Source organism: Talpa europaea (assembly GCF_964194135.1).
Source record: "Talpa europaea genome assembly, chromosome: 10".
NCBI lineage: Eukaryota > Metazoa > Chordata > Mammalia > Eulipotyphla > Talpidae > Talpa > Talpa europaea.
The window spans coordinates 117,894,556-117,955,503 of record NC_140077.1 but is presented as its reverse complement, the minus strand read 5'-3'; the positions used below and the strand labels follow the sequence as shown (position 1 = coordinate 117,955,503).

The following is a 60,948-nucleotide window of genomic DNA, read 5'->3' as shown; positions in this document are numbered from 1 at the left end:
CCGGTTCGGCCGCGCGGGCCGGCGCGGGGCGGGGCCTGGGCCGGGGCCGCCCGGAGCCCGGCCCCGGCGCGCGGGGCGCGGGTGGGGAGGCGGCGGGTGCGGAGGCGGCCGCCGGGACGTGACGCGCGCGGCCGGGCCGGGCCGGGCCGGGCCAGACCAGCCGGCACCGCGGCCGCCGCGGCCACCGCTCCGCGAGGCTGGGGGGCCGGGGGCGCGGCCGGGGGCGCGGCCGGGGCCGGGGCCGGGGGGCGGCGCGGGGCGCGCGCGGGGCCATGGCGGCGGGGAGCATCGCCACGCTGCCCGCGCGGCCCGAGGACGGCGGCGCCTTCCCGCCCGGCCACTTCAAGGACCCCAAGCGCCTGTACTGCAAGAACGGGGGCTTCTTCCTGCGCATCCGCCCCGACGGCCGCGTGGACGGCGTCCGCGAGAAGAGCGACCCCCACGGTGCGTGCCCCCCGCGCCCCCCGCGCCCCCCGCGCCCCCCGCGCCCCCCCGCGGCCCCCGCGCCCCCCCGCGACTGCAGGGGCGCTGAGCTGCGGGGTGCCGGCCGCGGGGGCGCCCCGGGGTGTCCAGGCAGAGGTGCGGCCGCCGGGCTCCGCGGGCTCCGGGCTGAGCCAGACCTGCTGGAGGGAAAGTCCTGGCGGCGCCGCCCGCTGTTCCCACTGACCGCGCCGGCGCCCCCTCTCTGGGCGGGCGCCCCCTCTCTGGGCGGGCGCCCCCTCTCTGGGCGGGCGCCCCCTCTGTGGGCGGGCGCCGGGCGCGGCCCTGCAGGCTGGACAGGTAGCCGCTTCCCTTTCCTTCTGGAAAAAGTGTTTGTGGTTGTCGGCACGACCCCGCCTGAGCAGCTGTGCTGGACAGTTGGGGTGCGCCGGGCCGGAGCCCACCCCAGTTTCAGGTCTGACCTGGAGCCACACCTGCGGCCACGGCCCGAGGGGCGGGAGGGCAGGTGATCTGAGTGGCCAGGCGGGGCGCTCCCTCGTGAGCCTGCGGGGTCCCGGCCGGCCGCCTGTCCTGTGACGCAGCTGGGTCCTCGGGCGGGCGGGGCGGGGGCAGGACGGTTGCTCACGTTCTGGGGGGCCGGCGCATTGGGAAGCGCAGCGAGTAGAGCTGCAGGCCCTGCAGCCTCAGGCCGCCAAACCACCTGCGTGCCCCATGGGGCCGGGAGCAGCCAGGGCCCTGCAGGGCCACCCCAGTCCCCGGGGAGGCCACGGGCGCCCTGGTCCCCCAGCCCTGGACAGTGCGGGAGGGTCCCGGGGAGATCATCAGCCCCTGGCCGCAGATGGTCGGGCAGCGGCCCCCGGCCCCCCGGCAGCTTCTGTGCCCCACCGGACACTTTATTTGCCGAGTCGGTCATTTTCTTTGAGCCGTTCCGCGTCCTGTTTCCTTTAGCGTAAAGCTGGAGAATTCTGACGTCAGCCGCGCTGGGCAGTGTGACGCCCGCGGCCTGCTCTCCCCGGGCTTGGCTGGGCTCCGCGCTGTGACCGCGCTAACCCAGTGCTTCTCGAATGCGGGGGTCGAGATACCCGGCCCTGCCTGCAGGAGCCCGCCAGAAGGGCAAGCCCTGGTGTCCCTGATGCCCGACAGAAAGTTTCTGACCCCAAAATGCTAACAGAGCCAAGCCGGGAGACCCTGCCGGCGCGATGGGCGGCTGAATACGAGAGGGGAAAGGCCGGGCTGCAGCCCCATGCAAGCTGCTGGGGCTGCCGTCCTCCACCGCACCCTCGGCCCAGGGCGGGGGGACGCGGGCCTCGCCGGGCCTTTCTGCCCGCGTCTGTGCCTGGCCTCGGCCATGGCCCGGGCCGGGGAGGCGAGGGCGGCCGAGGGACAGGGTGGACGGGACTCACGGAAGCCGCTCCGCCAGCCCTCCCGGTCCCGGAACAAGCCGCAGTGGACAGACGGAGAAGAGGGCCGAGGTCACCAGCCCCCACCTGCATGTCCCGGGCGGCTCTCGCTGGGAACGGACCGTTTCCTGCCCTTTTCTAAAACCCGGAATAAGGCCCGTTTGACTTGCAGGCCTTGGAGCCGCAGGCGTGGGCCGGAGGCTGCTCCCCGGTGCTGTGCCCTCCGGCCGGCTGGGCCTGCTGAGGCCGCGCTTAGGCCACGTGACCCCAGCGGGGCTGGAGGCCCGACCTGTTCTGGGGAGGGCGCGTTCCCCAGCGAGGACACAGGCCCGCGGGAGAGAGGCCGCGCTGGGCTTGTGTCTGCTCTCAATCTGTTCCAGATGCTCTTGCTTACGAGAGCGGGTGGCTGGCTGTGCCGGCCCTGCCTGGGGCCGCTCCAGGAGGCGACGGCCCGCCTGCCCCCCGCCTGCGTCCAGGCTCCGGAAGCCCCAGCCTCGGGGCCTGTCCAGTCCGCGGGTACAGGGTGGCCAGGCCTGCAGCCTGCCCTTCCCGCTGCTGGTCCTATGCACCCAGGCACAGCCCCCAGCCTTTACGGGGCGCGGACCTGCTGTCCAGGCCTTCCGAGGGGACCTGGCGTCAGGCAGCAGCTGGCCCTCCGCGTGGTTCAGAAGCAGCCCGTGCTGGGCCTGTGAGCAGGCGACCACCCCTCCAGGCACCGGCGTGTCCGGGGCGCCACCAGGGCCTCAGCCGACCCTACCCCCAAGTACAGCCCCTGCAGGGTCATGCAGGCCCAGTGCCCTCTGCAACCCAAGGTCGGGCCTGGCCCCGGCTAAGCAGGGCTGCTGGTGCTCAGGAGTCCTGGAGTGTGGCGTGTGCAGTGGCTGGGGTGAGGCTGTGGTGGCCTGGCGCCTGGGGAGCCGTGGCTTGCTGCGGTGTGGACGCTGCCTCTTCTCTGCTGCTGAGGCCCCTGGCTGGGCTGTGCCGCCTGCAGAGACCAGCGCCCACCGGGGCCTGCACAGCCCTGTCCAGTGGTTGGCAGAGGCCAGGCGTTGGCGGGGCCCAGGTGGCCGGGAGCATGTCCTCCCCCGGCAAGGCGCTGGGGCTGGGTACGGCCGAGCCGTGCGGGTTGTGCTGGCACTCGGTGCCCCCCACCCCCACCCAAGCCACGCAGAGATCTGGCTTGGAGGGTTGGCGGATTTTCGGGCTGTCTGGAGATGAGAGGAAAGTTGAAGAGCAGGCGTGTGGACTGGGGTCCTGCCAGGGGGCTACAGCTGTGGCCGTCGGGAGGAAGGGCTCTGGTTGTGCTGCAGTTGTGGCTCACTTAGGACTGAGACTTGCAACTGCAGGTTAACGCAGATTATCCCAGAAAGAAGTGGCTGTTTCTGCTCCACACTGGCCAGCCTGAGGGCTCAGTGCCTTCTGCTCTGGGAGCAGCCGCCATCCCCCAGGGAGAGGCCCCTCCTGTCCCTTGGGCCTGCCCTGGAGCCTGCGGGGTGGGGGGGGCGGGGGGGCATGGAGGGGGGCTCGACTTTGCCTGTGCCTGGCGCCATCAGGGACTGTGTGGGACATGGGACAGCTGGAGAGGCCTGGGCCTCTCCGGGACGGCCCTCGCAGCAGAAGGCAGAGCGTGAGCCTGTTCTGGGATGGACGGTCTGCGGCCTCAGCGGGACTATTTTCTCTAGAAGCTCAGTGGGCACACGCTCGCCCCCAACCCCGCCGTCACCCACGCGGGCCCTGCCCGGGGCCTCGGCTGCCGCCCCGCGCCCCCACCGGGTCCTCCTCTCCAGCGTGCAGCGGCCCCTGCCCTTCCAGACGGCCCCGCCCCGGCCCCGAGGTGCACACCGGGAGCCGCCGTCTCGGCTCCGGCGAGTCTTCCTGGGCACAAGCACGCGTCCCCGCCCACAGACATGCGTGCAAGCGACAGGGACTCACACCAGCACACGCGCCTCCAGGCATGTGGGCACACACAGCACACGTGCCACACGCTCAGCACACGTGTGCACACGTGCATTCGGGGCTGGGAACCCGCCTTCTCGTCAGCCTCCCCACCCGCCCTCCGGGACAGCCCTCCCCGCTGTCTCCTGCGCGCTGTGTCCTCCCAGGGCAGGGCCGTCCCGCCCGCCTCTGCCAGCATCGAGGGGTTGCTTCCTGGCGTGGCTCCCGCGACGCCCCCCCCTCGGCAGAGGTGTGCCTGTCTCCGGGCGCCCCTGGCTGGGGAGGGCCTCCCCCAGGTCCCGGCAGCGTGGCGCCTCCCTTCCTCCGGCGGGCCTGGCCCCCTCGCCCGGGCCTCCCTCCATCCTCGTGGTGGGCCAGGCGCCCTGGGCTGGGCCGCGCGAGGGTGGCGGAGGGGCCTGGCCAGGGCTCCCTCTCACAGCCGCGCCTCTTCGGAGGAGGCAGGGGGGGCGCGGGCGGTGCCGGGGTCACCTTTTGCAGTGGAAAGTTTCCTTTATTGCTGCTGAAGAACCTGCCGCTTTTCCGGCCAAGCTGCCCTGGACGGCCAGACGCCCGGCCCCAGGCTCTCCCGAGGCGGCCGGTGAGTCACTCCTCAGTTGGGGTCAGGGCTGCCTCGCGCCACGGGCGCATCCTCCGGCCGGGCCGCAGCCCACGGCTCTCGGGGGGACAGCGGCGCACACTGAGTCACGCCTTTGTGAGGTGATGTCTGCCTGGGCGGGCGGGGAGCGGGCACGGCCGCCTCGGCCCCCCGGCTGAATCACCGCCAGTGGAGGCGCCGTGGGCTTGCGGTGGTCAGCACACAAACAGGAAGTGGACTGAGGGGACGGTCAGCGTCACTGGCCGAGAGTGGCCTCTCCTCCCCCCCGGGTGGGCAGTCTGTCCGGAGCGGCTGGCCCCGCAGGCGCTAGGTTTTGTTCAGAGCCGGCGTGTGGTCCCCCTGCTCCGAGCCAGTCCTGGGCCTGGCCATTGTGTGCACGTCTGTGCACGTGTGTGTGCAAACATGCATGCATGTCTCTGCGTGCCTGCACGTGTGCACCCCCACGCCGTCCCAGTGGACACCCATTGGCCGCAGCCACCAAGCCAGGCTGCGCTGTGGCCGCTTCCGGGCCATGCTCTGGGAACGGGCTCGCCCTCCAGCAGCTCTGGCTAGTTCCCGGGGCCCCTCACCCAGCCCCTTTCTGTCACATTCCCTCCAACGTGTCCGTCCTCTGCGCCGCGCCCTGAGCTCCTGCGAGGGGGACGCAGGGTCTGGGTCCTCCTTAGTGATGCCTGGACTCCTGGCGGGGACACGCAGGGCCCGCGGGACCCCAGGGCGAGGCGTGGGGGCTCTGGCCATGGATGGTGCTGAGATGCAGGGACACAGGCCCTCCTTCTGGGCTCCTGCGCCGTGAGCGGCCGCCCGTGGGGTCCGGGTCATCGGCTGGGTGTGCCCGGGTACCGGGCGAGGGAGAGACCAGAAAATGCCCAAGTCCTGTGTTTTCGTACATAAAAAGGGCAGGTGGACGCAGAGGCCGCCTGTCTTCACCTGGTCAGGGGCCGCACCGCAGAGCCAGGCTCCCTGCGGGGGCTCGAGGCCTGTTGCCTGTCCGGTGTGCCTAACCCTAACCCTCCTGCCGGAGGGACGCCGCTGCCGGGGCCGGGGAGAGCGTGTGCCCTTGTTGAGCGCCGCAAGCCTTTTGGGTCGGATGATGCTTTCAAAACAGGAGGTGGAAGCCCCATGTGAGAGGACGTGCGGGGCCCTGAGGAGCCCCATAGTGTGGCCGGCGGCTGCAGGCTGTCCCCACGGCCACCCCTCTCCAGTCCACGCAGAGCCCCTGGGAGGCCGAGGGTCACCCTCGACGTTGGGTGTCACGGCCGGGAAAGGCGCCCCAGCCCCAAACCCTGCTCACAGCCAGTGTCCTCCGCGCTCTGGGCACTGGCGCGGCGGCACCTCGGCGAGGCCCCTCCTGCAGCCCGAGTCCCCGAGCCCCGGCGGCCGGCTAGGCGGGCCGGGCTCCTGCGGGCGGCTCCCGCTCTTGGCCAGGCCGGCTTTTCCGCAGCGGAGGCGCCGCAGGCTGACGAGGAGCCGAGCGGCTGTTTCCTGAGAGCCTCCGTCTGGGCTGCTTCCAGAGGCGTCTCCAGTTCTGCACAGTCCAGGCGCCCCCCCTCCAGGCCCGCACACTGGGGCTCTGTTCCCGGAGCCTCCCCCAGCGGCAGCGCCAGGAACACAAACAGCCCGGCTGGCGCAGGGCGGAGGCGGGGAGCAGGGGTGGGGGCGTGGGGGGGCTGGCCGCTGGGCCCGGGTCTCCTCCCCTCCCCTCCCCTCCCTTCCTCCCAGCCGCCTGTGCCACACCCCCACCCAGCAGTGCTGCTCTGGCTGCCTCCAGCAGGTGAGGGGTGCATGTCACGTGCTGCCTTGTCCCCCCAGGCATCTGAGGACCCCCCCACCCGCCCTGGGTCTGGGGCTCCACAGACGTTCACGAGGGGCTGTGGCTGCAGATGCGCAGGGAGCCGGGCTGCTGCCTCCCGCCTCCGCTCTGCCCGCTTTCCCGGGGGTCCAGCCCCCAGAGAAGGGGGCGCAGGGTGAGCGCTGGGAGCCGCCCAGGCCACCCCTGAGTGGGAGCACCTGAGCTGCAGCAGACGGGCCAGGAGCCCGGCCAAGGGGCTGCTGCCGTGTCAGGAGCTTCCGCCCAGGGCTGGCCGTGAGCGCCGGCGTGGACCCGGGGCAGGCGGGTGGGGTCTCGCGTGGCTCTGGGTCCTTTCTCTGGACGTGAGTCGCGTGGGAGGCTATGCGCCCATCGGCGCCTCTTCCTCAACGGTGACCGCCCCGGTGCAGGCATCCACGCACCACTGGCCGGCTCGCGTCGCCAGGAGCCGGTTCTGCTTGGGGGACTGTAGAGCCAGCGTGGCCTGAGGACTGTCCAGGTCCGTGGCCCTTCCCCAGGCTTCCCCACAGGCTGCTCTGCCCGCTGCGGCCTGCCTTCCACCACCCCCAACCACAGGCCCCTGCGGCCTTGGCTCCCACGGGACTGGTGCCGGTCAGGGCTGGGCACAGCGGCCAGGCCGGCCCCGCAGGCTTGGGGCCTGCACAGCTCACGCCGTGTCCCTGCAGCCGCCCCCGGGTCCGCCGTGACAGGCCTGGCCGCTGGGGCTCCGGGGCCGGCTTGTGCGTGACCGCACCGTGGCTGCACCGGCCGGGATTCCCGGCGCGCTCCAGTCCCAGCACGAGATGCCGCGGCTCAGGGTGGGTGCGCGTGCGAGGACGTGATGCCGACGGAGCTTGTGGCTCGTGTACGTGCTTTCTCGGCGGCGGCCTCTGGAGTCCCGCCGTCAAAGCAACGTTTGCGGCTCATGGGCTCCAAGCCCAGTCCCGGGGGAGTTGAGGGGACTCGGGTTGCCAGGGGACACTCCCGTCCCCTTCCCCTGGGCCCCTCAGCTCCTCGCCCGCGCCTGGGCCTCCCATCTCACCCGCTCCCCTGCCCGCTGTCTCGAGCTGTGTGGGGCTCCCTGGGCCCGGCAGACCCCTCCTCCCTGGGCGTGTGGGAGCACCTCCCGCTGCCCGGCCCCCCCAGGGCCTGTCCCCAGGACGAGGCTGGCCCTGCCCAGCGCAGTGGTGGTGCCCCCGCTCCTGGCCACGCGGGGTCTGAGCTCTCCAACAGCCACACACTCGCCAAGTGGGGTGAGGGCTGGGGGGTGGGGGGCAGGTGTAATTTGGCTGTGGCCTGTGTTGTTTAGGAATGTGCTGCCACCTCCAGCTGTCTGGGCGGTGTCCTGATGCTGTTCCTGGTTTATAAACTGTGTGACCTCCGCCCTCGCCTGTGGCCGACCTTCTAGTTTCTTCCTGGGGATGCTCCGGGCAGAATGTGTGTCCTGCAATGGTGCCTTGTGGCCTCGGGTATCCAGTCTGATGCCCTCGCATGGCCTGTGGGGCTGACTCGGACCCTAAGTGTGGCTCCTGGAAGCGCCTGGGGCTCTCCTGGGGGCTGGGTGGCTTCCTCCAGCTGCACCCCCCAGCCCAGACCCTCCGCAGTGGACACAGCCGCTGGAGGGGAGTGGCCGGCGGCCGGCGGGTGGGTGACCCTGTCCCCCACGACCGGTCTCTGGAGGACAGGGTGGAAGCATGACGCCACGTGAGGGGCCGTGGGACACAGCCCCCAGGCGCAGCTGTGTCCAGCGTGTCCAGCACAGGCGCGTCTGGGGTGGCGGGGCTGTGGCTGCCAGCTGGGGAGCCCTGACTCTGGGGCCCGGGGTCGGCACGTCTCTGTCCTTGCCGGCCACGCGGGTGCGGCTGCCCCGACTTCTGTGGTGCCACAAAGGTCGTTTTTCCTGTTACAGTCAAGCTGCAGCTTCAAGCGGAGGAGCGCGGGGTCGTGTCCATCAAGGGTGTGTGCGCCGACCGCTACCTGGCCATGAAGGAGGACGGGAGGCTGCAGGCGTCTGTGAGTAGCCGCCGCCGCCCCTCCCTGCCGTGGCCGGCGATGGCCCAGGCTCTGCCCGCCTCTCGGGCTCCACCAGCAAGAGGCCCAGGCGCCCTGAGGCAGCGGGTCTGGCGGAGGGGGCGCGGGTGGGGGAGCCCAGGAAGAGCAGCCCAGAGCTGGGGGATGTCTGATGGGCTCTGCTCTGGCGCCCCTGCTGCCTGTGTCACTGGAGGACAGGGTGCCTGGTGGGGGGGCTGCCTCTGGGGACACCGGGGGGCCGGGTGGGGGGGACGGGGGATGGGGGACGGGATGGATGCCAGAGTTGGGGGGACCGGGGGGATGTGCCGCCGAGCAGCGTGTCCCAGGACAGCGAGTCAAGGGTGACTGGGGAGACCTGGGCCTTGTGGTGAGGAAGGGCTGACCCTCTCTGCACACCCTTTCTGTGAGGGCCTCTGGGCCTGGCCGGCTGGTGGGGGGTGAGGGCCTGTCCTGGCACTGCCCGCCCGCCTGGCTCCAGCGCTGTGGTGCCGCTTCCCGGGAGCAGAGGCCTGGCCAGCGAGGGCCATTCCCCCGAGAGCCGGCATGGAGAGCTGGGCAGCACCCATGGGCTGGGAAGGGCGGCCTCTCCGCGAGGGAGTGCGTCCCCAGACACCAGGGCTCAACGAGGAGGCGCCAGGCTTAAGAGGACAGGCCTGAAGACTGACTGCGCTCCCTCGGGGAGCGGCCCTGGGCCCTGCCCGCTGCTCCGGCCCATCAGGAGCCTGACGCCCCACAAGTGGGCAGCCTGAGCCTGGCTGGACAGGGTGTGGGGCGAGGCCTGGCGCGAGGCGGGCTATGTCCACCTGGAGGACATAGCCTCTCCTGGCGCACTGGGCTCCAGGGCCCTCTCAGCACGTGTGGGTGGGCCGGGCAGTCTCCAGGGGGCAGCAAGTCCCCCAACCACACAGCCCGTGGACTTGGAGGCGGCCTCGGCGCTGTCCTCGTCTGCCCGGGCCCTGGGGCCAGCCGGGCCCTCGGGGCAGGGGCGGCAGGCGGGGTCGCCCACCCTCTGCCCCGGCTCTGGCCGTCTCCCCCTCTGCTCCTGGGTGGGGCCTGCGGCCGTCTGGGGTTGCACTGTGTGCTGTGGAGGCGGAGACCGATTCCCTCCACGGGGTGCGCAGGGGCCCCCTCGGGGGAGGGCTCGCGCGGGGGTCCCTGGACGGTCTCCCTTCGGAAGCCGGGCAGCCTCACAGAGCAGAGGGCCTGCGGCCCCCCCGCGGCCCCTCCGCCCCCCTCTCCCCGCTCCCATCCCTGGCCCGGCAGCTGTGTTGCTGTGGCAACAGAAGCCGAGGACAAATACTAGGACCTATGACGTCCTGCGTTCACAGAGCTTGGCCTTGACAGATTGCACGAAGTGGGGCTAGTCGCAGTTTCAGGTTTCCGTCGCCACGCAGCCCGAGGCCGGCGCTGGCTGAGGCGCTGGCCGGCTCCATCGGCAGGAACGTGCCCGCTGCGTCCCCACGGCCATAGCGGTGCTGGCTGCGCGGCCTCAGCCCGGCCGCGAAACAGCAGCGGTGACCCCTGCCCCGCGGGCCCTGCGTGTGATCCCTGTGACGCGAAACACTGTCCACCCCAGGCAGAGCTGGGCAGCCAGGGGCCGAGACCGCAGGCCGCCCGGCCAAACTCGTGTGGAAACCGCAGGCGAGGGCGTGCGGGAACGGCGGGACAGGGTGGGCTTCGCTCCAAAGAGCGAGCCCTAGACGGAGGCGGAGCCGGCGCCGAGGCCGCAGCCCCGAGGCCCGTGGGGGTCGCCACAGGGGCAGCCTCTGTTCCAGCTCTTCCTCCCGAGACAGGCCACGCTGACCTGCGTCAGCCTGTTTGTAATTCTCGGAAGTGGCGTAAGCAAAAGCATTTCGGGATGGATGTTGTGCAAACCCCTTCATAAGCCAAAACTACAAAATCAAAGTCTGTGAAGGAATAAATAAGCCAAGACCGGAGCTGGGGGCAGCAGGCGCCTCCCACGTGGCAGCAGGCCACCCAGGGCCCTGCCCGGCGGGGGAGGGGCAGGGTGGGGCGGAGCGGGCAGAGCACCGGCTGCTTGGTTCTGTCCCGTCACATCACAGGCTCAGACAGCGCTCAAGGCTCAAAGGCTGTCAAAGCCTGGGGGCCCGAGGTCGGCCCCCTTCTCTGCAGCGGCCGGGGTCTGTGGCCGCCGCTCCGGCTGTTTCCCGAGGCAGGCCGCGCGCTCCGCTCAGTGTGGGCTCTGCTGTCCCCGGGCGCTGCCTCGTCAGCCTCCCCCTCGCAGGGTCTCCCTAGCGTGGCAGCGTCCGCCGTCCTGCTGGGCACGGCCGCTGGGGAGCCCTTCTTGGGCCCGCCACGCCGAGGCGGTCAGGGCATCTCTATGTGGGGCCGCCGCGGGTCATGGGCGCCTGGTGGGGGGAGCCGCTGGTCCTGGCCCCGGCCCTTCGCAGCCTGGACGGTGCCTGCCCCGCGCGCCCCTCCCCACCAGGGGCCCAGGTTCAACATGTGCGGACATCGCGTCGCTTTCCTTCCTTTTCAATTCAAAGTAAATTTAGTATCTCAGCAAAACCAGATCAAGCGCAAGCACTGGTTCTTCCCGATTCAGATACTACCGTGGGGGTCAGCCCGGCACTGATCACCACTGGCCATCCTGACATCCCAGATGCGATGGCCCCGCGGCCTGACCTCGCGGTGTGGGAGTGGTCAGCTTGGGCCAGCGGGCCCACCCCACAGGCTGCGCCTCGCTCCCCACACCCGCGGCCGTTACCCCGCACTTAGACGTGAGCGTGTCGCTCGCTGGGCTGCCGAGGCCGCTCTGGGTGGTTAGCGCTGGAGCAGGTGCCCCCTTGGGCAGGTGGGTGTCGGGGGCGCCTTGGCACCCTGGTCTGTGCCCACCACGCCTGCAGCTCCAACTGGCATGAGGGAGGGGGCCGCCTGGCCCCGCCCTCTGCCCCGGGTGAGCCTTTACCCCGCCAGCGAGGTCTCGGTGCCAGCGTGACGCTGGAGACAGGAAGCCTCTGCCCGCGCCCGTGCATGAGGCCGCTGTGCCCATGCCCTGGACTGAGGCCTGACGACCTGTTCAGAAATGACCCAGCTGTTCCCGGCGGCAGCCCGGCCTGCAGGGGCATCAGCTGGGCCTCCAGCAAGAGCGTCGCCCCCACTGCAACGTCAGAGCCGGGCCGTCCCTGGCCCGAGACAGGAGATGTTGGTGGGGAAGGCAGCGCTGGGGCTGCCTGCCGGGGCTGGGGGCCAGGCCCTGCCGGCCCTGGGGTCACTGTCCCGGCCTCCAGCCTCCCAGGCTGGCCCTCTCGCTTCGTGGGTTGCTCCGCAGCTCTCCGCGTGGCTTTGCTCACTGATGTACATTTGCCTGCTTGTGCCTTTGTCTGGCTTATCTTGGAACCAGAGAATCTGGGAAAAGCCCCGGGTCTGGGTGATGCGGTTTCCCAGCCGAGCCCCTGGGCCCGCGTGGATGGCGCCGCCGCGGCTGGGCTGCCTGTCCATACGATGCGTGCGCTGGGCGGCGGCGCACTGCGTGGAAATGTGCGCGCAGAACACACCCCAGACTTACACCTTGTAACTATCAATTCGTGCAGAATAACTCAGCGTATGCCGTTGCCCAGCTTGTAGCAGATGTCAGCGTAACACAGAAAATGGGGGTTTCCTTTCTTCCCCCAAGGGAAGCTCCCACACGGGGCGGTGACAAGCGGCAGCCGCAGGGGAGAGGCGGGCGAGCGGCCTGGCCTTGCTCGCGGCTGCGTATGATGTCCAGTGGTTTCCTGGGGGGTTTGTGGGCATCTGGCCACTTCCTGTGCAGGAAGCCACGGTGCCTGGTGCCCAGGAGACAACTTTAGCTCCGGGGAGATGTCCTGACTCGAGCAGCTGGTTGTTTCTGTGCCTGACTATGAACCGGGCCCCTCTCCTCCACTGGGGGGTCGCTGGGCCCCCTTCCTGAAGCCACTGGGCCTGACCCAGGACACCTGGCTGGTGGTGGCCCTGGACAGGGAGGACAGGTCGGCTCTGGCTCCCTGTGGGGATGCCAAGGCTGGGCAGCCTGGAGCCCAGCAAGGGGCCCCCAGATGGCTCAGTGTGGCCCCCGGCCGGTGTTTTGGGGCCGTTCCGCCCCTCTTGGGGCTCACCCTGTGGGGCCCTGGTCTGAGACCCGCCGAGTCCCAAGTGTGTCTGGGTCTGTGATCCCAGAGCTGCGGCTGGGGTCAGGGGAGCCCCCAGACCTGCACGCGGGCGATCACAACCACCCGGTTCCTTGTTTTCCAGAAATGCGTCACGGACGAGTGCTTCTTCTTTGAACGGCTGGAATCCAACAACTACAACACCTACCGCTCCAGGAAGTACTCGGGCTGGTACGTGGCCCTCAAGCGGACCGGGCAGTACAAGCTGGGGCCCAGGACTGGGCCTGGCCAGAAGGCCGTCCTCTTCCTCCCCATGTCGGCCCGGGGCGGTTCTTAGCGCGCCTGCCCGCCTCCCCGCGCCCGCCCGCCTCCCCGCCTTCGCGCCCTGCCTGCCCCGCCTTCACGCCCGGGTGGGGCCTCTGCCCTTCGCCGCCCTGGGAAAAAGGCCTGTGAAATCACATGCTTTGCCAACAAGTTGTCTTCATGGAAATCATACATGCTCCAAAGTGAGAGCTGTGCCCCCCGCGTGCCCACCGTCCTGGCGCGCGGCGGGGCCCCCGCGGGCCGCCCTATAGCCCGCGGGCAGCGGCCGGTGGTAGAGCTGGTAGGACAGCCCCGGGTGCACGGCCGGGAGCTGCTCCATGGGCAGGTCCACCTTGTCGAAGCCGGCCTCGTGTCCATACAGCAGCAGCCGCGCCACCCGGCTGGTGAGGGCTGTGGTGTGGGCTGTGCGCGCCAGGCGGCCCAGGTCCATCCAGGCGCCGCGGGCGCACTCGTGCGGGCACAGGCGGAGGGCCAGCGAGCGCGGCTGCAGGCGGCACACCACGAACAGGTCCGACTTCCCGAAGGCGCCGGGGCTGCGGTGCTGCTGGCGGAGGCTCAGCAGCGACCGGAACTCCGCCCGCACCCCGGTCTCCTCGAAGACCTCGCGCACGGCCGTGTCTCCTGTGGGACAGACACGCGGGTCAGGGGCGGGGGCGCGGGAACGCCCCAGCACGGCTGTCAGCTCCAGCACCATGTCAAGGCGCCTGAGGCCCGCGCCGGGGCCCACGCCTTTCCCACCCTTTCCTTGCCTTCCCCAAAGGGTAAAAGCCGGGTCCCAAAGGCTAAGCAGGCTCGTCCTATTCCCGGTCCCCGGTCGTCCGTCTGGGAAGCTGTCTGAACGTGCCCGGTCCCTCCCCCTCGCCCGAGTCGGGGCTGAGCCCACTCAGCGCCACGCGCCTCCAGTCCCGGCCAGAGATCTTCGGCACTTTCTTTGTTTCTTGAGATAAGACGCCAAGTGTGGGGGGCCACTCCTCCTCACCAGGCTGCCTGCGGCCCCAGCAGACCTCCTAGCACTTGTGCCCCAGGGAACCTTCCACACAGCGCGGATTTCCTCCTCCTGTGACTCTCGGGAATGCGCATTCTGGGGCAGGGATTTTGCTGCCCTCTGCACAGTCTCCTGGCGGCTTTCCCGAGACCTCCGGAGCCCCAAGTGCCTCTCTGACCTGGGTTTGGGGGTGCCCCGGCCGGGGGCCCTGCTGTGGCGACGGCACAGGCTCGGGGGAGCCCCGGTCAGTGCCGGCCTCGTCTGTCCTGCAGGGCCTGGCCCCGCCCTTTCTCGTCTGCCACTTTGGAGCTGCGCTGCCTTCCCGCATCGCTGAGGTTTGCCAGAGGTTAGACAGGGTTCAAGATTACATTTGAAGGTAAAAAACATAAAAGAATTTAGAAGGAGAAAAGACTTTGACCCAGCATGCAGCATGCCTTGGTTTTCAAGGTTTTAAAGGCGGGCACTAGTCTAAGCCTTTGTGTCCTCGGCCGATCTCCTTTAACTGTTGTCTGTTTTCAGATTTTAAACACTCTGAAAATGAACCCGGAGGCCTGGTCCGCTCTGGCCCCACTTGCGGGCGCGGGCGGGCGCGTGAGGGGCCCCGGCACGGGTCTCCCCAGCACAGCCGACCTCCTGCACCCGCAGTCTTCCGGGGCTGCCTCGCGAGTCCGCGTTCTTTATCTAGACAGAGTGCTCTTCCCTGTTGTGCCTTTCCTATTTAATGTACTGTAAGCTAAGATGAGGGAACTGTAGCTGTCGGACTGGTGTGTGGACTGCAGGGCAAACCAAGAGGCTTTTGTTTTCATTTTTGATGCTTCCCCGACATCGCGGTGTTTTAGTTGCCGGACAAGAGCGGGCAGCCTTTAGGACTTACTCGTGTTCGCGTTATTTAAGGGCAGGGCTAGGCTGACGTGAGGCAGGAGCACAGACGGGCGGTGAGGAAGGATCTGGCCGCCCGTGGCTCAGGGTCGCGACGCCCCGCAGCGCAGGAGGCTTCTTCAGGACGCCGACTCCTCCCTGTGACCGTGCAGACACCCCTGCGGGCGCCCCCTTGCCGCGAGTCTCGGGCAGGGGTCCCCAGCAAGGCCTCGTCTCTAGCTTGCCGCTGCAGGCCAGCGCCGGCCGCCTTCAGCAGGATCCAGTCCCCGGCGGGCAGCTCTGGGACGCAGGCCGAGCTGCACCCTCCTGGAAGTGCTGCCGGTGCCAGCCCCACCCCTCCCCTCATCCTGACCAGAGCCAAGTGGCTGCAAAAGGGCAGGTGGGGGGCGGGGACACACGCAGCCAGGGCTCTAGAATAGCTGGCCCTGGTCTCAGTGGACCCAGGAGAGCCTGGGCGAGGGCCAGCAGGTGCCAGGCCGGCCAGGCCTGGGGGCAGCACGCCGTCACTGAGGCACACGGGGCCAGGCCTTTCTGTGCAGCACCGCAACAGCGAGTCCCAGGCACCCAGAACATTCTACATAAAACACCAAAGATCACTCAGGAACCCGCCTCCTTCGGATGCTGGCTGAAGAGAACAGGGCTCCTGCATGCGGAGGGCCAGCTGAGGCCGGGCTCCCGCCCGGTGCGGTACAGGAGGGGCAGGCGGATGCCACCGCTGTTCTCCCGCCAGCTTCCTGCAGAGTCAGTGCCACAAGGGACCCCTGGCCGATTTCGTGTTTTCCGGCCCGAGCTGTTGAGCTCAATTATTTCGGGGGTTCTCTCTCCGCTGAGGCTTTCTCTGCGCCGTTTTGCTGTGTCTGCTCCCTGGCCGCGGAGGCCAGCAGCGGGTCGTGCGTCCCTGCGCGGGACAGTTGCGCCCTGGTGCCCCGACCTCTGAGCGGCGCTGACCTCACGGTCGCTAGGGGCTGCTGGCCCTTGGGGGAGGGAAGCACTTGTGTTTCCCGTGGACTAAGTCTAGCGATCTCGGTCACAGCCTGTTCTGTTATCGTGCTGGTCCGCGCGGGGCGGCCTGTTTCCAGACAGTTTAACAGAGGGGCGGGCCGAGCGGGTGGCCTCGCGCATACGCGGAGGGGGTTGTGATGCTCTGAACTATGCTGACCCCACGTCAGCCCTGAAGTCACCTCCTGACACTCCCCACACTGAACCAGTCAGAGAACCAAGGTCTTATTTTCACTGTGGAGCAGGAAACCAGACACACGAGTCTCCTGGACACTGTCACGCGGGGGAAAGCGCCTGTACATACCGATGTTCTCGCCCGGCTCCGACAGGCCTCCAGGAAACTTCCACATGCTCTTCAACTGCACAGAAAGCCAGAAAGCAGCGTTAGCACAGCGTTTGCACACGCATGTGCACACACGCGCGCGCACACACGCACCGCGAATTCCACCCTCGGCTGATCAAGGTGGCTGAGAATCCAGTCTGTGGTGATTGCATGCACGTTTTTCCCCATTTCCTTTCTCCCTTTACTCTTTCTGGGGAAACCGTTCACTTACGAAATCCGTTCCCACCTTTTCCTTCAGAAAACAGAGGTGGTTTTGTTTGGTTAATGTGATAAATTCTGTATGAATGAAACAGTGGAGAGAAACACCTACTGAATTTGTGTTATTTAAACAATTTTGCTGCTAGTTAACTATTAATAGAGGAATTATACAGAAGCTGCTATAAATAAGTAGAAAGTACAGTACAAACGTAATCACTAAAATATGCTATTTTTAATTTTCACAACTATTTTCAGATTGTGTGTCTAATCAAATATATTAATCTTAAGAATTTTCTGGTTCTGTGTTAATGACTTATTGAAAAAGTGTAATTGCTTCTCATGGGCAGTATGAAGACAGTTGATTCGTTCCTGTCTGTCTCTTCCTGGGGAGGGCAGGTGAGCAGAGCTGGCCTTGGGGTCCACGCCCTGGAGACTGACCCTGCTTCGAGGCCGCGGGGGTCCTCAGGGGGCTCCTCCTCCCACGCTGCGCTGTCCCTCGGGGGCAGACTGGCCCCACCAGAGCCCAGAGCTCGCGTTGAGCCCTCCGCGCAGCTCTAGGGCGCGTGCCTGTGGCGGCACATCTCCTGCTGCTGCCTTCTGGGGAGGCCCACAGCTGTGTCTCCATGGGGGCCTATCGGCTGCAGAGAAACCTCCCTTGCCTCGTGGACGTCTGTCCTGTATAGGGGGCGGCGATGCTCCCCAAGCAAGCCCACTTGGGCGTCTCTGCTGGGCGTGGCGCTGGGCAGCTGGAGAAGCAGAGGCAGCCGGGCGTGGGAAGCGGCAGACCGGGCCTGACCTGGAGCAGCTCTCAAACCCCAGGTGTGGGGAGATGGTGTCTACACGGCTGGTGGCCACGGGCACCCACGGCACCACTTAGGACTAAAGAACTCTGCGCAGGGCTCGTCGTCGTCGTCGTCGTCCCCCTTGGGAAACCCGCTGCGGAAACCCCCAGCGTCCAAGCGGCCGCTGTCTCTGTGCCTTTGTCTGTGTTAGAAACAAAACACCGACGGCGCGGCACCCGCTGCCTCGGACTCTGCCCGCTCTGGGCACGGTGGCGCGTGGGACCTGTGTGGCCGGCGGCAGCTCTGTCCCCACTGTGGGCCCCAGGGCAGGGGGCTCCGACGCGGGGCTCTAACCACCTCCTAGGGACTTGAAAGCCGACGTGCTGGCTCCTCATTGCCGGAGTCCCACTTGCTGCTTTTTCTGTGTAAACCTTTGGGTCTCTTCTCGGCCCTCCCGTGGGCCCTCTGCGGGGCGGGACGGAAACCCGCCTTACTCGGGCTGCTCAGGGCTGCTGCGCCCGAGATGAGGTCGTCTGCTGCCCGCGCGGCATCTGCTGGCCTGAGGCCCTGCCAGAATCTCCTGACGGGCACAGGGGCTACCTCCCTGGCAGCAGCTCACGGCCAGCCTGTCCTCCGGCACCTGCTTTCATGAGGAACTCCCTGCGAGGAGCGGGGAGGGGTCGACATCAGGCCTGTGTGAGCGGCTGTTTTCACCTTCCTCTGAAAGACAGAAATCTCTGCTTGCAGGTAAATCCCACGTCCTTCCCCCGTGGAAGGGCCTTCCAGTGCCTTCTGGAAGTGCCCCTCCACCCTGCCTGCCTGTTGGGGCCGTCTCAGCCTTGCCCCTGCGCTGGGGCCGCGGCTGCTGCTGGTTCCGTTCCGCCCGAGAGGCGCTGCAGCCTCCTAGCTTTTGTCTGCGTGTGGTTTTCAGCCATGTTTGCAGCAGCTCCGTAGTTTGGAATGATGACCGCGACGACAGCTTTTTCCTATACATTTGCCAACCTGGCGCTCTTGCGTGGGTGTGCACGTGTGTCCGTGATGAGCGGCTGTGGGAGGCCCTGGGGGTGGCGTGGGATGACCCGCTGCCCCCGCAGCCCCTCTGTTCTGTCAGGAATTGCCGGCCCGCTCTGACACCAGTGAAGGGGTTACCTTCTGGTGCAGTTTTCACAGATAGTAACCGGAGGTGAGATACTTCCCCTGTTGCGGCAGTTTTGAGTTTAAGCAATTTGAAAAAAAAACAAACTTGTTCTGAAGTTAAAGTTACTTTAGCGTTTCTAAAAGAATGAGGGAGCAGGAGTGACTCATTTTCTGATGCTTTCTGTCTCTATTTTTCCAACCCCACGGACAGCTTCTGTTTTCCGAGCAGACGAGGAGCCTCAGACCTGCCCTGGGCGTGGCTCCTGGGCCCTGGGCGAGGGTTTGTATAAACGGAGCCCCCAAACCCCGCTCTGCTGCAGATGGCAAGCGTGGGTCCGGCCTGAGCCCTCCCTCCCAGCCTCCCGGTGCTCGCCTTGTTCGCCCCTCACTGCAGCCTGCCGAGGGGCCAGGCCTGGCCGTCCTCCATGCTCACTCTTCCCCAGGCCAGCGTGCCGCATGGACCACGCCCAGCAGCCGGGCAGAGGCCCTGGTCCTTCGGGGCCGGCCAGGGAAGGGCCTCCTTTCTGCTCCCGCACAGCAGCATTGAGTTGTGTGGGTTTTCTATGAATTTCCACATTTCAGTGAGTGAGTAATTACATAGATTGGTTCCTACTTACAGACCAGCACCCCGAAGGGCGCGGGTGGGTGGCGTCAGCTGGCTGCCTCCCAGCCTCTGCTCAGCCCTGTGACATTTCATTTGACAAAGCATTTCCGAGTCAGTGCGCTATTTAAAGGTCGTAATGGCTCACCCTTTCTTTCCAAAATACTAAAGTGGCCCAAGCAGGCCCCAGGCAGGGATGAGTCTCACAGGTACACGTGTGTGGGCGTGACAGGGGGACGCCAGTGCACCCCGGTGCACCCCTCTGTCACGCCCCCGCGGGTTCATGTGTGGGGAAGCAGGTCTGTAGGGACCCGGGCTCGGCCCAAAGGACGGCAGCCAGCTGCGGGCAGGCCAGACCCCAGGGCTTCGTCCAGGCCCACCTTTTTCTCTACAAGCTCTTACGGCCCTTTGGCACAGAAAACACTCAGTGAACTCTGGTGACACTTTCTCTTTAAATGCAAGGAAAAAGGCAGCTAATGGGATATACTGAGGAGACAGAAAGCCTTTTACGATACATCTCTGGAAGTAACTTGTACATATAGGGGGACAGATCTTTTTTTCCAAGCTTAGTGACAGAAATGCACCGTGGGTGTTGTGCGAATGGTCGACAATGTCCTTTCAGAGCTGTGGTCTCCACTTTGCGTCTAAGCCAATGTAACTGGGGAAAAAAATCCTGGCTAAGTCGTTTCAGGTCCTGGCCCCACTGTCAGCCACAGCGGCAGCTGGTGGCAGGGGAACAAGGGGCGGCAAAGCTTCCCTTCTGCAGGATGGCACAAAGCTGCCGGCCGGTATCGCTCAGTTCCTTATGGGCAGGGTCGGGTCTGTCTTGAAACCTTTACTTAATGTTCGAGTGTGGAGGCACTGGGGCCTGCCGGCCTCCCACAAAATGATTTCTTTGGGGGTTTGGTGAATTATTTTCTTCTGAAGATCAAACTCTGAAACCAGGTAAGCTGCACAAGGTCTTGACTCCACTATGTGGCCTGTGCATTTTGGGTGAATTAATTAGGTCCCCAGGTCTCAGTGTTCTCATCTTCAAAATGGGCATAAAAATGCTCATGGGTGGTTGGTGGAAGCAGTTGCAAACACGCAGAGATGTCCGGAGCACGCGCAGGTGGCTCTGTCCGGGCTGCGGCACGTCACGGCGGTCCACTGCATACAGCATGGCAGACATGAGCACGAATGTATAACGTTTACATGTAGGAGAGCAGAGTTAAGCGGGAAGAAGACATTGAAAGTCACTGGATGATGACTTTCGGGGAGGATGATGTCAGCAGAAACCTCAGCTGGGAAGTGGCCGCTGCAGCTGTGATAATTTGTTTTCCAAGGGCCACAGCCCCAAGGCTGTGAGGAGTCCGAGCTCCGCTCTCCGTGCACAGCCAAGTCCCTGCAGCAGCGCATCTGTGGATGCGCGGGGGCGGCCCCGGCCATCTCCTTCCTTCCAGGAGAAAGCAGGTGCCGGGGAGCCGCCTGCTGGTTTCTGACCCTGGGCCACTGGCCACATGAGCACTGGAGAGTCCACTATGAACAGCTGTCCTGTGGATTAGAAACACCACTTCCCCTTGTCCTGCAGCCGTCACGCTGCGACTAGTGAGCAGCCGAGGCCCCGCGGTCTCCAGGCCATGTCAGTATCTTTGGTTGGAATAAAAACCCCAAAAGCCCCAAAGCTCAGAAACAAGTAGCACCTCCTGCCCGCTGCGGGCACGGCATGACATCAGCACTGTGGTTTTCTCTAGTGAAACTGGGAAAACAATTTATGGGGCAGAAACAACTTACTTTATCTCGATCTTGTACAACCAATACTTTTCTAGTGTTTTCATCAAATACAGCTCCTGTGGGGGGGAAACAGAAAGGTCAGTTGGTGCAGCAATCCCGTTGACCTCAGAGGACTCCACGCTCCCATTGTCCTCAGAACCCTCTGCTCACGGGCCTGGTGCAGAGCTGCCTCCCCCAGGCCCGAGTCCCCCCGGTGGGGGCAGCACTGCGACTCGGGTGACGTGGAGATGAAGCAGGGAGAGGGACACGTGACCCAAGGTATGCTTGGAAACAGAAACGCTCCATTTTAGGGTTCTGAAGCAAGAAGGAAAACCACTGAATGTATAAACAGTGGCTTCTGTAGAAAATGTAAACTAAAACGTAACGGGACTGCACAAAGGGCAGACCCGCAAAGAAGCGCCAAGGAGACTGCTCCGGAATCCTACTGAACTCCCCGCTGTCGTCAGCACTTGCCCTCACTCCAAGGAACTCCTGCTGTGAGTGTTCCCTTCCTGCCTAGGAAGGTGGCCCTGCCTCCAGGGCGAGAGGGGCGGTGCGCTCCCTCCGCTCAGAACAACCACCGTGGTTATGCTCTGCCCGGGGACCCCGGTGGGCTCCGAGATGTGGTCGGGGAAGGCCGGCCGGGCGCTGGCCTGGCGCGGCTGAGACCTCAACAGTGGACGTTGTGCCCGCAGGGCCCTTGACGAGCAAATGGCGAGGCTCAGCCAAGCCCAGGGAAGACGACCGGCCAGTGTGCGGGTGTGGAGAGCTGCAGGGCGAATGCCAGGTGTCAGGGCGAGGACACCAGCAGGGGCAGCTCAGGGCCGCGTGGCCTCGTGGAGTGGCCCACGCAGGACCAGGCCACAGAGGCAAGTCTCGGGGTCACACAAAACTTCTGCTCCTGAAGACAAAAGTCAGCGGCTTTCTCTCCAGCTAAACAGCGGGCGCGTCTGCGGGAGGCAGCGGCCTCGCGCGCCCCCCCGCCCGCCCCCCGGCTGCCCCCCGCCCGCCCCCCCCGCCCCCCGGCTGTCCCCCGGCCGCCCCCCCGGCCGCCCCCCGGCCGCCCCCCCCGCCCCCCGGCCGCACTGACCCGCGACGCCCACTCGGTGCGTGGCGGCCGCGGGCAGCCGGCTGGGCTCGTCGCGCAGCCACAGGCTCAGCAGCGCCGCGGCGGCCTCGGCGTGGTGGAAGCGGAAGCCCAGCGCCGCGGCGGGCGCGATGCAGCGGCTCAGGGCGATCGGCACGCGCAGCCACACCGCCGGCCGGCCCTGCGCGCGCCAGCGCCTCAGCGCGCCTGCGGGCCGGACCCCGGCGGTCAGCGCGGCCCCGGGACAGGCGGCCGGCCCCGCCCCGGCCCCGCCCACCTCACCCAGGCCCCTCCCCTCCCAGGCCCCGCCCCCGCTGGCCGCACTTGCCCCGCCCGCCAGCCCCGCCCCGCCCCGCCCCCGCCGGCCTCAGGCCCCGCCCCCCGCCGGCCCGCCCCCGCCGGCCGCACTTGCCCTGAAGGCCGCGCTGAAAGGCGTCAGCGTCCAGCCCGGCCTCCCCGCCCAGCCGAACCCACACGGCCCCGAAGCGGTCTAGCTCGCCCCGCAGCTCGTCCGGGGGGCTCGGCCCGCAGGCCCCGCCCGCGGCCCCGCGATGCCCCGCCCACGGCCGTGCGGAAAACGCCCGCGCCAACGCAGGCCGCAGGCCGCCCCCGCCGAGCAGCGCCATGGCCCCCAGGTCGACCCAGCCGCTTCCGCTTCCGGGGCGGGGCCGGACGCGCGCGGAAGAGCGGCGCCGTCGGGGGGCGGGGCGCCGTCGGGGGGCGGGGCGCCGTCGGGGGCGGGCGCGCCGTCGGGGGGCGGGGCGCCGTCGGGGGGCGGGGCCCTCCGCGCGTCCTCTCGCCCCTTAAGCGCCTCCACGCGAGGACGGCGTGGGCGGGGCGCCGTGACCTCTGCCCCGGAGGTTTTTCTCCGAGGCGCGCACGTTGAGCCGCGGGTCGCGGGCCGGCGCGCCGGGCCATGTCCTCCAAGAAGAGCCGCAAGCGGGCGGCGCGCGGCGCCGAGAGCCCCTGTCCCTCGGCCGCGCCGTTCGGCGCGGGGCCCGCGGCTCTGGGCGCCGGGCCGGGTGTGGGCACCGCGACGCTGGCGGTGACCGGCTTCCTGGAGAAGGGTGAGTGGGGCGCGGGCCTGAGGCGTGCGGCGGCGCCTGAGGCGGGGGCGCGGGCCTGGGGGCGACGCCGACTGTGGGGCCGGGCCTGAGGAGGGCGAGGGGGGCGACGCCGACTGTGGGGCCGGGCCTGAGGAAGGCGAGGGGGCGACGCCGACTGTGGGGCCGGGTCTGAGGAGGGCGAGGGCGGCGACGCCGACCTGGGGGGCCGGGCCTGAGGCGGGGGCGCGGTCCTGGGGAAGGCGAGGGGGGCGACGCCGACTGTGGAGCTGGAGCCGGGCCTGAGGAAGGCGAGGGGGCGACGCCGACTGTGGGGCCGGGTCTGAGGAGGGCGAGGGCGGCGACGCCGACCTGGGGGGCCGGGCCTGAGGCGGGGGCGCGGGCCTGGGGAAGGCGAGGGGGGCGACGCCGACTGTGGAGCTGGAGCCGGGCCTGAGGAAGGCGAGGGGGGCGACGCCGACCTGGGGGGCCGGACCTGAGGCGGGCGGGCGCGGGCTTGAGGAAGGTGAGGGGGGCGACGCCGACCTGGGGGGCCGGGCCTGAGGTGGGCGGGCGCGGCCGGCCTGTGAGCCCCACAGCCTGAAGCCCCGGGGCCGGGGCGCCGCCGCCCGCGCGGCCTGACCCCCTCCGCTCTCCTTCGGCGCCCCGGGCCGGCTTGGCGCGCGGACCCTTGGTTGGGGCCGCTCTCGCGGGCGCCCGCGCTTCCGTCGGGACGGCGGGGTCAGGTTAAATGTGAGTCTTGGGGGTCGTGGGGTGCAGACCCTGAGGACAGCACCCCGGGCCTAGTACCCCTGGGGGTTGGCGCCCGGCGGGCGAGGTGAGGTGGGTGCTCGCGGGGTCGGCCCCGCAGGGGGCTCTCCCCGGTGACCCGGAGGGGGACGCGTCCTGGAAGCCCTGGACCGGCCGGGGCCGGGGCGGCCGCGGCCGCGCGTGGAGGGGGCAGAGGAAGGCTGGCCGAGCCCGCCGCGCGTCCGGGGAGGCTCGTTGAGGTCCCGGGGCGGGAAGCTTCGCCGGCCTGAGGCTCTCCCGGCCCCTGCTGTTGCCAGCTTAGCTCCCTTCGAGAGACCCCGGCGGGGATGGTGCTGGGAAGCGCCCTTTGCGGTGGCGGAGAATAATGTAAGTCAGGCCAACCCTGGGTTTTGCTTTCATTGACTTGATTCCTTTTTAGGGACAAAGATGGGGTATTTGATTCCCCAGGAGCCCTGCTGTTAGTTAAGCCGATCAGGGCATAGATGCCATAGTAAGTCCTGTAACAAAGCTTGGGGCTTTTTCATGAATTTTGAGCTGAAGGGAAATACGGTGTCCGCGTCCCGGTGTTCACGCCTCTCTTGGGCGCTTCCCGTTCAGCTGCCCTGTTCGCAGCTGACACTGTCTCCCCCGGTCTGTTTCTTAAAGTTCTCTACAGGAAGGGGGTGGGGGCTCTGAAGGTCATTTGTTTTTGTGCATAGATACCACATTATCTCCCAGCTCAGCTCTTTCTATGTCTGGGCATGGGCACAGAAAGGCCGGCAGGCTCCAGCTCTGCCCCCGAGCAGCGCACGTCCACCCGGGCAGACTGTTAGTGTTAGGATGATAAATGCTGGTACCTGGCCACCCAGGTGTTAGAGTTGGGTGGGGGTGATGGGGATGCCCATGCCCCATACTGCATAGCCAAATGGGCTAAGTCTCAGAGCTGACTTGGCTTAAAGTCTGTAATATGAAAAGCTCACAGGTCCCCTGATGCAAGTATGTTTAATTCTTAATGTCCACTCCATAAAGTTAGCATTCATTTTGTCAGTGAGCCCTCAAAAAGGTTGGTTTTCAGTCTGGTTTTGGAATCAGAGGGCTGAAACAGTGGTCTCTGGGATATCCCTGGTGCTGTCGTGAGCTTGCGTGGGTAGCGGGTTTTTAATTACTCTAAAATAAAGTGACTATAACTGCATTTGCAAAATTGTATGAGATTTTTTTTTTCTTTCTGGTAGATGACAAAGTCCCCAAGACTTTCCAGAATTCCCTTGTCCAGCTTGGGCTTAGCACTATGAAGTCTGCAGACATCTGTATAGGCCGCCCAGTGTTGCTCACCAGCGTGCATGGAAAGCAGGAGGTAAGAGGTCTTTTATTTGTTAGTTTAGAAAGAGCTGAGATGGCTTTGATTTTATTTCCAGTACAAGCAGAAGTTGATGAAAGTCTGTTTTAAAAGGTACACCTATATGAACTTGCCCTTCCTGCGATGTTTCGAGTGGCCCTGAGAATAGTAGTAACCCTTGAATTTGTGAGGTGGAGCGATGCCTTTCCCCAGAGGGGTTGACAACACTCCCAGCATCGCCCCCAGTCTGTTTCTTAAAGTTCTCTACAGAAAGGGGGTGAGGGCTTTGAAGGTCATTTGTTTTTGTACATAGATAGCAGATTATCTCCCAGCTCAGCTCTTTCTTTTTGCGGCCCTTCATGTGTGGACTCCAGACCCAGAGTTGCCACCCTGCCCTGTGTGCCTTTGCTCTGGACTCCTTGGAGTGTCTGCCCGGCGCCCTGCTGTTCTTACATGTCTTTTGGGAGCGAACACTCTAAATGTGTGCGTTTACCTCACTCTGGAGCTAGAAACCTTTGCTCTTCTGCACCTTTAGGTCTGATGAGTCCAGGGTCCCAGAGCTTGTTGCTGGCTTTCAGTAATGCTTTCATTTTCTTCTTACCCGTTAGCGCCGTCTTTCTTTCTTCTAAATCTAATTTTGAGATCTTTCACTGTTTTCACTGTGGGGTCATTATTAATCATCAGAAAAAGTTGGAATGCTTATAAAATTTTTTTGAACTGTGTGAGATTATAATTCCTTTAGGGTAAATAATGATTGTTTTTTGCAGAGCATGCCCTTGGAGGTGCCGATCTTTCTGCCTTATCAATGGATGATGCTCTTTGGATGCTGATTTCTGCCTGTTTTTTCCCCCTGTCTTCTGGGCAGGTCTATACAGCCTGGCCCGTGGCTGGCTTTCCTGGCGGCAAGGTTGGCCTGAGTGAGGTCGCCCAGAGGAACGTGGGCGTGAGGGTTGGCGATGCCATCCGGGTACAGCCTGTCCTGGGCCCTGTGCTGCAGGCTGAGGAGATGGACGTGGCACTCAGGTGAGGAGGGTCGGGGAACTCAGGCGTGGTGCCCTCCCATCAGGACCGGCACTGCTGAGTAGCAGCAGCGCCTCCAGTGTGAACCATGTCTGCAGCACTGAAAAAGTAAGAAACAAATTAATGGCACCAGTGTAGTTTAATGCATGTAAGATCTGATTTTAGTATGTAATAACTTAAAAATAATTAAGGTATTGTTCATTCTGTCTTTTAAGCTTCAGTGCTCAGACACCTCAAGTGTAAGGTACCATGGTTGCACATTCTGATTTGCACGGCCACATTTTAAGCACTAGGTAGTGACTACTGTGTTAAATGGCAGAGCCGGAGGATGCTCTGTGATTGTGGGGCTGGGACTCCCATGTACTGTGATGATTTCTGAGGTGAGAGGAAGGAATATTGGTAGATATTTAACTTTTTCATCTTGGTGTGCAGTGTATTTGGGACTTGTGGCTTTTTTTATTTACAGGTATAAAGGAGTAGATGAGATGACCAAGCGAGCAAGAAACAAGTTTGTCTTGTCAAGCAGAGTACCTGATAGTGTGTTTTAACTCGTTGATTATTCAGCTTATTAAAATAGTAATTTCTGTGATTCCCTGACAAAGACTAATTGTTTCACATCAAGTTGTCGATACAGACTGTATCGCACATTCTTGTAGTTATTGCTTATGGGCTAGGATTTTGATAGTTTGCAGACACAAGTCATATCTGGTTTAAAAGAGCATCTTTTGATGCTTTAATTGCACCATAACAGTTTGGAGATATGTTTTCATTTTATAAATCATATTCTAATCATTGAGCATAATTTTAAATGTTTTCTGCTCTTTCGCTAGATTCCAAGTTGAAATTTTGTTATCTTTTCTCCTTTTAAAAATGGAGAAGTACGACAGCAGTGCTCCCCCCCCCCCGGGGGGGGGGCAGGGCTCCTGTCCAGGTTCCATGAGGCCTGGGTTGCAGGGAGAAGCCACCTGTTGATTGGATGTGTGGTGGCTCCAGCTAGTGAACCTGAGGGCGCAGTCTGTAGGTGCTGACTGTTGCCTGTTCTGGGGGAATTGTGAGTTTTAAGCGGAAGCATGGTTTTTAAAATTTTATTGTAAAAATGTCATGTTTTAAATGTGGCAGCAGAACTTAGACAAGAAGTTAATTTCCAGTAAGAAAAAACAGGAATTTAATCTGCTGCTTAAGCCTTTTATTGCATTTGTAATGTTTCTTTAGTTAGGCCAGAGCTCCTTCTAGTGGAGATGATTTTATCTGCACCATTCTTTTTTACAAGGCAGAATTGGTTGAGTTTTTTTACATGTTTGTAAATTTTTTTCTACTTAGTTTAATAAATAGAAACAGTTCACTGTAATTGTATCTGGAGTCCTATAAACAGAAGCTAATTTAAATATTTAAGGAGATACTTAGAATTTCTTCTTCATTTGGTTTGTGACATTTTCTAATTTCTTTTTTTTTATTTATTTTTATTTTTTTATTTTTATTATTTTTTTTTTTTTTAAATATGGAACGCTTCACGAATTTGCGTGTCATCCTTGCGCAGGGGCCATGCTAATCTTCTCTGTATCGTTCCAATTTTAGTATATGTGCTGCCGAAGCGAGCACTCTCATTTCTTTTTTATATAAACACAGTTGATTCTCATTATTCCCAGTCATTACATTCTGTAAAGTTGCCATGAATGCTAACTTAGCAAATACTGAACAATCCTGGAGTAAATGTGCATATTTATATTTAATCTATATATAAATACATAAATTATGTATATTTTGTATCCGTTGTGATCTTCAATCCTTACAGCACTCATTCTGGAAGATTATATTTTCCTTATTTTACAAAGAAAAGAGGGGACTGACAAGTTTCAGCTGCCTTGCCTGAGACCCCACTAACGGATGCAAAAACTGAGGTTCAAGCCCTCCCTTCTCCAGTGCTGAGACTTTCTGCTTGGCCTTGCTGCTCCAACCATCTCTCTCTGCCTCCCTTGGTCCTCTCTGAGAGTTGAGACGAGAAGCCTTTTCAACTTTAGCTGGGACATTGTCAGGCAACCGAGTTTTTTTTGCATGCTCTGCACATATCCGCTGACCCCGGGGAGCCTCGCTGGCACTGAGTTGGGGATTGTAGTGACATTTCAGCAAGTAGGTGAATGGCAGGTTCATTATCGGCAAATAAGGAGGATCATCTCTCAGCTCCATTATTGATAAAGTGATTGGAAACCAGGCTGAGAGCGTGACACATGGGTCTGCTGGCTTTTCCTCTGCTGGGGTGCCCTCCTCCTCTGGTCTGGCAGCGCCTATGCGTGGAGGAGCAGGGAGATGCTCAAGATCTGAGAACTGGGAATGGTCTCTGCGCGAGTGTGTGGGTGCTGGGGTGCCTGCTTTCCAGGCCCCTGAAGACAGGATCCTGTAAGAAGACGGGATCTCATTTTTCCTTAGATACGTGCTTTCTGCAGCGTAAACTTCTGCACTGTTGTTTTCCTTATACCTGCTTCTGAAGAGAACGTGCTGTATAGGCTTTAGCTTGTTAGAATTTAATTATTTTGGAAGGGAATGAAGTAAGCTCTTAATAAAAGCCTTTCTCCAAGCTGGGCAGGTTCAGAAAGGAAATGATTAATTTAGGCCAGTATTTGTCAGATGTGTACTATAAATAGTACAATTTTCATCATGTTCCTCACACGTAGACAGCCACAGATAAGATAAATGTATCTACTCATGTGTGGCACTGTTGTTCACATGAGTCAGTGGGGGTGTGGGTGTGTATAAGGAAATATTATTTACCAAGCAGTATTTACCCTTTCTATGTGTCATGTAATCTGATGTAATTCTCTTAAAAAACCTGCTGTATGGGGGTGACTGGAATGATTGTTGGATTCACTTAACAAATAGTACCCTATATTTGGAGGAATGCTGATTGAGGCCATAGGGCACCAAATTGCAAGTACTATTTCATGGCTATAAGAAGTATCTGAGAAGTGAAAATCAGTCCAGAATTGCAAATCATGCCCAGGTTGTAAAAACCATTCTGTTGAATAGGTGTGCATGGTGATAATCAGCGTGTCACTGTAAGACATTTCAGGTTCTGCTGCGCTCACTGCTGATTTCTGTTCTTACCCCACCCTTACAGTGAGAAAGATGTGAATGTTAACGAAGACCAGTTGGCTGGTTGTCTTCTGAGAAAGCTAGGTGAGACATACTTTAAAACTTAAGAAACAGAGCAGCAACAAAGATGGGATGTGTTTTCGAGGTCTTGTGTACGTCACAGTGACCGTCACAGCAGTGGGGAGCGCGGCCTGCGTGAGCGAGCGTCCTGTGGAGATGGGGGTGTGTGGCTGCCCGCATGGACTGATGGCAGTGTGTACATCTGTGGCTCGTCTGTGGACAGGCCTCGGGCACACTTACTCTTTCGTCAGAAGGGTTGGTTTAGATGTGCACTGTATGTCAGTTTGTTATGGAAGGCGGAATGCCTAGCTATTTTGTTGATGCATTTGATAGAGTCCACGCTGAACTGAGCGTAGAGAATCTAAAATCATCTGGTACTTTTCTGTCCCTTGACAATGCTCTAAATAGGGGACAGTTAGGGCTGTCAACACCCGAGATGATTGTTGATTTAGTCTTTTCAATCCCATGCTTTTTTTTTTTTTTTAAGATTTATTTATTTATGCATACAAGTACTGGGTGTAGGCCAGAGGTATGGGGGGCAAGAGGATTCGCCAGAGACAGAGTTGGGGGAGCAGAACAGGCAGATCTACTAAAATCCACTGCTGAGGGGGGCAGCGGGGAGACAGGAGTGGTCTGCTGCACCCTGTGAGTAGCTCCCTGGCCAGAGGTCAAACTCAGGCCGCAGTGGCTGGTGATAGCTTCGTAGTGCTGAGACTTTAAACCCGCACCACCAGGGAGGCCCCAGTCAAATGTTTTGGTTTTTTTTTTAGTAGCTGACAGAAATTGTTATTTAAATGTTAGATGGCTAAAAATTGTGCTGACATATATAATGAATTGCTTTCTAGATGGCAAGATTGTTATTCCAGGCAACTTTCTGTATTGTACCTTCTATGGACGGTCGTGTAGATTGCAAGTGTTGGGAGTGAGAGGGGCCGATGGCCTGATGCTGAGGAGGCCTCAGAGCAGCTCTGACCCAGATGTGCAGGGAATGACCTCCGAAGGGCCCAACGCAGAGACCAGCACCCTGGACTTACCTTTGCAGCTGAGCCAGTTGGGGCTGGAGGATTCCCTGAACCCAGCATCAAGCAGTACTCCGTGCAAGCCCCCAGATGACAGAAGCATAAATAAAACTGCTGACACTGTGTCAGCTGTTCCACAAAGTCCTGGGAACGGCAGTGGGCTTGGACTTGAGGAATCCACTGATCTGAAATGCAGTTTTGAATCTGCCAGAGAAGGAAGAGAGCAACCTATGGATGAAGAGAGAGTGTTGAAATCAGCCTATTTGGGAGCAAAGTGCAACACCGATACTTTTTATTTTCTCTCTTCAACAACAAGAGTCAATTTTAAAAAGACACATGCAAATTCAAAAGACCAAGACGGCCAATTCAGAGTAACTTATGACATGATAGGAGGCTTAACTAGTCAACTGAAAGCAATACGGGAGATGATCGAGTTGCCTCTCAAACAGCCGGATCTCTTCAAGAGCTATGGTATGACGGCACCCGGCAGTGTGCGCGCCTCCTGGAGGGCGGAGGGCTCCTTCCGCGTGCCTCCTCCAGCCTTCCTGCTTTGCTTTCCTGAGTGGCAGTGATGGTGGGGGTTGAGTGGCTTTGGGAGGTGCCAGTCGGTGCGCTTTTCTTTCTCTGCTCGGTCTTTGGGTTGTCCTGTGATTTTCGAGCTTCCACAGTTACTCCTGCTGGCGCTAGAGTCACCGTCCTGTCGTGCCGCATCACTGTAGCCCCGGCATCGGAGCTGCTGGGTAGACTTGTAGGAGCTGAGCTCGGTGCAAACCTCTTGGCATGACATGATGGACTGACTGGCTGTAGGGGCCTGGCTGCCTCCCTCTGGTTTCCTGCGAGGCCCTCTGCAAGTGTTGGGTGCATTCCACCTTTTCCTCTCCACTTTTGCCTTCTTCATGAGCCTTTACGTCGAATGAGCCCTCACATGAACAGTTTGTTCGTAGTTCTCTGAGAGGGATGGTCAGGTGAAGGTTGGCATTGGGGGTTTACATTGGCTGCCCTGGGTGTCTGGGCTTTGTGTTTTGGTTGCTGTCCCGTGCTCCATGGAGCTGGAGCTGGCGGGGGATGGGTGGGAGTGCGGCGGCCCGTTTTCCCAATCTGCCTGGCCTGGCTGTGTGTCTCCAGAGAGAAAGAGTTGTGTTTGGCCTAGTTAATGAGGCTGTTTCTTGGGGAGGGGGTTCTGGGGGGGTTGGAGAAGACTTTTAGTGTGATGATGTAGATAAACTTGTATTCCAGAACTCGGGTTCTGTGATACAGTAGTGCTGACGCCACCATTCTCTTTTTATAGGTGTTCCTCCCCCAAGGGGGGTGCTGCTGTATGGCCCACCCGGCACAGGGAAGACCATGATTGCCAGGGCTCTTGCTAATGAGGTTGGAGCTACTGTCTTTGTCATTAACGGCCCTGAGATTATAAGCAAGTAGGTGCCAGATGGCGTTAACTATACTTCTTAAATGTTCTTTTAAAAAATGGCTGCATAGGATTCTGTTTGGATATTTCATATGTTGAAATATTTTTACTTTGCCATTTAACATGTATTAATAACTAAGTTTGGATATAATTTTTGAAAGTGATTTTAAGTATTCTGGGAATATTTAAAGCCTCAGATGAGATTTTTAGGCAGATCTTAAAAAACGAGTGGGTCCTTAAATGTATTTTATTTGTTACAGATTCTACGGGGAGACTGAAGCAAGGTTACGGCAGATCTTTGCTGAAGCCACTTTGCGGTATTCTTTATTTTAGGTGTTTGCAGCCAGCAGTCAAGTCCATGTTAAAGTAGAAACACTAGCACGTTATATGAAGCCTGAAAGAATAGTGGGGAAGTAATAATGGTAGCACAGGATGTAGACTGTGTGTCTAGTAAAATTCTAATTACTGTTGCTTTGGAAGTTTGGTAACTCTCAATAAATTATATAATGTGGAAGAATTAAGACTGTTGCTTGGAAAGTTACATGATTCTATGTGTATACATAAGTATGTGGTTTTCTTTCCAGTATTTAGACGTGTAACTAAATTCTCTGTAGTTTAGGGCATCAGTCTAACTGGTCTCCTAGCTTTCAATCATAGAAACCCTTTATGCTTAAAACTTTTTTATGCTTTGCTTCAATGGAACATATCTTTTGCTCTTTAAAATCTAACTTTATCACTTCTCAGTTAAGGCTATTGCCTGACGCTGTGACATGTAGCAGAGTCTGTAGCTTGGTCTGGACTGTGGCCACGTTGACATCATTGAGACGTTTGACTAGACTCTGATTACTGCGCTCTTATCAAAAGAAACTTCTAAGGTTTTTCCCCCAATGATAGTAGATGGAATAAGTCGTCTGTAGTCCCCGTACTGCAGATTTGAGCCCAGCAGTTGTGGCTGTATAGTGTGTTTTTGTTGTTACATTGTGATATTCCTGGCAGTTGAGGTTTCCTCTTGCAAGAAAATTTATCTTTTTATGGAGGAATTGATCTTCTTGAAGAGTTCTTTTTAAAAGTAGGTTTTTGAAAAAGAGCATTTCTCCATTGTACCTTTGAATTTTAACCTCCTCTAAGGGGACAGTGTCGCTACCCGGGCATCATACAGCAGGCTGGGCATTGGCGGCCCCATTCTGAGGGTGGGCTCCACTCGCGTGAACAGCACCCTGGGCTCAGACCTGCTGCTGAGGGCAGAACCATTAGATGTGGCCGTAGAGAGGCAGTAATTTGGGCCAGAATTATTCTGAGATTTTCCAGCTTAACAGCCTGTTGCCTTTGTCTTTAGTGATAAGTAAATCCTAGTTTTGTTGGTTTGCGTTTCAATTAAAAAATCCAGATATCATAATTTCAGTTGATAATTGAGATGTAAAATAACCAATTTAAAGGTGAAATCTATTATTCATTTTATTTTGTTTTTAGGCGCCCATCAATTATTTTTATTGATGAGCTGGATGCACTTTGCCCTAAAAGAGAAGGGGCTCAGAATGAAGTGGAAAAAAGAGTAGTGGCCTCACTCTTAACGCTGATGGACGGTGTTGGTGCAGTAAGTACGGGCTGGTCCCGGCTGTCCGGGGTGGTTCTTAGCAGCCCAGGTGTCACGGCACATGTGGTCACGTGTGTATGGGTTTGTGGGTTTTCTGAGATAAGGCAAAATACTTGCTATAAAAACTAGGGGAAAGTTCCACAAAATAGTTTTGTTCAGCAGATTCCTTACTCCTTGGGCACTGTGAGCTGGTGTGTTTTTCTGGTACCAAGTAACTTGCAGTGATTTTCTTTTTCTGTAATAAATAGCATTAACTTAAAAATTTGAGGTAGAAATCAGTAGCAAAGACTAGTTGAATTTGAATAGATTTTACTAAGAAATTTCACGAGCAGGTTTTATTACTCAGGAAAAATTATTTTGGGATTTTATATTTAAAAAGCTAAAGGAGAGAAAGTGAGAGACATGAAAGTGCGTTTTTACCACGCTTCAAGGAACACATCCTTGTTACCACAGCCCCTTGTGGGGCATCGTGCGTTCCCATTGCTGAGGGCTCTGCCCAGGGCACGTGCTCTTGCTTGTCAGGACTGTGCCTGAGGTGCGCTCACGTCCATCAGGACTGTGCTGGTCGTGAAGGGAGATGGCAGAAATGACAGCAAGGGACAGAAAGATTCCTGTGGTTGATAATACCGTCACAAGAACATACTTCATATGTAGGGTTGGAAATAACTCATGTTTTAAAATCATCATGGTGGAATTGAAAGATTTTAGAATTGATCTAGTCCCAAATCCTCTTTTCGCACATTAAAATATCAGACAGTAAGGACTGGTTTTTGTTGCCTGTTGGTAGAAATTGCACATTGAAGGTTTTGTTATGTGCCGCTATTGCAGACATGTTATCATTTGGAGAGTCACACAGCAGCGGGCTTGTTACTGGGGAGGCCACATGGCCACCTGGTTCACAGTCCTGGGCAGTACTAGGTGAGGTCCTGAGGTTTGGTTCTCAGCTGATGAAGCTGGAGCGTTCACGTTGTTAGTGTGTTGGGGATGATGGGGTTGTGGGGACTGACCCATAACATTGGCATCCAGAAGATATGGCCAGTTTGTCCATTTCAGTAAGAAGGTAGCTCTTCAGCCGGCCGGCTGTCTGTTCATGGAGGACCCCAGTGTCAGCCGGCAGGTAGGTACCTGGAGGGTGAGCTTGCTGGAGGGCTGTTGGAATAGCTGCTCGCCATGCCCGTAGCTGCTTTTCTGCCCTGGGCAGGGCCTGCTGTGCACAGGTTTCCTGTCTTTGGTTGGGGCTGGAAGCAGGTGGCTGATGCTTAAACTTGAAACTATTTGAGCGAATGTATGTGTCTTGCAGATGCAACGGGCCCGTTGTAATCACGCACATCCCATGTAATTGTTTAGGTTTGACTTTACTTTGTCACCAGTCACAGTCCAGTTCTGTTGTCTCTGAGGTTACACTTGAGTTATCCAGATACAGTGTGGGGTAATTTCCATAGGCGACTGGTCTTTATGATGTGTTCCAGATTTCCTTCTCAGAGTAATTATCCATATGTAGATCAGGGTGACTCACACTCAGGTGCTGATTATATTGTGTCTGTTTTCAGGAACTTAAAAATTTATCCAAATTAGCAATAAGCAAACTACCGTTTTTGAAGATTTCTTAGACAACTGACTAATAAAGCCTTGTTCTGTTTAACTAATTTGTAGGTTATGATCTTGGCTTTTGAGTAGGGGGGACAGACAACATAGAACAGTTACGTTGCGCCAAGGAGAAAGACGTTCTATTACTCACGAGAGTGGTGTATGTCAGACACTGGAGCTAGGGGAGACAACACTTAATAGTAGCTCTGAAGGCGAGTAATAAAAATGTCAGAATAGGCCTCTGCTGCCCGGACAGTTTGGATCATCCTTGTTTATAGCCAGTTCCCAGATCAGTAGCTCTGTATTTTACTTTTAGAGAAATAATGTGATTTTCATTTGTTTGGTCAGGAGGGAAGTGAAGGGCAGGTATTGGTTCTTGGGGCCACAAATCGCCCTCATGCCTTGGATGCCGCACTCCGAAGACCTGGGCGATTTGATAAAGAGATTGAGATCGGAGTCCCAGATGCTCGGGACCGGCTTGATATCCTACAGAAGCTGCTTCGGCGGGTGCCCCATGTGCTCAGCAAAGCTGATCTGCAGCAGCTGGCCCGCAGTGCTCATGGCTACGTTGGCGCTGACCTGGGAGCCTGGTGCCACGAAGCAGGTGCGCGGGGCTGGTGTGTGTGTGTGGGGGTGTGGTCTGTGCTCTTAACTTGTCACACTCACTGATTTCTTCATGGAATAGCTCATTTCCCTGGTAATCAAATATGTGGTTAGTGAATTTAATTTCCATGATTTAGAAAACTGTAAAAAAAGAAATAGTCACTCTTATTCCTCCTTCCTAAAAATAACCACTGTGATAAAGTGTATCCTTCCAGACTCTGAGTGTGCACACGTGTCACCATATGCATTGATGACAGTGGTGTTTTGTAGATACTGTTCTAAGGAGGTTAGGGTGAGGTGCCTGCAGGAAATCCACATTGCCCTTAAAAACCGGCATAGTATTTGTTGAAGTGCTGAAAAGGTACATACTCAGCCTTGTGCCTCGCGAGGATCCTGTGACATGATACTTGGATGAAAGTGCTGAGACTTTATTCACCACTTGCCTCTGTGACTTCAAGAACATTACCAGGTCAGAGCTGTGATTACTTCAGAAGCTCTTAAGATCTTTTAACATTTTCTTGATTTTTCAGAGTAATTTCAGCGATGGACAGTGTATTTCAAATTGGCAGTTTTTATTAACATATTTGATGGGGCAAGGAGGAATTTACTGAAAAATAGCTGATGGCTTTTTTCCCCTATTGAGGATATATTTATTTTCCAGTTACTTCTCAAGGCTGGGAGTCCGTTCTCTGGGGGGCCTAGTTCTAAGTCCTTTAATGCTGGCAAGGATTTTTCTTTCAGTTTGTGACCTGTCTGTATGTTATAAGGTGCTTCTGAGAATATAAACTGGTAGATAATGGAGGAGATTGAATTCTTAGATTGGAACACTAGTCATTTTACAGCTTTAGCATGGAAATCTGGCTGCTTTAACTACAAATCACTGATCCATAGTTGTCTTCATGTAGTAGGCTTTGAAGACTGTTCCATTAGTCCTTTCATTCTGATTTTACCTGATAGATGCAGGAAAAGAGCTTAGGAAATTAAAAAGTCAAGGGAGAGAGAACTCCTGGAAAACTGGTAGAATCTTTGAATATCTTTCTCTTGGTGAAGAAAATCAATTTTGTTTCTTTCTGTGGAATCACTTCCACAACTTCTATGTTAGAGGACTCGTGGGGAGACTGCAGCTTGGGTCCTCCTGTAGGTGTGTGCAGATACGCTGCTGCTAAGTGAGGCTCCTGGACAGCCCTGTCTGTCTGGTTTCTGTGCTGCTCCTTTCACAAAGAATGGTGGACTTTTTGTGGTGCACCAGAGTTCCTGGTACTCAGGCGTGTCAGCGGGTAGCTGTTCCTTTATCCATGAAGTGATGATGAAGGCAATGGTGATGGGGCACTGCTCTGGACTGCACGGGGCATCCGGCAGGGCGTCAGTCTTCTGCATCCCGAGTAAGACGTGAGGACACTTCATGCACTTCAGAAGGCACTGTGATTCTCGCGGTCCAGAAACACAGTCTGATGAAGGCAGATGATAAGTACTGTAAAAAAAATACGGAAAATTCATGACGTCCCCTATGGCTTACATTGAAATAGTGACAGAGATGAACTAGCTTCAAGAGACACTTGTACAGGCAGAATGAGCCATTGAAAAGGTGGAGAAGGGAAGGCAGTGCCTCATCTAGACTCATGAGTACCCGTGACGGAGCGGTCCGCTGACTTGAGGTCTTGTGATCGGTGCATGTGGGTCAGGACCCAGGGTCATCTCAAGCCAAATCTATGCCCTTAATCAAAATTAATCTTGACACACTCACCAAAAGGCCTGATGTTTTAGAGCTTGCCCTCTTCATGTAAAAGCAGCTGTATTTTGAAATGTTTTATCTCAGGTTTACAAGCCAAACTCTGACACATGCTGACGTTTAGTGTCTGTGTTCCTGCTGGGATTGGGCTGCCTTTCAAGTGAATGAGTTGCATAGTTTATTATTAATTCCCGCTGATTCATAATGTTTTAAAGTAGTGGCATGGATTAGCATGCCACACTTTTGGGCATCATGAAATGTCAGTTACATAGCAGCCACATGGATGTGCAAACTCTGCTCAACTGGGGAGACCCTTAGCAAGTTTTCCCAAACTCAGGAGTTTATTATAAACTTGTCTTCCTCAGGCTGCCTGTGCCATTTCAGGAGAGTGACTGTAAATAGAACTCGGTTTCTTCAAGAAGTGGAGCCAGTCCTTCTGTTTGCACTGAAATAAAATATTTGCTTCCTATCCCTTCAGAATTTATCTTTAGCATCCTTGCTGATTTCATGTCATTTCAGCACGTCCATACCTAATACTTAGGTCTCGATAAGAGAGTATCAGTAGAACCGGAGAATTAAAACTTACTTAAACAGTGATTATGTCTTTCAACTCCTAAGTCAGTCTCATCTTGATATTGAGTCTCTTGCAGCTTTCCTTCACATTGAAAATTTATCTGTCCTGTACCAGAGTTTTTGAGATATTTATAGCTGTCAGTTCTCCCCCTTCATTAGCTGGTTTTAACAGGAATTTATGGAGGTCCTGTGTACAAAGTCCACAGCAGGCTGGCTCTTAGGAATGTTCTTGTTCTGACATTTCTCATTGTTTGAATTCTGCCTGTACTGTTTTTGAAGTTAGGGTGAAAACACTGATTCCAAAAAATTTCAGTATTTTCTAATAAAGTTCAAAGAAATGGTGTGGTTTAGTGGAGAGCTATGGTGAGCTCCATATTCCAGTGCTGTAAGCACTGCCCTTTATAGCCAAGTGGTCCCGGGTTCCCCTGCCTGGCTGTTTCCTCCCCTGTGAACGGGGCTGTAGCACCCTTCTTGGGTGGCGTGCAGATCCAGCCGGCCACGTCCTCCTGGCTCTTACAGGCCTGCATTTGTGAGGAGGTGTTGGTGATCCTAACGGCCAGCCTAGCAGAGTTCTCTGCCCTTCCGGAGGGGAGATGACACTGACTGCAGCGGGGAGGGTCCTGCCCACTAATGAGAACAAGCAGACTGGAGGGGTGCGGGCGGGGGGCCAGTGATGCCATCCAGGTGTGTCCTGGGCGCGGTCCTGTGGGCTAGGAGGGACACAGGGCACCGGGGTTTGGGGCTCTTCTGTCAGGACCTGCACTGCCCAGCAGCAGTATCTCCATGAGAACCTTCTCTGCAGCGTGGCATTTCTCTTGTTGCATTGAAAAAGTAAGAAACAAATTAGTGGCACCAATGTAGTTTAATCAGTATATGTAAAATCTTATTTTCATATATAATAACATAAAAGCACTTAGTTGACGAGTGTGTTTTCGTTCTGGTAACGGCTCTTGCTGGATTGTATCTCGGTGGTGACATGGACTGGAGGGAAGGTGTCTTGTTCTGGAAAGAATGTGTTGGCATTAGGCTGCCTGAGGCATTTTGCCTTCTCTCAGTTTACTTTCGTTCTCCACCCTCAAAACTTTTGAGAGCACGGGAAAATGAAATGATGAAAACAAAATGACACACTTATTGTTTAATTAGCTATACCTGTTTTTTTGTTTCAAAGTTGTTTAAGAATGTAGAAGTATTGGTTCTCTTTTTTGTTTACATTTTTAAATTTTAACTCTAGCGCCTCCCCGGGGTTGAGCACAGCTCTGTGAAGCTGCCGCAGGCTCTGCAGCATGGGTTCGATTCTGGGCCAGCTCGGGAGCTACCCACATGGCATGGCAAACCTCTCCTGTCTCCCCGCTGCTCCCCTCAGCAGTGCTTTCGGTCCTTCTGCCTGCTCTGCTCCCCGCTCTGTCTCTGGTGAATCCTCTCACCCTCCCGCGCCTCTGGCCTATAACCCGGTTGTTGTATAAATAAATAAATCTTTAAAATAAAAATTTTTCACTCTAAACTTTGACCCTAGTAAGGAAAGGAAAGCACATGGATTGCCTGCTCTCAGCCCTCTTCCTTGTTGTTATTGTGTCCATCTGCTCTAGTGAGTTGTTCATTTTTTATTTATAAATACGCATGTAATTTGTTTATTTTTATTTTTACTTATTTTTTTTAAAGATTGATTGATTGATTGATTGATAGATACATACAAGCACTGGGTACAGTCAGAAGCGCGGGAGGGTGAGAGAATTCACCAGGGCCAGAGCGGGGAGCAGAGCAGGCAGAAGGACCGAAGGACACTGCTGAGGGGAGCAGTGGGCGGCGGGAGAGGTCTGCGCGCCATGTGGGACCCTCTTCAGGAGGCCGGGAAGCAGCCGGGGATCGAACCGGCGCTGCAGAGGCTGTGGGCAGCTTCGCAACCCAGCGCTCAACCGATGCGCCACCGGGGAGGCCCTATTTTTATTTTTTTAAAGATTTATTTATGCTTTCAAGAGCTGGGGTACAGGCCAGAGGTGGGGGGGCAGCGAGAAGAGTCACCAGAGACAGAGCAGGAAACAGAACAGGCAGACTGACTGAAAGCCACTGCTGAGGGGAGCAGTGGGGAGACAGGAGAGGTCTGCTGCTCCACGTGGGTTAGCTCCCCTGGCTGGGAATCGAACTCCGGCCACAGCAGTGACAGCCTGAGACTGATTCCCGGGCCACCACGGAGACCCGCATCATCAAATTTTAAAGCTGAGAAAATGTATTTGAATGTTTCCAAATATTAATAAATGAAGCTTTTCATCGGGAGTGGCCTGTGGTAATGGCAGATCTGGAGCAGGGTTAGTTTTTGGAAGCTTATACACTTTTGACATTGAGCTTATATGAAATCTGTTCAACTTCCGTGTTGTTTTCAAGAGTAGTGTCTGTGTGAGCTGGAGGGCCTTAAAATAGAGTCTGCACCCGCAGAACCTCAAGGCCCTGGCAGCAGTGACCTTTTTTACAGCTTTTGCAAGTCTGTGATCTTCTATATTGTTCTTCCTTCCTTCCGTCCAGTCAGCTGTCCTGTATCGTGTCTCATACCTGCAGTCGCTGGGGAGGGCTGGGGTTTGCTTTACTTCAGCCATGTGTTTCCTCCGCCTGCCAGTCGGGGCTCTGTCTTGTTCCCCGGGTATGTGCGCGCTCGTCCAAGGCCTTCGTCATCCTCTTCCTTCTGCCTGGGATGCGCGTTGCCGCTTTGGCGCCAGGCCCCGTGGTCGCACGGGTTGAGTTAACACCGGTTTATTTTTCATCTTTAATGACTGCACTCTTCAATGTGAAATACTGGCGTGCGCGCGCGGATGTCTGCGAGGGTTGTCTAGCCTGCCGCTAAAGCTCAGCGGCTTAGAAGTCCCCACGTGTGTTTCTAGGGCTTTGTTCTTCCCTGGCATCATGCTCGCCGCAGTCGCTCATGTGGCGGTGCTTCGTGTTTCCTCAGAGCTGAATTTGCCTCTTTCCTGTGTGTCCCTCGTGGAGCGCTCGGTGCATTTGTGGAATAAATTGTTGTGTCTAAGAGGTTCTCTGACTGTTCGGGGTGAGTGATGAGGTGGCTCAGTATTGGAGATGGGCAGGCGTGCTCGGGAGAGTAGCTGCGCGGCGGCTCCGGGTCGCTGAAGTGGCAGGTCAGTCTCACAGACACACACGGGCGGCTCCCTTCCGGGGGGCTGTGCTCAGAAACGTGCAGATTTGCTCATGTGAAGACTGCTCTCCTCTCTCGTCCGGTCCTGCACCGTCTCCTCATTCACCCGCCTGCAGCGCGCCATCTCTCCGTGGGACTGCGCTCTGGGAGCGGCTGCGCCGGAGGACGGCTCCCACTTGGACACTGTGCTAGAAACTCTGCGTGCACATTGCCTGAGGCGACGTGTCCTGCGGAGGTTCCAAGGCCGTTCAGGGCTTTTGTGTAGACAGTTCGCTCGGCCCTGTCTGGGCGTCTCCTGAGTCACCGTGGTGCTGCTTATTCTGCCAGCCTGTGCTAGGGGGTGAGTAGTGCTTGCGCTCCAACAGTGAGATGTTGGGGGTCAGCGTCATTGCACCCCAGTGGATGCATAGATTTGAGGTAAGAAGATACTTAAACATACATTTCTGAAACTGCCAGCTGCCCGTGTTCCTTAGACCGACTTCTGTGCGGTGACTGTTTTTCTTCTCTTTACTTGGCTTCTTACATGATGTGTCTTTTAAATAAACTTCTTTCTGAATTCTTACGCAGAGAGATTCACAAACTTATGAAGGAAGGCGCTCACGAGCCCCGCCAGTTAAGACCCAGAGCCCCTCCTGGCCTCGCGCGCCCCCAAGGCGCCGCTCCCGCCTGGCTTTCCCTGCTGGGTGCTCCTCTCCCTCCTTCCCTGTGGCTCAGGACCTGCTCTGGGCTCCCCTCTGCTGCGCTCCGTTGTGTGAATGTGGAGGACGTGACTCTATTGTCAGCTTCTGGAAACTCTAGGTGTCTTCATTCCTTTGGCTTTTCTTTCTTGTCTGGTAATCAGCGCATGTTATTTCCGTCTGCATGGGTGTGGGTTTCCCCAGCTCTCCATTCCTTAGTTCATATTTTAAATTGTAGTGGCTTTATAAATGTGAACTTGTAAGAGCGTATATGCTTTTGAAATCCAGGTATAGGGCCTCCCCGGTGGCGCAGGGGTTGAGCGCTTGGTTGCGAAGCTGCCCGCAGCCTCTGCAGCGCCGTTTCGATCCCTGGCTGCTCCCCGGCCCCCGGAGGAGGGTCCCACATGGCACGCAGACCTCTCCTGCCGCCCGCTGCTCCCCTCAGCAGTGTCCTTCGGTCCTTCTGCCTGCTCTGCTCCCCGCTCTGGCCCTGGTGAATTCTCTCACCCTCCCGCGCTGCTGACTGTGCCCAGTGCTTGTGCAAATAAATAAATAAATAAATCTATCTAAAAAAAAAAAAAAAAAGAAATGCAGGTATACCTGCCCTTTCTAGATCCCTTCCTAAACGGAAATACTTGGTCTCCTTTATTGTCAGATTTCATGCTCACGTGGCACTATCGTGGCGGCAGATCGAGTCAGCTCTTCCCTTGTCTCAGCGCTGCCTGGTCACCTAGAAATGCTGGCGGGGTCGCCGACCACCATCTGGGCAGAGGAAGAGACAGATTGCTGTGGTCTTAATGACTTACATTTATGTTAGATTTTTTTTAGAAACTGGTTAACACTCTTCAGGGCACAAAGATGTTATTTAGTACAACATGTTGCCAGATGACTGCAGTTGTACTTACTGAGGTTTTTTATGCTCTGCGCCATTTAGCTAAAACTACTGCGCTGTGAAACAGTCTAAAATGAACTTTGAGTGTTTTCTCCTTACAAGCTCTTCAGTTTCACAGTGCGTGTGTAATAGAGGACTTGGTATCTAGGGTTGCACCAAAGGACACAACGGAAGTGATCGGAAGAGCAGCATCTGAGCTTCCCTCTCACAGAGGGACACCGTGTCCGTGCATGGTGGCGTCACAGGCGTGGGGGTGGGGTCTAGACTGATGAGTTTAACCCTGTAGCCTGGACAGCGCAGGAAGATGGGCAGAGTGAAGAGTGGAGGGACTGGAAAGTCTTGGTGAGAGAGAGCCGACTGACCAGGGGACCGATAACGGGGTGGTGTGAGTTCTCCCCAGCACATTTGGCTATTGTTACCTCTGTCCTCAAGCTCCTTGGCGGGCGGTTGCCAGTAGCCTCTCTCTGTGACTTCTCCCGGGAGTCTCCCTGAGAAGGCCTCTAGTCCATGTTCTGTGCGGCTTTTCTTGGTAGTTTTCAGAAGTCCAGCCCCGCATTTTGGGGGCTTGCACCTGCTTGCCTTGCATCCATTTTTGTTTCTCTATTACAGATCAAATAATGAAAGTAAGTAAAATGACAAGTAACGGTGTCCTTTTAATTCAGTAAGATTTTGCTGAATCATAACAGTTAAAAGATGTTTTAAAATGATGGTGCTCAGATATTCCCGCTGGGTTTCTCAGGTCTCAGAGGCCTAATTTCCTTCAGGGTGGGTCTTGTGCCCTGGAACACACAGAGCAAACAGCTCCGGTATCGGTGACCTCCAGCCGCAGGCGGGCGGACCTGGGCTGCCCTGCAGGTTGAGGGCCCTGTCGGCCCTGCACTCAGCCTCAGCTCATGTCGGAAAGAGCGGGACTCCAGTCCGGCCACGTTTTCACTCTGAGCCAGAAGCACGAAGAACTTAGCAGCTCTGTCTCTGCAGGTCGGCGTCCTCTCAAGTGATCTGGATTCGATGCCATTGGCTGTTGGCCCCTGTTGTATTTGTTTCTCTGATTCTCTTCCTCTCTGTCTTCCTGATAGTTCTCTCCCTGTGAGCCGTCCTCTCGCCCTGTGCTCTCCACGTGACAGCCTTTCCAGGGCGGGCCTCCAGCCCCCGCCATCCCACCTCCAGGCCTCTCCAGCCTCCCCTCTGCTCCCTTCCACTCTGCTAGCAGCAGGTCTCCCATCCCAGATGGACACACGCAACGCGAGTCTGATTCCAGCCCCATTTCCAGGGGTCAGCTGCCCGTGCTGTGAGCCTTTCTGCGGGTCCCGTGCAAACCTGTGACTCTGGTCTGGATGTGCTGACAAAAAGGGCAGAGGCAAAAAGCGTGTTGTTAAGTGTTAGATGATTGTGGTACACCTCTGTGGCGAGTGGCTTCTGTGTGTGCCTGTGGTGTTTGTGTGTTCTGTGTCATGTGTGAAGGGAGCCTTTTCTCATGTTTGTCTTAACTCGTCATCGCCACATTCTTCCATTGCCTGCCCCTCCTTACACAAGCACGAATATCTAAATGCTGTGGGACGCGTGAGGTCTGGGCCTTTTACTGTTGTGTGGTGGTGGCCAGGTCTTTGGGGTAGAAGGTGAGTCTGTGCGGCCTTTCTCCTCGTAGGTCTCTGTGCCTTGCGGAGAGTTCTGAGGAAACAGCCCAACCTGCCTGACAGCAAGGTCGCCGGTGCAGTGAGGGTCACCCTGGACGACTTCCTGCGGGGCGTGAGCGAGGTCAGGCCCAGCGCCATGAGGGAAGTGGCCATCGATGTCCCGAATGTGAGTCAGCTCTGCCCCTGCCAGCCACACAGTGAACTGAACTCTGAAAGGAGCTGAGAGTCCAGAAAAACTCCCTCATCTGCACTTTAAAGACTTGTATTTAATTAAAATTTTTATGGGGATAATTGTAGATTCAATTGCAGTTTTAAGAAATACTGTGGGAGAGCCCTGAACCACTGTCCTAAGTTGTTCACGTTGACGTGAGCTCCGGTCTTGCTCGGCTCGAGTGCTCGTTTCACACGCGCTCCTGCTTGTTTGTGTGCACACACGTGTTTCATTTGACGTGGCTTTACTGCCTGCCGAGGTGGGTGTGTGTCAGTCCTCGGGGACGCCTTGTAGCCACGCCCACCTCGCTCTGCCTCCAGCGAGCACCTCTTGGGGTGAGGTTTTGCGTAGCACGATCCCCTGGAGGCCCCTCCACAGCATGTGGAGTGTGTGCGCCGTGGCCGGCTGTGGTATGCCCGCCTTTCCCGTCCAAGGGCATCTGGCTCTTGTCCAGGTCTGGGCTGTTGCCTTTTTTTTTTTTTTAAGATATATTTATTTATTTAATGCAAGAACCGGGGTACAGGCCGGATGTGCGGGAGGGTGAAAGGATTCACCAGAGACAGAGTGGGGAACAGAACAGGCAGACTGAGGGGAGCAGCAGGCGCGACAGGAGAGGTCTGCCACACCATGTGGGATCCTGGCCAACCGGCCAGGATTGAACCGGCGCCGCAGGCTGTGGACAGCCTCACTGTGAGGCGCTCAACCACCTGAGCGCCACCAGGGAAGGCCCTCTGGGCTGTTTCGAATACAGCTGCTAGGAAGCCTTGTGTCTGGGCACTGTGGGTGTCAGCTGGTGCTTGTGGGGTCCATGCCCCCGAGTGCACTTACTGGGTGGAGGTGGCCAAATGGCCACCGGCTTGACATCATGTTGACGGTGTCTGGACGTGTGCTCTTCAAGCTGGGCCATCCTCGTGGGTCTTGCTGCTTCCTCCACATGCAGCTTGTGCAGGGCTCCTGCCTTGTCCTGTGGCCACACACACCCGTGCTCACATGCCACAGCCCCTGCACACCGGGCACAAACATTGCCTGTGGCCCTTTGGCCGCATTTATCTTGGTAGCCTTGCCATTAGCCAGCAGAGCAGCTAATAATGTGTGTGGAGTGGCTGAATGGATGTCTCAGGAGGCATTTTTTAAACATTATTAGTTTTTCAGATAAGGTGTGGAAATATTGAGAAGGGCCCAGATATTGGCACCTCACTTTAAACTGTTCAACAGAAAATTAAAAAATGAAGTGTGTGCGCTGTTCGGGTGCACATGTGAGGCAAAGCTGGAGCCCCCACTAAAGCAAATAATGGCAAATTTTTAAAATTGGTGTATTTTGGGAGAGTATTTGTGCTTCTGTTGTATTGACTTTTTTTTTAGGGTTTATTTTATGTATTTATGCATACAAGAGCTGGGGTGCAGGCCAGAGGTGTGGGGGTGGTAAGAGGACTCACCAGAGACAGAGTGGGGAACAGAACAGGCAGATCCACTGAGATCCACTGCTGAGGGGAGTAGCAGGCAAGTCAGGAGAGGTCTGCTGTGCCGTGTGGGTCACTCCCTGGCTGGCCAGGAATTGAACTCGTGCTGCAGTGGCTGCGGACAGCTTCATAGATTGCGTTTTAACCCTTGTGCCACCAGGGAGACCCCGAGGGTTTTTTTTTTTTTTTTTTTTAAAAAGGATTCTGATTCTTAGATGCTTCTGTTTCCTCTTGCTTTTTTTTGTGCTTATTTTTACTCTGTCCTGTCAACACCTCTATTTAGAAAATATCCTGTTCTGCAGGTGTCCTGGGCAGATATCGGAGGACTGGAGAAGATCAAACTGAAGCTGAAACAGGCTGTGGAGTGGCCCCTGAAACACCCTGAGTCCTTCGTCCGCATGGGCATCCAGCCGCCTCGAGGGGTTCTCCTGTACGGGCCGCCTGGCTGCTCGAAAACCATGATTGCCAAGGCCCTCGCCAGCGAGAGCGGACTCAACTTCCTGGCCGTGAAGGTGGGTGTCGTGTGGCCTCCCTGCTGCTCTCCGTTCCTGCCCGTTGGGGACATGGGGTGGCGTCCTAAGGGGAAGGGTGTTATTTCAGGTTCCTGAGTGAATGTGGGTGAGGTTTTAGGGTTGTGTTTTGACAGGAACAGTGTGATTTTAGACTCCCCACCCCTGGGTGTTTACGTGCCTGAGCCGTGTCTGGTCTGGCATGTGCTGCCCATTTTCAGACTGAAATGCTTTCCCAGCGCAGCCTCTGTGCATGGACGCTGTCTTTCCATTGTTTCTCTAGGGACTTTACTCACACCCTGTGGCTGCTTCTGTCTCACGTGCGCTTGAGTTTCTTCGAGCGTGTTCCATAATGTTTCACTCTCCACAGTGCACGCTGGGTTCCCTCGCCTTCCCTAGACCCTTAGAACTCACGAACCTTGATGCACGTTGGGATAGCCAAAAGCCACAGGGCAGTGCAGGCACATTCAGAAAGCTCCTGGGGAGACTGGGGTGAGCCCGGAGAGATTCAGGGGACAGAGCTGTAGGGGCCCGCGGTGTAAGTACGGCCCTGGAGTTGTCACCGAGCTGGTGTAGAGCAGTGACGGGCTGCAAGACAGAGTCGTGGCAGTCGTGCTTGATGAATGGGGCAGCTGGTACTTGGATGTGGGTGATTGTCACTGGTTTGTCAACTCCACACTTGAAATCTTGGCCATGGAAGTGTTCAGAAGAGCACCCCAAGTGGGCCAGCGTGGGGCTCTGGCTGCCCCGAGACCCGAGTCATGGAGCACAGCAGGCGCCCGGGAAGGGCCGAGCGGAGCGTGGGGTGTCGTCACTGCGCTGCTGCCAGTGGTCAGCCACCTTTCTAAAGCGCCAGTGATGAAGGGAAAGTCTTTGGTATTTACCTTATCCCTCCGTCTGCAGCACCCTGTGTCGTGACTCCACATGGCGTGCGCCGAGCTTTCACCTGGTGCGCGGCTCCTCGGGCGCCCGGCCGCCTCTGCCCTGTTGCGGAGCCTGTGGGTGACGCACTCTCCCCACTCCGCCTTCAAGGGGCGGCCCTCGGCTCCCTGGCGTGTCCCTGCAGCCCTTCCGCGGTACGTCCCCGCGCGCCCGGTTCCGAGCAAGCGGCGTGGCAAGTCCGCCTGTGGGTGCCGAGTCTCCGTGTCCCGGCCTGTTGGTGCTGCACGTCCTAGTGGGTCTGTCTCCTGGGCTTGCTGATCTGGAGATGCCTTCATTTCCTCGAGTTTGCAGATACTTTTTGTTCACTTGCGCTCGTTTCTGAGTCTTTAGTTACGCGTGGTTCAGGCCGCCTGGTGCAGCTGTATGTACCCCAGGTCTGGTCCGTCCTTGCGTCCGTGCTTTGATTTGAATCCTTGCTCTGCCATCGAGTCTGTCGATACTTTTCTTCTGCGGGGCTAATAGCTGCTTAGCACCTCACCCAGCGTATTTTTCATCTCAGATTTATCTTAACTCTGTAAGTTAGAGTCGGTGCTTTTCAGTGTTTTCTGCTTTGTCCCCTAATTTTATGTTCCTTAAAATTCTTGACAAAAGTTGACAGCACTGGTTTCGTGGACGGCTGATTTTATCAGCTGTTAGTTCTGGGCCTGTTTGTAGTTGTGTCACTCCAGTATTTCTGTGTCTAAGATCAAGTTTTTCCCCTTTTATTTCTATACTCCATGCGTTAGAAGATTTGCAAGAAGATTTGTAAGTCGAGGCCCATGACCATAACTGGGTGTTGACCCAGTGAGCAAAATCACATTCAAGGCACCCGTTTCATTTAAAGATTGTTGTTTATCCTTTCCTCTTTTTTCTGCTTCTATTCTTTGGTCTGTATTTTCTTTTGAATCACAGGACATACCCATGGTTACGTGATCATGACACTGACTGGTTATTTTCTTTTCCCGCAGGGGCCTGAATTAATGAACAAATACGTCGGAGAGTCGGAGAGAGCGGTCAGAGAGGTAGGCCGTGCGCACGGGGCCCAGGCGCGCCTCCCGGGCCTCGTCTGCGTCTCCGTCCTGTCGGGTCGCGGGTGTTACATCTGCTTCCAAGTCCAAATGCTGGTGATTTACTTTTCTCTTTAGGAAAATACTATCTTATTTAAGAAGGCTGTGTTGATCATTTGCGATCCTTTTTTGAAACTTAATGCCACCAGCCTTGAGTTTTACCAAGTAAACTTTTTGGTTCCCAGCATGACGAGAGAAGGGGAGCGTGTGCTGCTCATTAGGTTCACCCTCGGGGGCGGCTGCAGCGCCCTTCAAGCTCAGGGGCCTTGTGGCTGAAGCAGCTTTGGTGACTGAACTCGCCGCGCGCCCCCCCCCCACCATACTTCGCATCTTTAATGGCTGGTGGCTCTGCCCCCTTGATGCTGCTGACCGCTTGGGCAGGAGCCTCCCACAGCCCAGGCCCCACGTCTGCTTTCGGGGCCTGCGTCCTTGGGGCAGCTCGGGGAGAGAGGGGATGCAGGCGGCCGAGGCCAGGGCGGTTCCCATCCCCACCTCCTGGGCACCCAGGAGAGATGGGTGAGAGATGGGAATGCTTGTTTATCCTCTTAGACAAAAATTAAAACTGCTTTTTGCCCTTTTTTCCTTCTGTAAATGTGGGTAACAATGACCCTGTAAAACGCTAGCCGACGGTGCCACCCCTGTGATTAGAAGAGGGCGGAGGCGATGCTCGTCACGTTACTGTCCTGTGCTGCTGTGCCAGGTGTGTGAGAGCAGGACCCGCGTGCCAGGCTGTCTCTGCTCGTGCTGACTCTGGCCCGGGGACACAAGCCCTCGCCGGTGACCTGGCCGGGCCAGCGGGGCAGTCTGGTGACTGCGGGTCCAGCCTACGGGCCTCTCCCACACACTGGGCATTTTTCTCATCCTGGCTTTACTTTGACCGTTACTTCCCTAACCAGTCTTTGGAGAAATGACCAAGGCGTGGGGTTAGGGTAGCTTATGTGCTGATCTGTGGGGACAGCTTGGACTTGGTGGTTCATAACAGCCATCATCTTCTGCACCCTGCGCTCTTCCAGGCATTGTGCTAATATAGCCTCTACTTTTTTTTTCCATTCACTTCTTAGAGTTATCTGAGGCAGGCATTTGTTGTCAGCCACATTTTATAGATGAGGAAACTGAAGTTGGAGAATTGCAGTTACCTGTTGAAGGTCACAAGCTTCCAGTGGTGGGGCTGGGCTTTCGCCGAGCGACACCCACCCGCTTGTCTGCTCGCCACTGTGGCCTCCCGCTGCGGTCTCTCCTGTGCAGCCGGCCTCCTCTCACTGCCTGGGGCGTGCAGAGTCCGTGCCAGGGTGCATGCGGAGTTGGCCTGGGTGGCGTGGAGATAATAGATCTAAAACCAACTGCAGAGTTTCCTGGAGTTTGCTTGGTCTTTAGCTGATGTGGTGTTCTTTCCTCCAGATCTTCCGAAAAGCAAGAGCAGTGGCTCCTTCCATTATTTTCTTTGACGAACTTGATGCTTTAGCAGTTGAAAGGGGCAGGTAAGAAGTATTTAACAGGACTGCTTTTACATCTTAGAGATAATAATGGGGAGTAAATAGCGTTTCTTACACAAACTTTATTTATGAATACCTCTCGCCTAAATGAAAACATCTTCAAGTCAGTTTTTTTCTCTTTTCTCTATTATTTATATAATCACTTGATGATAATACTTCATATGCAGTTTTGTTTGGGAAAACACCGATACTCATTTCACTTGTTATATTTGCGGAAACCCCAAACACGGCCTATCATAATTAGTGGCGTTCGCGCAATCAAACTGTAAACAAAGCGCAATTAAATGCTGATAGGATATAGTAGACTCCAGTTATAACAGTAGTTCTAGTATTAGGCTCTGCCTGGATTAAATCATGTTTTTAAAAATGCAGCTGAGGGGCCTCCCCGGTGGCGCAGCGGTTGAGCGCTGGGTTGCGAAGCTGCCCGCGGCCTCTGCGGTGCCGGTTCGATCCCGGCTGCTCCCCGGCCACCGGAGGAGGGTCCCACATGGCGCGCAGACCTCTCCTGCCGCCCGCTGCTCCCCTCAGCAGTGTCCTTCGGTCCTTCTGCCTGCTCTGCTCCCCGCTCTGGCTCTGGTGAATTCTCTCACCCTCCCGCGCTTCTGACTGTACCCAGTGCATGTATAAACAAAAACGAACAAACAAACAAATAAATAAAACATGCCTCTATAAAAAAAAAAAAACCTATTAAAAAAACCTATTAAAAATGCAGCTGAAATAAATCTATTGTTGTTTAACATTTAAAAATAATTGAAAAGCGGGTATTGTTTCTTTCCTGAATATCAGGTAATGAGGGTGAGCGTCGTCTCATCCCAAATAGGCTACGTGTGTGTCTCGCGCTGTGCACCTGTGTGGGTTCTGTTCTGATGTTTGGAGTCCCTTTAAAGCCTTTGTGCTGCAGGCACTTCTGTTGGGGGATGCTGGTCTCTGAGCAAGCCTCCTGATGTGTGGCTGGGGTGCACAGCGCTGCTGATGAGACTCCTTACCAGCAGAAGGCGCCTGGGCCCTCCTGGGGAGCTGCTGCACCCGCAGAAGTGGCTGTCCTTAGGAAGCTGCTGTTAGGGTGGCGGCCCTGCTCCCCGCCCTGATCGAGCCATGTCCCAGAGATGCCCATTAGCTTGTTGGCCTGTGGGCTGGATGTCTTGGGTCCTTTTGTTACTTCTGAGGGCCGATGGCCTGAGGGTCGCAAAAGCTGGTTTCCCGTCACTGCACAGGGGAAGAGTAGCTGAGGGGGTGCTGTGCATACCCTGACACCAAACGTCTGCTTGCAGCTGAGCAGGAGCAGGCTGGGGGGCGCTGCTGTGCAGGCGCCAGGGGAGGCCGAATGCAGAGCCGTGGCGGCCTCTGCAGTGGGATACGTGCTGTCAGGCAGGGAGGCTCTCGGTAGAAACGTCCCATTCAGCGGCCGTGGCGCTGTGGGAATTTGCAGATGTAACCGGGACGCTGAGGGTTGTCAGCTCACCCTGCGTGTTAAGACGCCTTGAATTCCCTTGCGTCCGCGGCATCACGGGACTTAGGAATACAGTAACCTGCCTGAGGGGGCTGGCCGCTTGCTGAAGGGAATAGAAAACGTTGCCGCAAAGTCCGGCTTCAGTCCTCTCCGCAGCTGCACGGTCCTGTGGGGTGTGCCTCGCCCTGGCCCAGCCCTCGCCAGTGATGGTCATAAAGTCATTTTATCAAGTTAGTGATGACACGTTTGTTTTAAAACTTTTTCATGGAGTTAGTTTTGCTTTTCCTAGGATTTCCGCTTTATAGCTTTTGCTTCCTACTGAAACTTTGGAAGTTCTTCAGCCAAGAATACTTCTCAGCCATGAAACGTCTGCACTGTGGTGGTCCCCAGCCCACGCTCTGTGACCTGTGGGAGGAACGGGCAGGGCCGGGGCGGGGGGGTGGGGGTCCGAGAGTCCTCCGACGGCAAGTGGCAAATTGGACAAGTTTGGGTTTCACGTCTTTTTATGAAAAATAATGAATGATAGATCACTTTGGTGGGCGATGTTGGGCCAGCACAGAATAACCAACTTTGCAAGCCGGAAGGATCTGTTTCTGTGTTATCTGATGTCCAACCTGCAGTCCCTAGGAAGCGTCTGCTGAGCCGCTGGGCTCGTGTTTAAGCAGAGCTTGGGCAGAACTGAAAGGATGTCAGGCCGGGCGGTAGATAAGAAGACTTGAAACACAAGGTGATGTGGTATGACCACGGGACCCTCTAGAAACCAGACTTTAGATGGGGCAGATCATACTGGATGTGCCCCTTGTCCAGGGCCGGGACAGGTGCGGGGCGTGTCCGCCACACGGTGCTGTCTGTCCAGACGCTTGTCCCGCCCGTCTCAGCTCCAAACGCCTGTGGCTCAGCAGGTGCCGTGAGGACTGAGGTGGGCCAACATCGTGACTTTGCTCGTTAGTAAGACCTGTGGATGCCATTTTGACTTTTGGGGGATCAGAGACAGTTAAATCCAGTGCAGTCCACACACTAATGGGCGGTCATCAACCTGGTTCATGGGCAGAAGCAGACTCCCTGCCTGCTGCATGTTCTGACGTGCACGTCAGAAATCGCCGCCTCTCAAGCGTGTGGAGAGTCCTGACTCACACAGGCCCCGGTGCCTTGCCCGGGTGGGGCTGCGGCTTATTCCATGCGTTCCCCATTCCTGTCAGTGGAGTTCAGCAAGGGGGGAGGTCTGGGCATGCATTAGGCTTTTAGGCAGATGAGATTTTTCTCGTCATAAAATAGACAGCATTTTTGAAGTAATCAAGTGCTGGCGGACAGGCAGACAGATTTCTAAGCTATTTTTAAAAATCAGTTCTTCAGGTGCTGGGAACGTAGCTGACCGGGTCTTGGCTCAGCTCTTGACGGAGATGGACGGCATCGAGCAGTTGAAGGATGTGACCATTTTGGCTGCTACTAACCGCCCAGACAGGGTCGACAAGGTGAGAAAGGAGGCGGGTCCTGATGCCCAGACCTGGGCCCATGGTTTGCTGAGGGCGGGATTATGCAAATAACCTCCTAGGCCCTGTTCCAGCCGGGCCTGCGGCCTCCTGCTTCAGAACTGAGTCGACGACTCTGGTAGGTTTTTCTGCTTATGGCTTGGTGGCCCCGGAATGGTTCTGTTACCTTTGGGCTTCCCCTACCCCATTATGCATGAAGTGTTCGGACTGTTTTCTTAGATAAGTGATGTTCTGAGATTCTTTTATTGGATCATTTGATTTTTTTTTTTTTTTTTAAGAAATTTTAAATATAGTCATAGTGAGGAACGTTTCTGGCTGTTTAGCACTGGTTAAACCTCACTCACCACCAGCAACTTCTTAACACCTGTTTTTGTGCATCCCATGATCTCAGAATGGTTGTTACATATTTAAATGACTGGAAAAAAATCAAAAGAAGAATATTTTGTGACATGTGAATTATGTGAAATTCAGCCGTACACACAGTGACGAGGAAGCCGTGTGTGAACAGGCACGAGGTCTTCGCAGAGGATGCCGGGTGCGCCAAGGCTGTGTGTGCTGGAGCGTGTGCCGGGGCCCTTCTTACTGTCAGGCGAGGGTGTGCAACCTGCTCGCAGGTGACCAGACACAAAATCACAGGACACAGAGCAAAGATAAGGCAGACAGTGAAAGGTTGACTGAATTGGAGGAGAGTTTCTGTGAGGGCTTATCGTACTGTTCTTGCGCGCACCTCTGGCCTGTGAACGTGAAATGGTCTAAGTATTGAGGCAAAAATTTGTCTTGGAACAAAGGAAACATGAAGAGTCGTAACTGAGCCTTTTTGGTGAGTCATGTTGTGAGTGAGTCTGTGTCTTCAACGCCCACTGAGGAGGCTGAGGGGGACCTGTGAGTCCACCTAACTTCTCAGGGAAATTCTAGAAAATAACAGTAGTCACCAGGGCTGATGATATCCTTTTAGCCGTTACTGTTTGCCACTGAAACCGCCGATAGCGTCGGCGAACCACCTTTCCCACATATTTGTGAAAGAAAACATTTTCCTTGCCATGGGCGCTGCCCTCGCCCGAGTGTCAGTCAGGAGGGCCTAGGGTGGGGGTGGGGGCTGTCACCAAGGCCTGTGGGGGCGCCTTGATTTGGACCCCTATTCTCAATACAAGAGTGACTTCCACAGACTACTCTCATTTCCTCAGTGAATGTGAAAAAAGTGAGTTTTTATTAGAGACTAGCGGGACATGTACCTGAACAGCAGGTCAACCAGTTCTTGGACTTTTGCTTGCTGAGCCTTCGTGGTGGCTGTGGACAGGCCCACGGGCTGTGTCTGCAGTTTGGCCCCTTCCGGGAGGGCGGCCTCCTGCTGGCTGTTCTCGATGGGCGGGGCCAATCTATTCGGATGGTGTCGCTGCCCTTCCCCCTGCGTCCAGGTGGGGACCCGCTCGCTTTCCTGCGGCTCCAGCAGAGTGACTCTGGGAAGCCCTCCAGGTCTCTCAGTAACTGCCTGTAGCACATGCTTTGAAGCCAACCACTTAAGATACACGTTTCATTGGCTTTGTGGAATCGCAGACGTGGAGCTGTCACCGCGTGGACCTTGTCCGTGCCTGTGCTGCGCTGTCCCAGCTCCCAGGGTGGGTGGTCTGCGGCTGTGCTCTGCACCTCTCTGGGCAGGCGCTGAGTGAGAGCACACGTTGCATCGCACACCTTCCCTGGGACGCCGCCCCAGGGACTCTCCATCTGCTGACACGCCCTGGAGGCCGCTGGGATGTGGGGAGCAGGTTCCGGGGCCTCGCGTGCTGGCTCTGTCGGCTGCAGGCTCTGGGCTGGTCACTCACCCGCGTTGCATCCTCGTCTCTGCAGGCTTTGCTGAGGCCTGGCCGGATCGACAGGATCATCTATGTGCCTTTGCCAGATGCAGTGACCAGGCGGGAGATACTGAACCTGCAGCTGCGCTCCATGCCCGTCAGCAGCGAGGTGGACCTGGACGAGCTGGTCCCCCTGACAGACACGTACTCGGGAGCAGAGGTGAGGCTCTCCCTTGTGCTTCGGGGGGACCGGGCTGGACCCAGCCAGAAACCATGCATGCCTCTGGCGTCCTCAGCCAGACCCCGCAGGAAGCCAGCTACTTCGCTTGCTGTGCCCCAAAATTTAAGCCAGGAAGGCCTGCGGGGCAGCCCTTCACCAAGCCAGAGGCACGTTGTCGCTGCCTCCAGCCCCTCTCGCTGCCTGTCCCCCCTTCTGTGCTGCCCTCGTGCTCCAGGCCCGCGGCTTGGGTGCCTTGTGGGCTCGGCGTGCTGTGGCGGCTCCTGTTGCGTCTCCGGGAGCTGTGCGCGCTTCATTTCCCCCTCCGGTGCTCTTAGTCCACTGGGGGAGCAGGTGGAAAGGCGCAGGAGAAGCCCTGGGCCTTTCCATCCCGTGGGCGATGGATCTGTGTCTCTGCCTAGACGGGTCGCTGCTGGTGCCGCCCCAGGGGTTCTGGAGCGCCGCTGCGAGGTGAGACCTGGCCGGCTTTGCGTGTTAGGTGTCAGTGGGCGATGCGTCCTCACGCTGCTCTGGAGGCGGGGCAGAAAGCTCCGCGGAGCCCATGGGCCGTGCCGGACCAGAGACCACGCACGCCATGTTGCAGCGGGGGTCCCGTCGTCAGGGACTTGGGAGCGGCACGGCCGGGCTCCGGGCTCCGGGCTCCCGGCAGGTCCCCCGAGGGCAGGTCGGGAAGAGTCTTGGGAAATCCCGCCCCCGCGAGGGACGCGCGGAGCGCGTGGGCGGAACAAGGGCCTGGTGCGCCCCAAGGCTGGCATTTGTTCTTGGGGTTTGGCCTGTTGAAGCACTTCACGGTCCCCTGAGCTTTCCGAGTGTTCACTGTTTTAGTCTCAAAATTAGTAAGAAATTCAACGCAGATTAAATGTCGCTTCTCCTCTTCCTGTCCGAACAAAAATGGTGCAAAATCAGCTCTGGTTACCTTTCCGCGGCGCCTGCTCTTGGCAGCCGTCGTCCCCGCGGCGGGAGGGAGCCCCTGCCCGGGCACGGCCGGCCCCTCTGCAGGGCATGGTCGGGGGTGAGCAGGGCGACCCCGCCAGGCACTGTCTTCACAGGGGCTCGCGTGCTTAGGCTGCTCTGAGTCAGTGTTACGTCAACACGTCAGCTACTGCAGCCTTTGTATGCCAGGGGCGTGCGCAGCCCACACTTCCCCTGTGAGGACCACAGCAGGGAGGGCATGTGCTGCATGGGCAGCCTGTGGGTGTCCACCACCCGGCCTGCCACAGGTCTGGGGGCTGGGAGAGGCCTGGCCGCCCGGGGTAGCTCTCCCGAGCCTTAAGGAGCCCACCAGAGGAGGGGTTGGGGCGCGCGGTCTCTGCCGATATGTCCTCTGGGCGGATACGGGGTGGGCAGGGGTAAGGTGAGGAGATGAGACCGCCTGCACTGTCCCAGAGGAAGTGCTAGAAGCTTCCTCTTCCTGCCCGGCCGCTCCCTCCTGAGCACGCCTGCTCCTCCGCCCTCTGAGCTGCGTGGCGGCTGGCGTTGGACTTGGGGGTCACGGGGAAGGCCGCCTCCCAGGACTGATGCGTACTTGTGCCCGCAGGTCGTGGCCGTGTGCCGGGAGGCGGCCCTGCTGGCCCTGGAGGAGGACGTGCACGCCGACAGCATCCGGCGGAGACACTTCACGCGCGCCCTGAGCGCCGTCAGGCCCCGCATCCCCGAGGCGCTGAGGCGGTTCTACGAGGACTACCAGGAGCAGAGCGGCCTGCACGCGCTCTGAGGGGCGCCGCGGCGGCCTGCCCGGGGAGCTCGGCTCTGTGACATTCAGTCCGAAGCGTCAGAGGATCCTCAACATGCGCGTGGGAAAGGCCGAGTGGAGCGTCTTCCTTCCTCACACGTACACATCGCGCGGTCCCGGAGGCTGGCGAGATGGGCCTGTCTGAGGCGCTCGGGCCGGCCCACCGCGCTTTCGTTTTCGACCTGCTTCCCTCGGCCGCCTCTGCCCCCTGCGGGCCCGTGTCCGCGCCTTCCTCCCCAGCCGCGGGCGCCGACGCGCAGGGGCAGCCCAGGCCTTGCTCCCGGCAGCCCCGCGCCCGCCCCGTCCACCGGCGCTGCTGCTCCCCGCGGGCAGGGCAGAGGCCTTGTGTGTCGCTGTGGTGCCCTTTGGAATGTGAGTCTCGCGGGGCCCGCAGCGGTTTTTTCCCGAAAGCAGCGTCCGCGTCCAGCCTGTTTGTGCGCTTCTCGGGCGCCAATAAACGCCTGTTACGGATGAGCCGCGTCGCGCCGTGGTCGGTCGTCTCGTCTCACGTTGGGTTCTGAGCATTGCCTCCTGCGCCCCACCTGCCCCGGGGCCTCCTGAGACTCGTGCCCCGTAAATATCCTTGCGAGGGACCCTGCCTCGGGGTCACACGCCGCTCCTGACGGGACGGGGGGCTCCCAGCAGACCAGCCGGGGCGCCGGGCCTCGCCAGCAGCAGCGGCAGGTCCCGGCCGTCCATCCCCACGCTCGCCCTCCGGGCCGCGGCTGTGCCCACGCCGGGCGGTGGGGATGCCCCCCGGGGCGGGGCCGTCCCCTTCAGACACGCTGGCTGCCAGCAGGCGGCTCCGCGGTGCCTGCCAGGCCCCAGCAGCTGCGTCCCGTGAGTCCTCAGCCTAGAACGGGGGCCAGGCTCGTCTGGGGGGTCAGCGCCTGGCACGTCGGGCTCGCAGGCCGGGTCCCCGGCAGCTCCGCGGCGGCTTGGGGGCGGGCTGCGGGAGGGATGCCGCCAGCGGCGCCTCGGACACGGGCCCGGGTCTGGTTTTCTCCCCGGCCCACGGCCTCCGGGCCGAGTCAGCGCCATCTGGTGGGCGGGCGGGGCCGGCGGCAGCAGGCCCAGGGCTGGCCGGGGCGCGGCCTCGCGGGGTCCCGGGGCGGCGGCAGGAGTGTGTGCTCAGCGCCGCCGCCCCCCAGGGTTCCCGCCTGTCCCCGCACCCCGGTGCCGGCTTGGACCTCAAGCTCGTCCGCGGACAGAAGGCGCTTCTCCGGCCCTTCCCGCCCCCCCCCCCCCCCCCCGGTGCCGCCCCCCTGCGCAGCCCTGTGCTCCCTCCCGGGACAGACGGGGGTGACGCCCGCTCGCCTGCTCCGCCGGGACGTCTCCGCAGGGCAAGGCTGGCAGGCCCCGGGGCCAGCGAGAAGGACACGCTGCCGCCCGGCGGGCAGACGGGCAGACTGGAGCCGGCGCCGCCTCTGCCCTCGGGCAGCTGTTCTGAGCCCCGGCGAGTCTCCGGAAGTCCAGGACGGGAGTTTCAGGGTGCGCGGAACCGGGCGCCTGTGGCCACGGCGCGCTGGGCTGGCAGGGGGAGAGTCAGTTTTGAATCAGCCTCCACCGAAACTGCTTTCGCACCCCCGGCGCCCCCTACCCACGGCGGGGTGCGCGCCTGGCCGCCGCCTGCACCCTCTGGGGGTGCGCCCGGCTCAGGGCCACCGAGGACCCCAGGCCCCGGCCTTGGGAGGGGCAGGGATTCACGGCTGGGGTGGCGGCGGCACTTCCCCCGCCCGGGGGCTGCCTCGGCCCCGGGAGCAGCACTGGCCGTTCCCCGACGCGCAGGCCTCTCGCGGGGCGCAGTACGGGGTCCCCTTCGGGGGCTCCTGCCGGCCTGTGCTGGCGTCTCGGTCTCTTCCGCGGCCCGGGAGGCGCTTCCTTCTGCTCATCTCTCCGCGAACGGCGCGGCCCAGCCGGGCGGCTCCAAGCGGCAGGAGGTGGGGCTGGGGGAGCTGCCGAGACCCCCGCTCCGGGGCCGCAGGTCCAGGCCCACCTGCCCCAGGCAGACCCCCCCGCCGTGACCCGGACACTTGGGTCCGGCCTCGACGGGGTGTTGAGCCCGCCTCGGTGACCCGGCGTCCGCGCTCCTCTGCCCTCGCTCAGCTCCTGGACGTCCCTCCCAAGCCGCCCAGCTGCGCGGCCCGGGCGGTCGCGGGCCCAGCCGTCGCCAAGGCCTCCGCGGCCATTTCCCAGCCCGGGCGCCCGGAGCCGCCCCACGGGGCCTGCCGACGGCTGGGGTGCGGCCGGAGCCCCTCCCTGCTCTTCGGTCGTGCGTTTTGCTAAGTGGGAAAAGCCACAAATGGCGCGCGGGGCTCTGGCAGGCCCGGCGTGGCGGGGCCAGCGCTCTGCGGCCCGGGGGCTCCCGGGCCAGGGAGGACGCCGCGGGCGGGCAGGCCTGCTCCCCGCCCCGTGCTCGCCGCCGGGCCGCCTGCCGCGGGCTCTGGCGCTGTCGGGGCTCCCGACCCCAGCGGAGGTCCTGTCACTCCTTCGGGGGGCCCTGGAGCAGGCGTGGGCCTGGGCCTGGCCTCCAGCCGGCTCCGGGGCTCCTCGGAGGGGGCGCCTCGAGCGGGACCAGGGGCTCCGCCCCGTGCCGTGCCGAGGGGCTGCCCGTTCCGGGGGCGCGGGGATGGCCTGGCCTGCGGGGGAGGCGGGGGCTGGGGCGGGCAGGTGAGGGGCGGGGGGGCGTCGGGAAGAGCGGGGTGTGGAGACGAATCCCCGTCACCCAGAAGAATCCGCGGCGGGCGTTTCACATCGAGACCAAATCTGTCTCCTCAACTTGCGTCGTCAAACAACAGCGACAATTTAAAATCAGTGACTCCCGGCGACAAACCATGCCCCGAAAAAGCAAACACGCGAGTAAACAAACCCTCGCTTCCCCGAGGAAGAGGCTGGCGCCGGCTCCCGTGCGCCGTCCGGCTTCCACGCAGCCGCTCAGCGGCCTGGTCCTCGGGCCTCACCGCGCCGGTGGGAGCGCCGGCCTGCGCGTGGCCACGGCTGCGAGTCCACAGCCGTGTGTCCGTGGCCGCGTGCGCCGTGTCGCCCCTGCTTTCCTCATGCCGGGCCCGCCCCACGCTGAAGCGTTGCCGAGGGAACTGTCCGCCGGCCGAGCCTTGGATCGGGCGCCAGGACCCCAGGGCGTCGGGCACGGAGGGGGCTGCCGCGCCTCCTCTCCCTTTAATGACAAATGAAAGCGGCAAATGACCGACTGAAGAAATACTCCAGCGTGGAGGCCGGGGGACAGTCGGTGCCCACGCCCAAGAGCGACCCTGAGTCCCCGAGATCCAGCCCTGACCTCGGGTGGGCCAGGGCGGTGCGGCCCCGGCTCCGGCTGCTGGACCTGTGACCTGGGGCTGCGGCACACGTTGGAGACCGTGCGCCTGCGGGCATTTGCTTCTGCTGCTCTGGCCTAAAAGGCCCACTGTGGCCGGCTGTGAGCCAGCTGGCCTCTCCCGAGCGTCCATCCCAGCGTCGGCCTGTGCGCGCCTGTGCTGTGGCTGTGTCGTGGCGCCCAGGAGCGTGAGGGGCTGTGTGGGGAAGGGGCTCCTGTGGAAGGACCTGGAGGCCACCAGAGGCCAAGGCTCCCGAGCTGCTGTCCCAGAACCGAAATCCCAGCTGCGAAGCCACCTCCTGGAAGCCCTCCTGGCCTGTGCCATGGCCAGGGCTGGTCACCAGCCCCTCTCAGCTGGATGTCGCCGTGAGTCACGTCCCTCGGGTCGTCCTGGCTCCCGGCCGTGGCCGCCCGCCTGCTGCCCCTCACGCCGGATGCGGAGCCGTGTGTCCAGAGCCCTGGTCCGCGGCGTGGGGAGCGGGTGCCTAGCCGTGAGAGAGGCGGGCACAAGCCAAAGGGCACTTTTAAGAGCCCAGGCAGATAATCGTCTTTCTCACGTAAAGTATTTTTGATATCTCCGTAGCTCGCTCCCTGGCCTTGCACGCGCCCAAGTGCTTTCACCCGGAGTTGCCTCGTGGCAGACGAACGCGGGGGCTGCCGCCCAGCGCCGGCCGCGGAGCCAGCCCCAGGGGACACTGAAAATGCATTTGTAACATAACTGCTCTCGGTGCTGCCTCCGGAAGCATGGCTGATCAGGCCGTATTTCAACACGGCTCGGATGCACCCGTGTTCGTTTTCTAAAAGCTGGGACAGAGAAGGAGAATTCGGTTTTGAAATCGGACTTAGAATTCCTTAAGTTGACGCTGCGTCTGCAAATCTGCAGCCGCCCAAGTGCAGTTTTTACAGGAAAGCACACAGCCAAGGGGAGTGAGTTACAGAGAGAGAGAAGGGCCTCCCCGGGGGCGCAGCGGGTGACCCGCGGCCTCTGCAGCGCTGGTTCCATCCCCGGCTGCTCCCCGGCCACCGGAGGAGGGTCCCGCGTGGCACGCAGACCTCTCCTGCCGCCCGCTGCTCCCCTCAGCAGTGTCCTTCGGTCCTTCTGCCTGCTCTGCTCCCCGCTCTGGCTCTGGTGAATTCTCTCACCCTCCCGCGCTTCTGACTGTGCCCAGTGCTTGTATAAATAAATAAATAAATAAATCTTTAAAAAAAAAAACCCAAGAAATAAAAGGCTGATTTATATGAGACCAAGTGTGCAGAACCAGCCCTATTTAGATAAACAATTAAAACTGCACTGGACACCCCCCAGCAAGGCCCCCGCAGAGCCCCCTCCGCCCCCCGGCGCAGCGAGTCACCCCCGCGGCCACAGCTCCTGCCGTCCCTGAAAATGTCTCCACAGGAGGCCTTGAAAGGTCCTTCCAGACGCTTTTCCTCCAGAGTCGCTCGGAACAACATGGGCCCCTCGTGGGCGCGACCCAGGCCCCGGCCCAGCAGGCCGCCCCTGTCCGCCGGCCCTGCCCTTCCAGCCGCAGTGTCCGGCCTAGGGGCGCCCCGGGGTGAGGGCTGCGGGCATCGGCTGCGTGGACGGCACCTGGGGTTCCCTGGGAGCTGCTTCCGTCCTGCCCCCCGCTGGGGCCCGGCAGCCCCCGACGGGCTGAGGGGGGCGAGGCAGGGGCGCACCCGGGTCCGGCAGCCTGTCCGAG

At 58.7% G+C, this 60,948-nt stretch overlaps 3 protein-coding genes across 3 annotated transcripts; 2 read left to right on the top strand and 1 right to left on the bottom strand.

Moving 5' to 3' along the window:
* Nucleotides 1-272: 272 nt before the first annotated feature.
* On the top strand, nucleotides 273-12,655 carry FGF2 (fibroblast growth factor 2; the record flags this gene model as incomplete). The annotated part of the gene is made up of 3 exons (XM_084244492.1): nucleotides 273-444; nucleotides 8,109-8,212; nucleotides 12,464-12,655. 3 exons carry the CDS (start codon nucleotides 273-275, stop codon nucleotides 12,653-12,655), a joined length of 468 nt encoding a protein of 155 aa, XP_084100618.1.
* A 129-nt stretch (nucleotides 12,656-12,784) lies between these two features.
* NUDT6 (nudix hydrolase 6) lies at nucleotides 12,785-22,045 on the bottom strand. The gene is made up of 5 exons (XM_084246008.1): nucleotides 21,818-22,045; nucleotides 21,409-21,612; nucleotides 20,340-20,395; nucleotides 15,810-15,864; nucleotides 12,785-13,263 (listed from the first exon to the last, which is right to left on the bottom strand). The coding sequence occupies exons 1-5, from the start codon at nucleotides 22,029-22,031 to the stop codon at nucleotides 12,809-12,811; spliced, it is 984 nt and encodes a 327-aa protein (XP_084102134.1). The 5' UTR covers nucleotides 22,032-22,045; the 3' UTR covers nucleotides 12,785-12,808.
* Nucleotides 22,046-22,321: 276 nt separating this feature from the next.
* On the top strand, nucleotides 22,322-56,331 carry AFG2A (AFG2 AAA ATPase homolog A; the record flags this gene model as incomplete). Its single annotated transcript, XM_084245316.1, has 16 exons — nucleotides 22,322-22,472; nucleotides 24,431-24,552; nucleotides 25,400-25,557; nucleotides 28,667-28,725; nucleotides 29,547-30,191; nucleotides 31,009-31,138; nucleotides 31,389-31,445; nucleotides 32,599-32,722; nucleotides 34,658-34,913; nucleotides 43,568-43,722; nucleotides 45,530-45,739; nucleotides 47,626-47,679; nucleotides 49,123-49,202; nucleotides 52,013-52,139; nucleotides 54,003-54,167; nucleotides 55,723-56,331. 16 exons carry the CDS (start codon nucleotides 22,322-22,324, stop codon nucleotides 55,897-55,899), a joined length of 2,670 nt encoding a protein of 889 aa, XP_084101442.1. The 3' UTR covers nucleotides 55,900-56,331.
* Nucleotides 56,332-60,948: the final 4,617 nt, after the last annotated feature.

Excerpts from the sequence above, each read along its gene's own strand:
- NUDT6 (XM_084246008.1), bottom strand. The coding sequence starts at position 22,031 with ATGGCGCTGCTCGGCGGGGGCGGCCTGCGGCCTGCGTTGGCGCGGGCG. Across the intron at positions 21,613-21,817 it reads CTTTCAGCGCGGCCTTCAGG|GCGCGCTGAGGCGCTGGCGC; the intron begins GCAAGTGCGGCC and ends TCCGGCCCGCAG. Across the intron at positions 13,264-15,809 it reads GGAGCCGGGCGAGAACATCG|GAGACACGGCCGTGCGCGAG; the intron begins GTATGTACAGGC and ends TCTGTCCCACAG.